The sequence below is a fragment of the Aplidium turbinatum genome, chromosome 11 (assembly GCF_918807975.1).
Source record: "Aplidium turbinatum chromosome 11, kaAplTurb1.1, whole genome shotgun sequence".
Lineage (NCBI taxonomy): Eukaryota > Metazoa > Chordata > Ascidiacea > Aplousobranchia > Polyclinidae > Aplidium > Aplidium turbinatum.
Window position 1 is genome coordinate 6,941,745 of NC_137482.1, and position 72,089 is coordinate 7,013,833.

Consider the following 72,089-nt stretch of genomic DNA (forward strand, 5'->3'; position numbering starts at 1 on the left):
GGCTTATGTCCAAGCAAACCTAGTTCCACAGCCAGGGTGGCGCAGTGGCTCATCGAAAAGCGGCCGAGTACGAGGAACAAATTCAGTGAAAACCTCCACTTATTAACGAAGCTTTGGAAAAGATATTCTCAGTCCAAGAATAAACATTCCAGTCATCTATTCGCGGTTATGGCAAAAAAAATCAACTTGAGGGACGCTGTCTACCAACGACCTACCTATTTCAAGATCAATCGTTGAGTTGCTGACATTTTCATTGACGAAGTATCACAACAAAAGAGAAAGCATCGGCAGTCAAAGCTCTGCATCACCAGAAAGTTTCGCTCAATGACGATTGAACTTGCTCACACAAGTATAATTCAAAGAGGTGTATTAAATGGCAGATTTCAAGTACAACAAAAAATCTCTTCCCAAATGTTATTAAAAAAGATTAAACCAAGAAATTCTGACATTTTTGCATTGGTTTCTGTACGGAGTAACTGAGATAAAACAGCACAATCGTCAAAACTATGTTCATGTACGTAGAAATGTAGCAAATAGCATGACTTGATATCTGTCAAATAAACTTTAGATTGTTTTTAAAGAAAAGAACATGTCGAATTAGCCAAAATGTTTTCTGCTATAAATTTCTCGGCGTTGAAGGAACAGCATTGCGCAAAAAAGAACAAATGTGGCTTGTCGCGCTGGCATTCATAATTAGATTTTTTTGCTATTTATCCACAATGCACAAACATTGAAGTAAAACTAACGTTGCTCGAAACCAAACGAAAATTTACTCTGCGAAAGAGCGGAATTCGAAATGAAATCAAAACCAAATACATTGGCAAAACCGAATTCATAATCGAAACAAAGAAATTCGAGACATCTTTGTTTTTTTTTAAGCCGAACATGATGAGTTTGTGGCTAACAGCGTTGGTTTCTCGGCTGGTAAATCAATCCTTACATTGAATCAACGTCTGCAGACATTTAATTAATACAAAAAATCTTTGATTTTTCCACCTGGAGTGTGTCTGAAAGCAGCAAACAAAAATTTCATAACTTTTATGAACAATTTAAATGAACATTCCAAACAGTAAAATCCGTCCTTCCGTAAAAATGACAAGTTTTGCTGTCTGGAATGGTTATTATTGGGATCATCTTGTTAATGCCCAGAGACCAAGGAGACCAAGTTGAAAAGAACAGAAACGTCTAAAATCAAACACATGCAAGCTACTACGACACATGCAGCATAATTGAACTAATAAATTCAAGTTAGCTCATTACCAGACAGAAAAAGCCGTCATTGTTACATTAATTCAACATATACAGTTCGTCGTCGTCGTGTGAGCGTCTGGGGCCGAGGGTCTATCCTTTTACCACCCCAGATTCACGATGTTCCCGGACTACACTGGAAGGCTACTAGAGAGCAGCCAGTCTTTGGTTTCATCATCCATGACACGCAGACCTTCCACTCCGTTAGGTGGCTTGAAGATGGAACAGTCATTGATGATGTGGTCTGCGGTCCGTTCCTCGGCACCACATTCCCAATTTACAGTTGTTGAGTAACGTTGAAATCGTAAAATCTGTAAGTTGGAAACGTTGAATTAATGTAAAAATGACAGATTTTTCTGTCTGAGTTACACATTTAAGATTTTCTTTCATCGAAATCAGGTAAATATAGCAATAACACAATTCAACAGCAAATTTTAATCAAACGTGGCTTGGTGTCCTCAAACTCAGCTTTGACGCTTTTAAAAATGTCTTTAATTTTTTCTCTAACACACCGGGCTTTTAAAATATTTACTTATATTTAAAAGTTGACCAATAAAAGCTTGCGTGCGCAATGCAAGTTTCACCGTTAGTTTTTTGTTTGAAAAACGTTGATATAGCACAAGACTGTATCAAGGAGTGTATCACGTACTGTATTGTGAAGCTATGAAATGACCATTTACACGATATTTAAAAAAAAAAAACAACAATATGAAATAACGTTTTGCTTAATTCATAAACGTTACCAAATGCGTAAAATATTAAAGTACGGATATTGTGAAAACCTGATGTGCTGGAGAAAAAACGAGCGCAGATTCGAAATCAGAGCAAAAAAATATCTAGGAAAGTGTGCTTAGTCTCTTTAAGATTAAAAAAAAATAGTAAAAAATTGTTGATCAGTGTAATGTGCGTTGCACCACAGTAAGCGCGCTACCATGCAGACAGGTTCAGTACGAGCAGGAACAGCTCAAAATGAAAGTCTCTGGTAAAAGAATAAAGACAAGTGCAAGCCTAGAACCAGCTTAAGTCCCAGAAATGAACAACCCAGACAGTAAATCCGTCGTTTTGACAAAATCCGTCATTTTGACAAGATAAAAATCACTGATTTTGATGCCTGGGAACCCATAAACAAAAATTTGAAAATATTTGTTTTCTTCTTTTGAAAGATTCTTAATATTGGTGGAGTTTCGTTTCTAATGCTAAGATTCTTGCAAGATGTTTATTTTTTCAAAAATGTACGAGTAAAACATTGCGTCGTAACGGCTGAGATTATTGAAGGTCGTTAGATTGAACCAAAAAACAGCTGGAAAGAAAGAAACGTGCACTTATTCAACTCAAAGCTTGAAAAAAAAAACATTTGTATAGAATTTTTGATCCGTGAAAGCGAATCCTTACAAAATTGAATCACTAAATTTGCCTGGCTCGTAAATAAGAAAGCGATAACACAGAAAAAAGTTTAAAAATAATTACAATTTGTTGACAATGTTGTTCATGTAGACTGTAGAGAAATCTCGATAGGAAACATTTTAGAATACTAGTCCTAGTGATGAAACTTTCTTAGGACCTCTTCATTAGAAAATATTCGCTAATAAAGCCTTCTCGATCAAAAGCAAAAGATGACTCTTTTCAACGACTCTTATCTTTAGAATAAGAATCCTAGCCCTCTTGTAGATAGAACATCACATGACGTTATGTCGACGTAAAATACTGAAATTGAAACTTGTTTCATCTTGCTCTACGAGACTGCAGTTTTGACTTTTTCAAATATTTCGCTTCCCAGTCGTCGTCCTCCTCTTCACTGGTGTCTTCGTTGTACACTACATCATCATCGTCTTCAGCTTCATCATCATCATAGCTGGAATTTCTTGATTTTTTCCTCCTTGATGGCGCAGATCTCTTCTTTGCTGTCAAGTGGGAAAGTTCAGGCTTTGAATTGCTGAAAACCGGTAACGTCTGGCTAGAACCGGTTTCATGAGGCGGGAGACTTTGAATAGGAACATTTTCTAAGCTTGTTTCGGGCGCTATTGCTGGTAAGACTTTTGAAGTAGACGGCTTGTTGGTATTTTGATAAGTTGATTTTGAATCGTGCTTCTGAGGGTTGACAACGGGTGGCTGTGTCTTGCTGCTGGCACTTTTGGGCAACGCGTCTGCTTCCAACCGATTTATAGGGGATGGCTCGCGATCAGAATCTATCACAATGGGAGCGTCCTCGGAATTAGACTCGGAAGATGCAGGCTTCTCTTTTTTCTCCGCATGTGAAGACGCTCCTGAATGGAACAGGAACAACAATGGTTATTTCGAAGCAAAGACAGTTTGAAATGAAAAACATCATAAGAATTTCAAAAAAAAGTCATACAATTATATAATAAAAACTTGGTAATTCAGGATCTGCAAACCAACGTATCACCTGCTAAAGTTAAACCATCGGTCTTCAGCATATCAGCAAACGCAGCTCGAGCCAAGATAGCGGGATTTTCGGTTGTCGTCATACCTGCAGCGGCAGAAGCTCGTTGCTAGAAACGGAATAGAATTTGTCAATGTCGTCTATCTTGCATCGACACTTATGCCCAGCGGCCGAAGAATCACATGAAGTAAAGTGGAAGACAAAGAAGCAAAACCTTCACGTCTATCTGCAAGCATGCCATTCAGTATCGTATTGTCAGTCACAGCCGCGTGCTCTTGAACGGTGTCGAAATATCGTTAAGTTAAAACAAACAAAACAATTTTGCCTTAATTTCCAAAGGCTAATGACAGATATAGTTAAGTCATATGTTGACCAAGTATTCTAACAACTTCGCTCCTAAACAACATGATGATGATTATGTGCCTGATCTGATACATACGTTGGTGATCATGGTCTTCCAAACTTCTCTGTCATTTGCCTTGCAAAGTTAAACAACATACAGTAGTTGTTGTTGTTAAACTTTGCAACTCAGAATTTTAAACATACCTGTAACATTGATAGATTGGAGGGATGAAGGAAAGATGTGGAAGGATCCGATGCGCTAGAGGCGGCACCAGAGGAGGGTTGAACAAGCCGTGCATACTGCAACAAAGTTGGTACATTACCATACAGCAAAATCCGTCATTTTTACATAGATTCAACGAAGTAAGAATGACGGATTTTGCTGTCTGGGAAGCCACTATTCTGTTTTTCATCCATTAGAAAACGAAATTCATTCGCGGGTATCAACCGAATAAAACTGATAGTAACACAACAAGGGATACAATAAACATTGACCTGGAAACATTCTTTATAACTACGAAAGATCAACAGTTGCATGGGTGCAACTGTTAAACAAAAGGAAGCGCCAGCATAAAAAATTATTTAAATAGCGCTCAGAACAGCGTTAGAGATCACTGTGGAAACTTGATAAAAAGTCCACTTGATCTTAAACCGCTATTGGAAGGTTCCAATGAACAATAAATGACGTAACATGCGAATTTAGTTCGGTGTGTCATCACGTAAAACGTAAGTGACGCAAAACTGAAAGAAAACACGCTTTCGTCCAGCGTTTGCGTCTGTGGAAGCGTTCATAGTTCATTTTTAGATTACCCTGGCAGAAAGAAACTCCAACTGCATCTTCGCTTGTCGGTAATCCTTCTCTGCTGTAAGCCTCAACTGCTGGCGACGTATCTTGAGCTCGACAGCAAGCATCTTCAGGCTGTCTTCCTTCATCATCTGGTACATGGGCAGTTTTCTCTAGAAGAAAACGTTATTTTTGATGCTGTTAGAGAGAAATTCGAAGCTAAACGGCCTTTTTTGGAGCAGTCTATCGGGGTAAGACACGGTAATACCATTTTTGAAATGTCTAAAAACTTATTACAATGTATCGATAAATAAGATCGTTTGTTAACCTTGATTTTTGGTGTTCTTTCCGATTTTGGAAAGACTACGCCTGTAACAGGGTACATTCCATAGAGCAAATCAGTCGTTTTTTACATTGATTCAACGTCTGCAGACGTTGAATCAACGTAAAAAACGACTAATTTGCTATCTGGAATCTTGCTCGCTGAAAAATCTCATATATTCTATTGATGAACTTTTCTGCAAAACCGTAACTTTGTAAACAATTGCCAAGCTCGAATCATTACAGAAACTGCTACAGATTTAGTTGGTGATAATGAGAAACTACTCAAGAAATTGTGGCACAAGTGATGCTTTCTGACGAGGGTTGCTGCGTACAGCTCTTGCAAAACCATCGCTTGCCGATGCGACTACGTTGCTTTCTGTAGAAATATTTTGTCTTACCAAGTTGCTGATGGCCTCTGGAAAGTCCAGCGGCTGTAAATCTTGCAGTCTCTTTTCTGTTCTGTGCACAAGTTCCATAGCCTGGAAACAAGGATGTGAAAGAAGTCGTAGGGAAATTTGCAAAAAAAAAAAATAGGACCTAATAATGTAAGCTATAAAAATGGAACTTATCATACAATTCCTGTTCGGTTGAAATAAGATTTGAAGGTTACAAAACCGATAAAGCCAGCATAAAAAACTTTTTATAAAAAATCAGGACATAAAAGTTGATTTAAAAGAATTAAAATCTATTGCGAATCAAGTGCTCTGTTCCAGTCAGTAAAAGTTGAGTTTTTCTTATAGTTTAATTACGTTGAAACGTTGTAAAAAAGCAACGTCTTTTGGTTGGAATTATCAAGAAAAAACAAAACCTACTTGCTGCAAAAAAAGTCTGACAATCCTTTTAAAATCACAATCACGTCTGCAGACGTTGAAATCAATGTAACAATGACGGATTTTGCGGACTGAGCAATGCACAACAAGCGCAAGGCGAAGATGCACATCTGGCACTCACTTTGACTACGATCAGAAATTGAGACTGAGCTTCAATGGACGAAGCTTGCGGCAACTTGCCGCTGGCTTGCAACTGTGCTGCTATTTTCTGGAGCTTTTCTTGCTCGTGCAAGCGCTGTTGCAGTCGGAACTGCTCGTTCAAGGCAAGTTGGTGAAGGCTCTTGCTGTTGATCATAGAATTTGGTCGGATGCCCTGGAGTAAAACCAACAAAATAAATGCAGAAAGTGAAACGAAAAATAACTCAAATTGTTGAAATAAAAAAAATGACACAGAGTAAGACTGTTATCAGGCATCTAATTCTAGAATAATTTCTCACGCTGCTCTGATGACTGCAAGCTAGGCTACACAAGATGTTGATAATGATAACCGGCTTTATTTCTAACGTTTCGTCAGTCAACACGACTGAATTTATCTAGGGACACAAACAAGTAAAACCACCTGTTCAGCAGCAAAATGGCACACCTCAGAAACATATTGATGAAATGAAGACATCTTAAGGATACAAACTTCAGAAGTTTTAAGTTTTCTTAAAACACGCAAGTTTTAGAATTTGTAGTTTAGTTGGGTAAAAGAGTCTCTTTCGCACAACAAACTATACAGCTGGTTGTGCAAGATAAGAACTGACTTGGCAAAATAGAAAGAATTTATCGGTTTGACTTGTATTGAAATGAAATCCATCTCTACACAAAACTCGTTGGCATCAAACTTGTCCAGATTTACTGAAGTGAAACAGCGACATAGAAATAACTTTGTTTGGTTTATGAGATCTTCGTTACTTTTTGATCAAACTCAATAGAAAAGTGAGTGGTTTAATCGGATTTTTGGACAGACACTGCAAAATGTAAGAAATTACCTTCTTTTCGTTTTCGTACTCTTCCCACGCTGCTTTTCTTTCTTCTTCTGTTAGTTCCTCTTCTTCTTGGTGATCCAGGAGGGAGTCATGGGCATGGTAGGATGATATCAAATGCTTTGTGTTGGAACCCACTAACATCTCTGCAAGGAGTTTGTCCTGCAATAAATCAATTAAATTTGAAAAGATTGTGATGCTTCGACATGGAAGCTTGCCGAAGTCTATGATTCACATCAAGTTACAAAATGGCCGCTGCAAGATTTAAATAAAATGAAATTTACCGATCGCTCTAAACAGCACGTGAATGTGCTGGACCACTGCATTCTAAGGCAACTATCCCAGACCACAAAATCTGTCATTTTTAAATTGATTCAACGTCTGCAGCCTCAGACTGCTGAATCAACGTAAAGATGACGGATTTTGCTGTCTGGGGAGGAAAGGACCAAGAACGACACAAATGGCAAAAGTTTTCTAGTTGTTGAAGCGATGTAAATATTGAATAAAAATTAAGCAAAAAAGCAGAACATGCATGTGTGCTTGCTAAATCTCGCTTACAACGAATGACAATGGAACAATGCACGTGACTATAAAAAAGCACTACACGGATAGCAAAAATTTGTCTTTTTCATCGTTTGCAAACGTCACATCAACATAAAACGGACAAACTTTGCCGAATGGGAAGGACAGTTCATAGTGGAATGGGATTTAGGTTGCTGCAGTTGAAGAATACATGAGCTGGCGGATTGCAATCATGGGCTATACACAAATCCCAATAAAGTGATCATTTTTTATTTACAAAACACTGACCTTGGGCAAGGCGAGTCTCTTATCGTCTGGATTGGGAACTGAAGGGGTAAAGGTATAAAGTTCCTGGAGATCGTTAGCGGTGAAGTGACGGTTGATCTGTTGTTCGTCAACAACACGGAAAGACAAGGATTGCTTGGCCACTTGCCGATCATAGATCTTTTCTTCCATTGTACCCTGTGCATCGACACAAGAAAAATGAGGTGAATACCAAAAGGGATTATTGTTCTTTCTTTTTTACAAAATTTGAAGATATACAATTATACATGTAGTTTATGCGAAAGCGACAAGGCTTATAAGCCTTACTAGTCATGCAAGTTAAGTCAACGAAGCAGAAAGCAGTTTACAGTTGTAAAAGAGTAATATCGGATAAACAAAAAATCGCAGCTATTCTAAAAAAAAAACGATACATAAATAAACGCAAAACTCATCCCAAGTCATTCTTACCGGATTCAGCATGTTCATTTAGACATACAAATAGATCAAAAGTAAATAGAACGTTTTAGACACACCATTGTGCCCTCGTCACAAAATGCTGAGCCCAAAAGCTACTCAGCTTGTGGCATTACAAAACTAACACTACCTCATTGTATGCCAACGGTTGCATGCTGCAAATGCTTTCAGAACTGCAATTCCCCACCTGAGCAATGAGCCGGTAAATGTAACAGGACTTGCTTTGTCCAAATCTATAGACTCGGAATATGGACTGGATGTCGTGGGTGGGATTCCATGACGCGTCGAAGATGACAACACGATTTGCAGCGACGAGATTGACGCCCAGAGAGCCTGCCTTGGTGGAGATGAGAAAAAGTCGGGCTCTGAAATCGAGAAACCAGAAAAATCTTAACCAGACTCTTCCGACCTATGATGCCGCAGCAACAGTGCAAAGTAAAGGCATTTAAAATAAGGATGCAAATCCTTTCTCAAACTTCATTTTTCGTCAATTAATTTTTACTACTTGCCATCATTGCAATCCTAGCAAAAATTGCAATTTTACCAACATCAAGTGACCTTGAAACGACCTGAAAACGACAACTTTCGTTTGCTGGATGTTGCACAGTGCGTGTGCAAAGTTCAGCCAATCCACAAGCGACTAAATTGCTGTAGTTCGCGCATTCACCTTCTATCCGACTCGTCGTTGAATTCATTTATCCACTTCTGTCGCCACTTGCTCAAAGAAGAACCATCCATCCTGAAGTAGTCGACGTTCTTGTACCACTTCTGGCACAAAGTGTCGTTATCTGGCACAACTGGTGCAGTGCCGGAAGGAGGGTCTTCATTGGGGGATGAAGGAGAATTCGTGGAGGTGGCTTCCTCCTGCGAAACGGCTCTCATGGTGGATAGAGAAAGCATCTCCTCAATCATATCCAAGGATAAGAGACTCTGACTAAAAACCAACCTGCAAAATGGGTCAACATATGCTTCACAAACGATGGGATGTCCGATCTCCAAAGAGTGTGGAAAATATTTTTAAAACATTACATAAATTTATCTGCCACAATAACCAGATGATATGGTATACAGTAGTAGTATGCTCGAATATTGTATGAACTGTAAAGTACGTATTGAAACGCACTGCCCTTATCGTGTAACAATACGATGTAATGTAAATACTGCGTCTGCTGTTTAAAGGCACAAGAAATCACTTTAAAAATACACGTAACCTAGTATACGCATTACACATACACTGTTACAATTAAAGATTCTTTCCAAGTTCCAATCTATTGCTTTGAGCGCAAAAACAGACAATTTCCTAGAAGAAAATGAGATAAAATGTCAAACTTACACTTTGTCATCAAACTCCCGGGCAAGTCTTAGGATCTCAAAGAGCGTGGCTATTTTCCCACCAGCAGCCGGATCATCGATCTGAGGAGAGTGTTCCTTAAGGATGGAGGAGTACCAAGAGTTATTTTCCAGCTTATTAGCTTCACGCCTTGCCTCTGCTTCAGCCTCTTGTCTCTCAATTTCTGCAAATTGTTGGACTTGTAGCTGAGCAATTACATAACACAAGTATTCCACATTACAGTAAAGACGGACCAAAGACTTTTAACCGATGGCAAGGCTAAAATGCGAAACAGGAAGAACGAATCAGACGCGTGGTTCAAACAAGAGCAATATCAGTATGACAATATCAAATTCAATATTTTAATAAAATTGGACATAAGGGGAAGTGAGGATTTGTAAAGTCATTAAGACTCCAATCGAACGAAAATGGAAGACGCCACACTCGAGTTTCACCTTGTTTGGGATAATCAGGTTAAGGACTGCTCTCCATTCAGCGGAATCTAATGGATGGAATAATTTCCCGGCAACAACACTTCAACAATCGGAAACTTCACTCTGTCAACCTCGGTGACTTGGCCTGTGTCAGTGATTCAAAGCCTCTACAAGTATGCGAAACTGCCAGGATTAAGCTCTACAAGAAGCTTTCTCAGTCCGAGGATAAAGATTCAATCAATCAGTGGTGCAAAATTAGAAATATTAAGATATTTAATTAAACGATAACGGTCAACGGACTAAAGTCCAATGAAAACAGAATCTCACCTGCCTCACTCCTGTCCCCCCCACGAAGTCCGTATCTCCCTCGCCTTCTGCGGCATGCACGGATCTTTGTTCGCATTTCTTCCACTGACGAGAGGCTGTCATCGCTATCATCAGCTTCTTCTTCATCTTCTTCTTCCTGGGATGTTGATGAAACCGAAGACTCTTCATCACTTTCTTCAATGGAAATGGGCTCTCTGAAATAAAACAAAAATGTGATAGTTTTATGAACATCGTTTCATTTCCTGACGATTTGTGTTGATGTCTTAGCACAGTTGATTTCAACCAGTACGATCTAAATAAAGCACCATAATATGCTTTTTGGGATACGTTATAAAGTTACTTTTTCTCATTTTAAAGCATTTTTTCTACTGGTGTGAAAGTAGCTTTGTAACCTACAAATCACTTTCGAATTCAAATCACCGTTGACACAAAAATACCAAAGTTGAACGAGCGGTAGATCTAACTAACTACTCAATACACAGGTACAATTCAACATAGAAATCCTTACTTAGCATCTTCAGTTCGTCTTGCTTCATCTTCAGTTCGTCTTGTTTCATCTTCAGTTCGTCTTGATTCATCTTCGGATTTCCACTCTTCCTCATCGTCTGATTCAAAAACAGCCTCATCGGAAGAGTCGTCGATCACAAATTGATTTAAGTGCTCCTGAAAGAAAGGAAGATAACTGTGACTAAACTAGCAAAGCTATATGCCACGGATACTGTTTGATTATACTGAGTACAATTTAGGTAAAAGGGAAGACTTGATAGATGGTCCAGAGAGTTGTCAATTGTGTCCATGATCTGATACTAACCATTACTTTCGCAACTTGTGCATCAAATCATAGTGTGGCAACATAAAAGAAACGCTTGGACCAACTACAAAACAACGGTCCTTCGGACAGAAAGTATTACCTGTCGTATTGAGTGGAGCTGCAGCACTCTAGGATGTGTCCATACTCGCATAAGATTTTGATAATCAGCAAATAACCCCGTGTCTCTTGAACCTTGGACAATCTGTGGACATAAAGCGTAGTGACGGAAGTGTAAGTAGAAAAGGATTCCTTTCAAACACTAAAACCTTTTTGTAGAGAAAAGATTTTTCGATATCGGATGACAGAAGAGAAATAATGACACTGAATTGTTTAAGCTGCAATGACTACAATTGCACCTGTCATACAGACAGCAAATCAGTATGCGAAACTACCAGGATTAAGCTCTGCAAGAAGCTTTCCCAGTCCTAGGATAAAGCTTCAATTAATCAATCAGTCGTTTTATATAAAAAAAAAACGTCTGATTTGCAGTATGAGTCAGTGAGCACGACACCATTCAACCAATAACGAATACAGGGATTTATAGTATAGGGATCGCCAACTAGGCTGGATTTCTGACAAGCAGAGTGTAAAAGTGCTGCCAGATATTTTTTTAATTTTTAGAAAAACTAATTTTTTGGCATTTTTAAAGAGTAGTGGTCGCCCAAAGCTTGTCTATTTAAAAATTAAAACTAACCTGAAGTTTAAAGTTGCACAAGATCGAGTTAAAGTAGTTTGTAGTTGTGTTACTTTGCAATAAGAATGTGAAATTATGCACAAAATTTAAATAAAACTTAGAAAAAGAGGTTAAATTTGCAAAAATATGATTGTTTAGTAAGTGAATAATAAATTTTTTTTAAATTAGTTTTAAAATAGTTATTCACGGGCAAGTTTTAGGCGACTATTACTTTAAAAATACCAAAATAATATTTTTTCTAAACATTAAAAAAATATTTGGCAACACTTTTACACTCCGCTTGTCAGAAATCCAGCCGAGTTGGCGATCCCTATACTGTACTATGAATCCCTGAACGAATACATCAAAAGTTGATTGATTGATTTTGTTTATCCTCGGACTGAGAAAGCTTCTACGGGAGTTTAATCCTGGCAGTTTCTCATACTTGTGGAGACTCTAAACCACTGACGAAGGCCCGGTCACGGAAATTGATGGAGTGAAGTTTCGGATTGTTGAAGTGCTGTTGTCTGTCAATTATTCTATCTACTATTGTAGGTGCCGCTGAGTGGTGAAAAGTCCTAGAAAAGCGCACAGCCGCACACCCAAAGAGTCAAACCAGCGCCGCTTGGTCTTGCAGTTTCTTTATTCGTGAAGTCTGACGCTTAACCAACTGAGCTTTCAGTGAGGACAAGGTTCTTCCTCACAAGAGAGAGACCAACCAATGGAATTTTCAAGACACTTGCATTCGCCTGCATTATTAGCCCGGCCATAAAATGTTGTTGCAACGATGGAAAGACAGTGACATTTGTTGGCTGGGACCACACCAGGGTTGATGAGATATGACCAAAACATAGAAAAATCATCCCAGGTCTAAACTCACAGCCTGTTGGTTTGCACCTCTGTTGGTTTGCGTGTCCAAGTAGTGACGATACAACTTATTTTGTAACGGTGTCAATCGAACTTTGATGACAAACTCCAATTTTCCGCACAAATACTCAGCCAGAGCCGTGTAGTCTTTTCTCTGCACGGGAGACAAATGAAGTTAGCCTGATTGTCGTTTTTAACAATGATACGTTGTCACCAAATTGTGAAGGGGGCGTTCTTCTTGGCAATCAGCACAAAGCTGAACACTCACTAGTACGGCGAGCAGTTGCCATTCGCTAACCATAACGGCGTAGCTTCCACGCTAGCCATTTAGACAATCCAATCAACTACTGTATATGTTTCTCGGATGCCGATTGTAGCAAGAATTAACAGCGATAGACACCGTGTTTCGCCCACCATGAGGCTAGGCTCGTCAGTATCGCACCACTAATTCTGCCACAGACTATCGACCACCGCCTGACGAGCCGACCTCATAGGCGACACACGGTGTCTATCGCTGTCAATTACTCAATTGTTGCTACAATCGGCTGCCGAGAAACACGTCACCAATTATTGTTGGAATAAGGTTTCAAATATACGTTTTATCAATCGCGCATGCCTATTAATCTGAGCAGGCGCACAGACACGCACGCCCGAAAAATGAAACATTTTTTAGGTTGATACAATACAAAAGTACGTTACAACAATGTAAAGCTGTTCTCTTTCAGTGAGTAGCGTTTGGTCAGGAAATTACAGCAGCTATTTCACTCCCGAAGCTTTGCAAGACAACTGAAGTAAAAACAAGCCAATCCTACATTTATTTTACATCAGTTGACACAAAATCAACCATTTGTGACGTCAAAAACAAAAGAACAATTTTTAACAAAGACAGCCGTTTTTACAACAACAGTTTTTATTTTTTTAACATTGATTCATACAATTGCAGACGTTGAATAAATGCGAAAATTGATTAATTTGCTGATTGGGTTGAATTCTACACAAGAAGAATTCTACATACTCATCCATTGAAATGAAAAATTGCAAAGCACCGTCAACGTCATTGCTACCTGAAAGTAACGTCACCAATTCAAAATTTGATTTTAACTTGTCCGAACCAACTACCCAGACAGCAAGTCTGACGTTTGCATTGATTCATTGTCTTTTTACGTCTGCAGACGTTGAATCAATGCAAAAAGTGACTAATTTCCTGTCTGGGTAGATTGTTTGAAGCAGAAATACCTGGACAAATCCTTGAAGCATGTTGTGCAAGATATGGCATCGTTTTTTCATCAGACGAACGTCATATTCCGTGGAATCTGAGTGTTGTCCATTCTGGATCGGATTTACGAACCTATTGCGGAACTCCTTGCCCGACCCAAGAAGGTTTGGTTTGACAAAATTAACCATGCATTGGTCTGAAACAAAAATCACAATTCATAAATACAATCTTTTCGAACAAGCAACTCAGCGTTACCATCATCATCCAAATTCGGTTTTGTCCCCTTGTCTTTCCTTGCAGCGATTGCCTTCACTCCTATTCTCCATCTCATTCTGTTGATCGCATTTTCTATCTTCAGTCCGAACTTGTCTGCGTCATTCTTTACCTGTTCTTTTCATGTTATTTTTGATGATACCTTCGAATGGTGAGAAAGACGGGAAGAGCCTTTCGCAGAAAACTTCCTCCTTCGCATATGCCCATACCATGTTACTCCATTGACCCTTACAAATTGGTCTATAGTCTCACATCCTTAGCATTTCCATCAGTTCTTCATTCTTCACTTTGTCAACATGGCTGAATCTCTCCTCGTATTGACACAAACTGCATGTACCCACTTACTACCAGGGTTGAGAAAAACCCGGGTTTTTTTAAAAAAGCCCAACCCGCCCGGGTTTTTTAAAAAAAAACGGGTTTTTTTGGGTTTTATTGGGTTTTTTTAAAAAAGAGTAGATTCATGCTTATTTCACCTCAAAACTACTTTTTACGAATGAAGTGCCTTTCACTCACAGTAGGCTACATGCTTGCATAACTCAATAAAATAATCCACTAGGGCTGCTGTTGCTTGAATGTTGCATCATCCATTAATTTCAAGATCAAGTTGGATGTTACATCATCCACTGATTTCTATACCAAGTTGATGCTACCGTGGTAGAAATCACATTATTGCATCATTTGCTTTAGATTTGAAGGCAAGGAGCATTTATGCCATCATGTTTAAATATTTTGTATACATTATATATAGTAATGGATGAGCAATTGCGTGGCCAATGGCCATTTAGGCAAATGCTCTGAAAGAGCCATGCGTTCATCATCATCATAATCATAATCCATCGTCGGTTTGTTCCCCACTAGTGGGGGTGGCCGATTGTTTCCGCGCAGCAATTGTTTTAATCCCTTTTCTCCATTTCACCCTGTCCCTTGCATCTTCCTCCTTCAGTCCGACTTTTTTAAATTCATCCTTCACGTGTTGTTTCCACGTTCTTCTTGGACGACCGTGTTTCCTCTTCCCATCCACCTTTAGATCTAGTGCCTTTCTAAGAAAACTTCCTTCCTCCCTCCTTATCACATGTCCATACCATCTTACTCCATTTGCCCTTGCCAGTTGGTCTATGGTCTCTCTCATCTCTAGCATATCCAACAATTCTTCAGTCCTTTTTTCCCTTCTCGTTTTCACCCCACACATTGCTCTCACCATTGACCTTTCCGTTCTTCTCAGGATTGCCAGTTCACTCTCTCTCAATATCCATGTCTCGCTACCATATAGCATTGCAGGCCGCACACAGCTCCGATATACTTTCCCTTTCATCCTTAGTGAGAATTTTCTGCCATACAACATTTCCCCACATTCCCTGAACTTTGCCCAGCCCAATCTTGCCCTTGTTGTCACCGCTGCTTCACATCCACCACTTCCATTTATCCGATCACCCAGATAACAGAAGTCTGTCACTGTTTCGATGCCATGGCAGAACTCATCATCATGGCCTTCCACTTCATTCCTTCCTTTACTGCATTTCCCACAAACAAAACACTTCGCCAATCTTGTTGCGGCTCTCTTGACATTAGCACATCTTGCATGTACCCACTTTCCACATTCCTTGCATTGCATTGAATTTCTCATCACTCTCTTGCCATATATTCCACAGGGATCTACTTTGCTCTCAACAACTGTTCCTTCTGCTCCACTCACCATCACTTTTGTTTTTTCAAGATTCACCTTCATACCCTTGGTTTCAAATGCTTCTTTCCATTTCTCAAACTTTCTCTCCAGTCCCTCCATACTATTACTTGTCAAGACCAGGTCGTCTGCATACAAAATTTCACTCAATAAGCCCTCCCTCACTCCTTCAGTTACAACGTCAACCACAATAGCAAATATCAGAGGTGACAAAACTGATCCTTGATGTACACCAACCTTCACAAAAAACTCGTTTGAATAATTTGATCCAACTCTCACTTTTGTTCTTGCATCCTCATACATAGACATCACAGCTCTCACTAATACCTCCGGTATACCTCTTTTCCTCATTGCCCACTCCATCACTTTCCTTGGTACTCTGTCAAATGCCTTTTCTAAGTCGACGAAACACATATATAGTTTTCTCTGCTTCTCTCGGTATTCCTCCTGCATTCTTCTCAATATAAACAGAGCGTTAGAATCCAGAATCTGTAATTGGTAAATAGCCTCCTAAATTGCATTACACATCATATATACAGACTACAGTAGAGTAGTACTTTCACCAGTTTAACTATAAGGCCTTCTTGCATAAATGAGTTTTAGTGTAGTATACACAAAGTGACATTACTTGATTTTTGTGTACTGTACAATATCCACTGCGTTTTCAGTTTATTCTTGGAAATTTACTTCACAATCACATCCTTAAGTCCTAATTTAAAGTTTGTTTTAAGTGCTTTGTAGTGTTTTTGTTCATTTTTTTAATTTTCTTATAAAAACTGGACAAATATGATGCTCTGGGTTTTTTTTATGGGTTTTTTTGGGTTTTTTAAAGTGGGTTTTATTAAAAAAACCCACCCGGGTTTTTTTTGGGTCGGGTAAAATACCAACAACCCTGCTTACTACACTCCTTGCCTCGCATATTGTCATCACTTTCTTGCCACATATTGCACATGAGTCCACTTTGCTTTCTACAACCATGCTTCTCATGCCTTTCATCAGCAAAACATAGAACAATAACCTTTTCTTCTAACACTGAAATGAGTTTCTGAAACAGAGATTTCCCTTTTTGAATGATTGGATCAAAGTTTTGTGATTTAAAAATGCAGCCACATATGAAAAAGCGTCATAATAACACTTCTCGATTTGCATGTCTTTGTTTCGGTGCCCGATGAACCACTTCAATCTCTCTGTTTTTCGTACATCACTGCCGATTGAACCAGCTTCACGCGGAATACCGCATAGTAACAACTTTAGTTGGGATGGTGAATTTTCCAAGTCAAGTTTTAAAGATGTTGCTAAGAAATTATACAAACTTACATTCCATCAGGTTATTCTGCAGTGGAGTTCCTGTTAAGACGAGCCGTCGCGCGGTCTTTATCTTACTCATAACAAGAGAAATGTTGGACGCAGAATTTTTCAATTTATGGCCTTCATCGCAAACTATGATGTCAGGACCTAAACAGGAAAAAAGTTTGAAGATAGGAAAATGTAATATTACAACTTATTAATACAAATTTTTATGGCACACACATGGTCAATCATATATCCCATTCGTATAAATATCTCATAAGATTGCAAATCAAGGACAACAATCTGCCAAATAATTTTGATGAATATTTTAAGAAAATATCATAAAAGCATTTTAACGTAAATTGCAGCTTCACCACAACACAGTAGGCCTTTTTATCCGCTGAGGGACAGAACGAAATGGAGAATAGGAGCGAAGGCATTCGCTCAAGAAAGGAATCAACCACCACCACTACTAGATAGGACAAAACCAAGTTTGGGTGATAATGAGTGCATTGCGAAAAAAAATACAAATTTTTACTGATAAAGGTCACCTGGGTCAAGAAGGAGCTGAGCGAGGGTTTCCTTTTTTGCTTTGTGACTGATTCTACATCCAGAAGCAAGCAGCCGAAACATATCGTAACCCATCACCAGGACACCTCCATCCTTCGCCCACGTCTTTAAGACTTGAAGTCGGGCGCGCACAGTGGAATACTCGTTCAAATTGTAAAGCTGGAATATACGGCTGCACATTAACAACCATTTATTTCGTATCCAGTCTTACACCCAGTGGTTGAAGATTTGGATTGGGAAGACGGGAAGGCAAGGGAGCCAATTTTATTATCCATCTGCAGGTATGCCTTAGTGTCCTGCCAAAGACACAATCATATGCTCTCAAGCGGTGTCAAACCGATCTTTCGCGTTCCGTACCAGGGCTCTCACCACTCAGATATACAGCCGACATTGACAACAATTACCGTTGCCGGTACCTAAATGGGATGCTGCTAAAAGTAGACTTTTTCGTACAAAAGCTTTCATTTACAAGCACAGATGAAGAAATTGATGGCACATTATTGCAGCAAAATAATTATTCCGAACCGCACGCTGGAACAGATCAGTGGTAGGTCCAGCAACCTTGCTGATCAAAATTTTGCTTTTATCATCGTTTGAACGTTCCCAGACGTTAGAAAGCGATCGCCTGCTTGGTTAGTCCTAAAATTATTTCTTTGTGTTGAAGAGTATGACATGGCTTGACACCATACGGCGTGTCTTCCTTTGTTGCCACAGCGTAATAAAACGTTGCGAAATACGGAAACTGATGTCGCATTTACAGAAGCAAGTTAAACTGATTTTAAAAACAAAAAATGTATCGAAAAATTACGCTCGCTTTCTAACACGCAGACGTTGAATCGATGGAAAAAAGGACTGATTTGCAGGCTGGTGTGCAGGTACTTTTGAACAACAGCGACGATCAATACAGCGAGCATGCTCGCTACAAAGTACCTAACCGACAGAAACTATCCGTTTTCTATCGTTAGACGTAAAAATGACAGCTTGCTAGCAAGATAGTCTGTCAGTTGTCAATAAGCCTGCGGGCTGGCGATTTTCCATCAAACAAGATAAGTTAGCGTTTGATTGTTTCAACATCCGCAAACGTCGTATGAACAACGTGTGTCATTGAAAACTAATCACTGGGTGTGCCAGTGCAGTTCCAGCAACGTCCAAGAGACGATGGCGGAAAATTTTCGTTACATGTTGTGAATGAATCAGTCGTTGAAAATATCGTTGATCAACTGTTTTGTTGCATTGAAACACCGTTTAAATTATCGTGGATCAATAAACAAACAAGGCTTAATTAAAAAATATTCAGCATAAAAATTCACTGCACAATCTTCTGTTAAATCTTTGTTCAACGATAATACTTTCCATAGATGGTGAGCGACTTTGCAGACAAATCAACCAGGTTGTTTTCGACATTGTTTGGTGACCTTAATGGTAGAAAACAAAAACCAAACAATGATAATAATTTTAACATAACCAAATTTGCATATTGATTCAGTAACGCAGAGCGCATGGTTACGTGGAGATTTATTGCAATGCTGCTACTGCTCTCGTATTGTCGCTAAATATCAGGGCAACAGTCGGTTAGCCACTGCCTGGCCCTGGTGTCATCGCCAATGGAAACCAGGCCCTCCACATCATGAGGAGGTCTGTACAGCGGGCAATTCTTTAATTGCAATGTTAATTTCCCGCCTTTATTTCAATCAAAAAATGCTGTTATGCTGCTTTTAGTCTATTAGGGGTTCATTTTAAACCAGACAACAAATATACAAAAAATTATTTAAAGTTTTTGACAGAGGGCGTATTGTCGAACAAGTGTTCTGAACACTTCCCAGTAACAGCAGCAAGCCTAGCAGCGGAAAGCCGACTGAGAAGCCCAGAGCAAAATCAACAGGTAGTTGGCCGGCGTTTAATTTTATAAATATAGCAGTAAAGGAAAATAATAATACACAAGTTCAGTAAAAACAATTTACACTAAAACATTCAAAACTGCATGAAAAAATTGTTTTATGGGATTAAATAATTCGTTAAAAAAATAGTTTTGTTTTTTCAGACTTCATCATAACTGCTGAAAAGAATCAGCCTTTGCCAAACAACAGAAAAGTTAGTATTTGGTTAATGTTGATAGAAAGCCGGTTACCGTGAGTGGTTGTTCTTCTGGAGCCCATCGAGTCAATTCATCAATCCAGTTCAGCAAAGTATTCAGAGGTGCAACCACCAACACAGTCTTGAGATCAAGATGCTTGCTGTGTAGAATGGTGTGCACGACTGTGATTGTCTGAACATTGAAAAGAGAAGGATTGAATTAAAGGCTTTTTAAAAAACGATGGCAATACATTCTTGTTTTTTTTTATCCCATTCCCTTGTATGATGCTCAAAATTAACGCATGTCACCACCTCATACAGTTATCACTTCTCCAAAAGGGATTCGAGAATTGTAGGCACCCACAATTACGCACTGCCACTTTTTGTATTTTTCATTGTTTTATACAAACTTTCGTGTGAAAAACATCATTATCCTACAAAATTAAAAAACAAAAAAATCCAAGGCATTGTTGTTAGGGCTGAAATATAGTAATATAGTTACCACAGAATAAGACGTGACTGACCAAGGAGCTAAATCAGGCAACGACTGTTATTTCCTGAAAAAGGTTTTCAAAAACTACAGTTTATGAAGCATTGTAGAAAAAAGGTGGAAACCAACAGTTAGTTATTAGAACCATGAACCACCTTCAAATTTGAAAGCAACTTTGAAAGAGGAATTCTAAATTAGTATCAAAAACAGCAGTTTTCACAGCTCTAGTTGATTCACAAGTGTCCATAGATAAAAGACACCAGTTTACATCACTTTCATTTAAGAAAATCTCTCGACAGACGTTGAATCAACGCAAAAGAAGGAATTTCGCTAGCTAGGCATGTCAACCTGCAATGTTTTTCCAAGCCCCATGCAATGAGCAAGGATGCAACCTCCACCATTCTTCTTAGATGCATCGGCCGTTGTTTCAACCATGTTGTCCCAGATAAATTGAACTCCCTCCACTTGGTGGGGTTTCAAATGCACGGTGATCTCGGGATGCACCTAATCAGAGAAAGCATTGAATGACGTAACGGTAACCAACGTGTTAGACGTTCTTTTTGACACTAAATTATTCAAGAGTCGACTTCATAATGATGAAAATGTGTTTAATTGAACACTTTTCATCGTAAGCTGATAATACGGACCAGAAGTTATGCACCGACTCAAGTTGTTTATCAATCCTTCACCAGCAATTTTTTGATGCAGATTGCAGATATCAACTATACCGTACTGAGAATATACATAATAAATGTAACAAAAATAACATGCAAAGTGACACAACATTAACTACAGTGCAACACAGTGCCTAATCTGAAAAATGTTATTATTATCTCCAAGGCAAGCACATGACTTTAAAATGGGATACCACAGTCTTAAAGTTACAAGGAATCATAAATTTCACCTCAACCAATGGCTTCTTTTGCAAAACTAAACGCTTTGTTATGCGAACAGGTAGAGCAGTATCAATGGATTTATCCATGTCCACTTCAATAATCTTGTCATCTTTGAGATTTTTCAACCTTTTTCTACGTTCTTTTTCTTGTTTTTCAGCATCCTGTTTCAAATATAAGTAAAAATACTAGGACTTGGCCAGAAACACAAATTATACACATTTTTTGATGCTGCTAACACAAATAGTCAGCTAAAGAAATCAAGTCATGATAAATGATAATACCTTGGTTTCTTCTTTCAATTGATCCCTTTTTAAGACATGTCGAATCGCTTTTCGACTTGAAGATTTTGGCTTGCTCGGACTCGTTTCTTCTTCTTTATATTTCTTACGCACTTTCCTTACCTACATTAAAATATAGGCTAACATGTTATTTTTCTCTAGCAACTGTAATAAGGGCCAGACAAGAAAATAAATTTTAACAATTGAAGAATTCTTTTTCAGTTGGCACAATGATATTGAAAACATATTAGGTCCTAGAAACTAATTAGATCCTGAAGACACAATCAAAATTAGGAGAAAAACCAGTCGCATTTAGGTAAAAAAACTATCATTTTTTTAAAAACTACCTTAATTTTAGGATACAAAGACCGTATATTCTAAGACCTCTGGTATTTTTTTAGAATTTCCATCCAAACCCCTTCTCCTACCCTGAAAATTACTTTTTGTATAACATTGCTTTGTATTGCATGAACGTCATTTTTTGCTTATTGCATTTAAAGTTAAACTTAAAATATTGTTTGCTGCTGTACTAAAACATGTTAAAAATGTTACACGACAGCTGAAAACAGTTTTTTTGGTCTTGATTTCATCGTAAAACAAGGTAAACAGGTCATTCGATTTGTGCGCTTGACTGCGTGCATTTTGATTTTTGGTCATATCATCAGTCAACAACCACGACACAAGGTGTGGTATTATGCTTGTTCAGGATTTGTACAATACTAGTGCAACAGTCTACCATCCTTTTGCCTCCTATCAAACGTCTTTACATTTCCCAGTTTAAAAATGCCTGCTTTATTGAAATAAGTCTCTTTTTATCAAAACCTGCAAATGAAAGCTTAGCAACTGCACTATAGGCCAGGGTGATGTGTACGTACCATTCGGTTCCTTTTTTTCTTTGGGTTTGCATCTTCATCACTGCTTAAAACTTTATGCTTTCGACCATTTGTTTTTGCAGCCTAAACAATATAAAATCATATGATAATTACAATTGAAATACAACATAGAACTTTCTTAGACTTGACAACGCTAGATGTTAAATTAATGTTTTTAACACTGTTTAAAAATATAGAAAACCACAACCAAAACACAAATCTTTATAGCTGCTTGTGACAGATTGTGATAAAACTCAACTCATATTAAAAAGATTTAGGTAAAACGACAGTTAGTTGGAATCCATATATATAAAAATACACCTCATTCAGATAAGCAGTTGTAAGCTGGCGCACACAGCGATCAATTAAACCTGCCAGTAAAAAAGCTGCAGCTTGGCTTCACAGATTGAATAAAAAAGCACTTACATAATATCACGGAATGGCCCGTTTCGGTGAGTCCGATTCGGTGAGTCCAATTCGGTAATTTTTTGAATTTTTTTTTTAAAATATTGGGTACCGTAGCCTAATTATCATTGCCGTTTAAGAGTTAGGGGTTAGAGGTTAGGGGTCAGGAGTTAGGAACTCACCGAATCGGCCTCACCGAATAGTAGCAGACCCATAATATCAGTATCTATTTCTAACTTTGAAACGTCATACAGCTACAAAAAATAACAAGATGAGTCAGAATAAAAGTGTCGATGCAGTTGTTCAAACAAAAGGAATTAATGAAGATTTTTTCTTTCGATTTCAAAATTACGCATTTTGGTTGCTGAATTTCCACCTTTTTAAGGCGGTAGACAAAACACAAAACAAGATTTGCAATGTAAAAAGTACCAGTACCTAAAAGGAATGTTTATTTGACTAAAACAATAGCCTAGCTTAAATAGTTACAGCAATATCAACCTTCACTGGTTTGGAAAAGAAATCAATGTCTTCTTCAGATGCACTTGACAAATCTTGGTTATTTGACAACGGTTCATCATCGTTTGAAGACTCAATTATTTTCTTTCGGTTGCGTTTTGACTTATTATTTTTTCCTATATATTCATCTTCACTAGAGTATTCTTTATAAGAAGGTCCGCTATTTGCAGAAGTTTTCGACTGAAGACGACCAGCTTTATTTGTTCTAGTTTTCTGAAATAAGAAATCTTTTAACAATGCAAAATCATGGTTTTATGGAATGTTGATTGCAGCAAATGAAATAATTTATATATAAAAAAAAAAACAGATAGGAAACGTGATAGCAACTTTTGAATTGCAGTTTTCTTTGCTGGAAGCCTATTTGTTTTTATATTCTTTGCCTTGATAACTGACTAAATAAAAACATAAAAATGTCTTACAACTCATGCAAGTTGTGTAAATATAGTATGACACAAATTCACAAACCATTGCTTCATTTCCGTTAATGGCAAGGCTATGGTCTGCAGTCGTTTTTATAATGGAGTGAATAGAGCTGCTAGAATTTTCTGATTCTTCACTCTGATGACTTTCAGCAATATGACGAGAACGAACCATTATAAATGTGATTGAGCACTAAAAAATTAAATTATTATAAAATCAATCAATCAATAAGCTCAAATTTGATTATTAGATAGTATATATCCCTACTACTCCAACTCTAAAATAAAATATTCTTGTCAGTTTCCACTAGTCATCAATCAAAATAACATAATTGGATGTACCGTACATAATGCAGATGAATTTGGTTAGCTCTTGATAAAACTTTGATTTGGCACATATCTATTTAGTATTTATTGCACAATTAAATAAAAACAACTAACAAGACAGAGTATTGGAGTATCTGAAGTATAAACAAACCTTACAAACTTATCTACCTTAATTGAATAATCATGTTCAAAGTACGATAAGTGTTAATTATTATTACTTACACTTGTAACTGGTTTTCCCACAGAATTAGATTAGGTTTTGTTTTCTAGTGATGGAAAAATTTTAGCAGTTGCAGTTTGATTTTGCAATATTTCAAAGTAGGCTAACTTTCAAAGTACTAATACGCTAGTCTACCATGTGTACTTAAAAATTTTCATTTTTTGATGATTTTCATTCGCGTGAAATTTCCAATATTGGGCTTGCTTCAATTTGTAAAAAATTAGCTAGTTTTCATAGCAATTGAGCTGAAAATTTAAAAAATATGATATTCTAATTCTATTTAGTAAAGCTTTCACGTCACAAGTGTGGCATTGTAATTGTAACCAAACTTGAGTTTTCTAATCTAGTGTGATACTGTACTGTCTACCGGTACTTTTTTAAGGATGCAACCTAATTCGTACCATGAACAATTCGTACCGTCAGTTCGTACCTTGAAAAGATCAAGAGAAAAAGTTAAAAAAATCGAAGTCGCTGATTGCAGTTTCCGCAAACATTTTAAAATTGACATTTTAACATTTTAAAAAAGTGTTTGCGAAAACTGCGATTAGCGACTTCGGCTTTTTTAATTTTTTTTCTCGATCTTTTCAAGGTACGAACTGACGGTACGAATTGTTCATGGTACGAATTAGGTTGCACCCCTTTTTTAAAGTATTTTATCACACTATTATATTTCTGGAACATTGGTAAAGTCATAAAATTTTGGGGGGAATTTAGGAACAAGGTTTTGTTTTGGAATGATACTTTGGCCTTGAATCTTTATCCTCGGACTGACAAAGCCCTAGTAGATTATTCCTGGTACGGTAGTTTCACATAGGCCTACTGTACTTGTAGAGGCTTTTGAAACAGGGCCGGTTATCGAGATTGATTGATTGCATCTTTATCCTCGGACTAAGAAAGCTTTTTGCGGAGCTTAATCCTGGCAGTTTCGCATACTTGTAGAGGCTTTGAATGACTGACGCAAGCCCGGTCACCGAGAGTGACAGAGTGATGTTTACGATTGTTAAAGTATTGTTGCCGGGGAATTATTCCATTCATTAGATGCCGCTGAATGGAGAGCAGTCCTTAACGTGCGTTGCTCAAGCGCACACCCCAAGAGCCGATCCAGCGCTGCTTGATCTTGAAGCTACTTTGTTCACAAAGTCATGCGCTAACCAACTGAGCAATCGGTTGATGTTTTACGTACGGTACTTCTAGCAACATATGTTGCCACCCTTCTTAATTGTTTTACTCTTTGTATATTATCATGGAATCGTCCGGGTGTTTTGATGGATGTATTCTCATTATTTGCCTTCTGTATGATCGCTTTGGTTAACACATGAGCAACAATAGTAATCATGTAAATTTCTGATATCAATTAAGCCTTCCCATACTTGTCATTCCCGCATGAAAGTTGTTTCTACTTTCAATGTCTAAATGATAAATTTATGATGTGATGTGCCTTTATTACTGCGAATTACCTAATGTACGGTACATTTTCAATCAAGTTTGCTACATATTAAAGTAGGCTATTTCATGAATTTCGCTTAATACATGACAAAGATCAGTGTCAAAACGTGATAATTAAATCTCGTCGCACCAATCTGGTTGCAAGGGTGCTAAGTTTAGACTATTTGAGGAACAATGGTTCATTACAGACTCAAAGCTGGATGTTTTTCGCAGCTCTTTCTTATTCAAAGACGGGCAATTTTCCGGGTGGCAATTTTCTCGACGGCAATCTTCCCACACGGGCAATTTTCCGGCAGGCAATATTCCCATACGGGCAATTTTCCGGCGGGAAATTTTCCGGGTGGCAATTTTTCGACGGGCAATCTTCCTGTCACGCAGACGAACAGATCCGAGAATCTTATGTTACAATTTTCCCACGAAGAGATTATGGTTTACCGCTGTGACCATAAATAATAAAGACGAAGTTGTCGGTTGGTAGGCTGCAGAAGCACAAAGAAATAATAAAGACGTTGTTGTCAGTTGAAACTTAGAAGCACAAAAAATATAAAATAAAAGACGATCTTGTTGGTTGGTAGTCTACAGAAGCAAAAGATTAAAGCCGTTTTCTTCTCAGTTAGTGCAGAAGAACTTCAAGTTAAAAATTAAAGGCGTTTCTTTGTTGGTTCTGAGGAAAAAACAACATTACATTCATTGGCAAGAAAAAAGATTAAAGACAATCGATCTGTGCTTGAAGATTCAAGTGGACAAATCCAAGCAAGTTTTGTGGAACTTTAGGACTTCATATATATAACCCTACAACTACGGTATTGTGCATTTAAATTCTTTTTGTGTTTTTTAAGGTCTTTGCAGTTAAGTTTTTTATAACTTAATATTTTGTGTGTTTGTGTAACTTAATTTTTTAATTGTTAAATTTAGCCCCAACATTTAATATGTCTACACTCGGTGGCGACAGGGACTCGGCCGCCGTCGACTCGACTGAGTTTAAGCCTGATGATGTTCTTTGCGGTCGGGAAGACCATTCTGGGGAGGGACCCAGTAACGATGAGGCTAAGTCAGTTCGAGAGGCCCGGCATCTTAGACGGGATATTTTGACTCAAATTGGGAACTTTCTGTAGCCCTAGGTTCTTTGAGTGATAAGCAGGAACTGTTAATTTTTAGATCTAAGTTCTCTACTTTAGAAGAGGAATTACGGCATTTCCATGCTCTTTTGAGTAAAATTTTCAACTCTGCAATTTTGGCAGAACTTCGTGATAGGGTAGATCCCGAATTCAACTCGTTAAAAAATAACTTTGAACAAAAAGAAAGTGAATTCTCAGATATGTTGGATGCTGACATACATCCTGAGGATAGCGCCTCAAATGTAAGCACTAGGATGTCTGAGAGCTCGTCACGGATAGTGGCACAAATTAACCTGCAGCTAAGACGAGAGGAGCTCCAGATAGAAGCCGAGGCCAAAGCGAAAGTTGCTGAGACCGCCGTGAGAGCTGAGGCCAAAGCGAGAGCTGCTGAGGCCGCCGCGAGAGCTGAGGCCATACGAACTGAGGCTGCCGCGAGAGCTGAGGCCGAAGCGAAAGCTGCTGAGTTCGCACTCAAAGACGCCCAGTTGAGAGCTGAACAACGTAAGGAGGTAGCTTTAGCTGAATAGCGATCAGAGGCGGCTCCCGACGTAGCTCTAAGAAGGGCTCATCTAGGCATTCCAGAAGTGAACATCAATCGCGGTTAAATTTACATAACCTTTTCCATACACCTGTTCAATCTGTAAGTGGACCAGTACAATCCACACGTTTTCAAGCTGTTTCTGGAGGTCTCGGGGCCGCGGCTAAGGGTCTTACTAAGGATCTAAAGCCAAGGCCTGCGAATAATAACCGAACTCCTCCCCCAGAGCGTACAGGTCACGGGGCCGCCATCAGCAGTAATGTTTTGCCCCTTCACAGTTTTCTGCGCCGCTAGGTTTTGATCGCCCAGCTACACGTAATTTGGGTGGTTGTGAGAGGCGTGTCGCGTCTACTGATTTTAACGTTTGTAGGGATCTTGATCGTGCTGTGCACGTGACTGAGCCCCCTCAGCCCCTTAAGGGATATAGCTTGTCTTCTCCCGCTAAATCGAGTTCTCAACAGCAGGATTGCTTTTTTGAATACCAAAATAGTAGGACGTTTTTAGATAAGGCGGCCTTGATTGGTTACGATGGTAATAATATGCCATTTGTCTTCTTTAAAAATCGTATTAGGCTACGGCCTTGATGGCAGCTTCGCCCTTTAAAGGGAACTCGTTTGACTTTGTTACAAGCAGCTTGTGTTAGGACAGCTGCTCAAACGATTGCTAATTTGGTTTCTGACACCCCTGGCTTGTCAGAAGAAGACAGGATAGAAATGTCGTTAGCTCGCTTGTCCCAACGTTTTGGGGTTCGTGGAGGTCTTTTCGCAGAACCAGAAATTAGAAAGTATCGCTATGGTAGCAAATTAACTTCGATCTCTTCCAGTGATTTGAAAGAGTTTAAAGATGAATTGTCGCAGTGTCTGCTTTACGCGCAAGCTTATGGTCAGCGTGATAAATTGGAAGGACGCTTTGTTTTGGATTTGGCTAAGCGACTCCCGTTTGATGCTAAGCAGCGTTATCTTGACTTTTTAGGTGATCAGTATGGTAGCACTAATGAGCCTACTTTTCAGAGTTTGTTCGAATTTGTAGTACGGGAGGAAACGCGTAAGTCGACTGATTTTAGCATTATGCTAATGAGCGATTCTGGTGAGTCGCAGCATTTTAAAAAGTTTGGCAAAGGAAAATTGCCTTCATGCCCGGTTAGTCAGACGTCGGTAAAACCCCATGATAATGTGCTGTCAGGTAGTTTGCAGTAGCCTACTCGACTACTGTTGGCTCACCGCGCGGTGGTGAGGCCAGACGTAAGGACCTACCGGCATGTATTTATTGTTCGTCACGTGGTCAAGTCGAACATCATTTTTTGTCTAATTGTAAAGAAATTTTGCGCTTGACACCTAAAGATCGGAGAGATGTTATTGTGAAAGCTGGAAAATGCTTGAATTGTTTGCGCCAGCATATGGTTAGCGACTGTAATCATGCAAACAACTGTCGTCAATGTGGGCCTAACAACGATAGGAAACACTATTTTCTTCTGCATGATTTTTATGTGACGTCACGTGATTCTCTGGATTCGATCGGCAAAGATGATGCTGGTGCCAGAGTTCCTGTGCGTAATGTTAAGATTGGAAATGTTAAAGCAGCTTTTAACCGCGTTACTGCTGCTCGTGTTTTGAATCCAATGACTGGCAAATCGAAGTTGGTGTATTGTCAGCATGATCCTGGTTCGCAGTTGACGTTTGTTTCGAGTGATTTGGTCTGCAAACTTGGCCTTAAACCGTATGATAAAGCGTCGTTTAAAATGGATCCTCTGGCTGGTCAGAAACCTACTTGTGCTAACCTTGTTAAACTCAACATCCAGTCGTTAGAGACGGATGAACTGTTTTGTGATATAACTTCGGTTGTTAACCCAGCTTGGGCTGACGATGTTAAAACTTTATCGCATAAGCAGGATTTAAGTGGTTTTCGTCATTTTCATGACGTGAATATGTTTCATTTGAATGATTGTAGTACTTGGTCACAGCGGTAAACCATAATCTCTTCGTGGGAAAATTGTAACATAAGATTCCCAAATCCGTTCGTCTGTATATAATGACCGAAGAAACACACACTTGAACTTCTTTTCAAACAGTGTATTTCTGTAAAATTAGCCCGCGGCTATCGAAATGACTGGTGCAACGCCTTACACCTCAAAACTGTCACTACGATACAGATTACTTGGATAAAAGACGGAGAATTTGTCCAGCTAGCAAGCACCAAATAAACCAGTTAAATGTGCGACCGACTTCCAACAAACAACTTCGAGAATGAATCAGAAAAATTTGTGATAACTCAAAGGCGACGCAACATTTCATGTTTAAACCGGTTTCAACAGGATTGACGCGAGTCTTACGGACGATGGTGCAATTTTGGCTCATGTTTTAGGAATTTCCATGACGTAATATTCAGTAGACTTGAACGGTTTCTACATGACGTTTGACCAGGCGAACAACCGTCTGGAACAGTACTGTAGATGTACTGATTGGCAACGACAACGCTTATTTGATGTGGGCTAAAGAAGAGCGTGTTGGTGAAAATCGTAGTGAACCGCATGCTTTATACTCACTCCTCTCGGTTGGTTGGCTTGTGGTGGTAAGTCACCCTTAGATGAAAGCGTTGCTAATGTGTGCAGAGTGCAGACGTCTTCAGAGTCGGATGTCATCTCTGGGTTTCAGCGTAAAATTGAGTCTCGTGATATGGAAATCATCATCATCATTTTGTTCCTTCCTCGTATGGAGGGTTGGATACAATGCGCCATTGTTCTCGACCATGAGCTGTGCGTACTGCACATTCATAAGTTAATTTTGTCCATTTTGTGATGTTTGTTGTCCAAATCGTTCTTGGTCTGCCTTTACTTCTTTTACCGTTTATCTTCCCTTCTATTAATGATCTTTGTAATGAATTTTGCCTTATTGTGTGTCCGAAATACTTCAATTTTCTTCTTTTGACTGTTTGTAAGAGCATTTTGCTTGAATTGAATTTGGAGAGTACTTCATCGTTAGTGATCTTTTGTTTCCATGAAATTTTTAACATTTGCCTGTATGTCCAGAGCTCGAAGGCATCGATCCGTTTCTCCATTTTTTGTGACATTGTCCAAGTTTCGGAGTTGTATAATAGGGTCGACCAGATATAGCATTTTAGATATGGAAATAGCAGACCTGAATAAAGTCATTCAGGATTTGACCTTGCAAAATGAAACCTGTGAATTGTCTCGCAATGACATTTTGGCTAGAGAACTTGTTGAACTGAATATTGAGTTGAAAGATGGTCGATTTGAGATACCTGTACCGTTGAAGGAAGATATTGATTTACCTAACAATTTTGTGTTGGCGTCAGATAGAGCTGCTTCTTTAAGGAAGAAGGCTTTAAAACAACCGGAACTTCGTGATTTCCTTACTGACACCATGAAGGATCTTAAATCTAATGGTTATATCGAGCGTGCTGGTGAAGCAGAAAATGTAAAGGGATTTGAGTGGTATTTACCATACTTTGTGACGTCACAATTAAAAAAGCGCATTATTTACGATGGCAAGTCTGAATTTCGAGGAACTTGTGTTAATGATGTAATGTTTTCGCGTCCTGACTTGTTGAACCCTCTGGTAGATGTCTTGGCTAGATTTCGGCTTGGTAGATTTGGTCTCATGGCTGATGTGACTAAATGCTTCTTTCAAATAAAGTTACCTGAATCGCAAAGGGATTTGTTTCGTATATTGTGGTTTGAAGATGATGACCTTGAAAATGGTAGTGTTAGATCACGAAGCGTAAGCTGTCAACGCGGATCAAACACGATGGGTTGGCAATCAAAAACGCACACCTTTTAAAGAGTAGTATAAAGCTCGCAGGCTATGGTTTTCTGAAACGAAAATCAAAGCGTAAGAAAAACGTAACACAAAACTAATACAGTATAGTACTACGAACGACATGTATAGTAGTAAATCGACGACTAGTAGTAGTAAAACGACAGTATAGTACTAAATCTCCGACATGCATAGCCAATTAGCTTGCACACAATATCCACTAGAAAAAATTAGCACAAACTTACCGAATAATTTTACCACAGCTTGGCAGACAGGCGGTTCTTGTACACAACATTATACGATCCTAACTTACGGTAGCAGTATACATTACAACTTATCACTTTCAAAGAATAGAATCCAGTCAGTTTCTGTAATATACAGACATCCAAGCCTAAAAAACAGTAGCACAAAACGACTGCTGCAGCTGCGAAATGCCGCAAGAAAGACAGAAAGCCCGCGAAAAATAACTGCAGCGAGCAAGAACATATCTATGACGTCACAAAACCTTACGTATTACGTAATACCCTGATACGATGTAACATACTCCCCTCTAAAAAATGTAACCAAAATACATTTTTTACAAACCAAGAAAGCAAACATCGAAAAACACAAAAACAATCACGACGCTGCACTACGTAGCGTCTTGTGTGCGACGCGTGTATGGTGTTATGACGTGCAAGAGCATCAATCCTATCTACAGATGTAATGACTTCTTCGTGGCATCAGAGATGGACGATCTTGCTATAATGTTATGTAAATCAAGCTTAAAAGTTCAAGACACAGCTCATGTGGGGAATGTTCACAGTTCAACTGCTAGCAACTGCTGCAGTTTCGACTTTATCCTGTTGTTATGTACATTGTAGTGCCATCTCTGCCGCGCTAGGGGTCGACGTCCTATTACGACAACAGAGATGTACACCAGTTTATTTTGGATCAGATTCATTGATCAGGCACAATTTTTGAATTGGCGTTTTGATGATACCCATCTGGGTTCGCACTTTGACGACTCGCACATCATCACGATGATCAGGAAACGTTGTAACAACACGGCCAATTCGCCATTTTCCTCTGGGAGCATTGTCATCTACGACTAGCACAATATCATCTTGCTGCAAATTGCGTACACGGTCTGGCCATTTTGAGCGTAAAGCAATAGTTGGCAAGTATTCTTGATGCCACCTCTTCCAGAAAAGGTTAGTCAAATGCTGGACTTGCTTCCAGCGGCGGCGAGCATAAGCATCTTTTGCATCGAACAAACCAGGAGGCAAATTGTCATCAGAGCGGGCCAACAACAAGTGATTAGGCGTTAAAAACTCTTTTGCTGAAGAGTCCATCACGATTGGCACTAGTGGACGGGAATTTAAGATCTTTTCCACTTCAGTAAAAAGGGTTTGAAGGGTATCGTCAGTCAATGTTTGATTCTTATTGGTCAATGCAGATAGAATCCGGCGAATCGATCGGATAGTCCTCTCCCACGCTCTCCCCATATGACTGGCAGAAGGCGGGTTGAACTTCCAGACTATTTGATTTTGCCGAAAATAACCATCAATCTGGGATTGATTGAACTCCTGCAGAGCGGAACGAAGCACTCGCTCTGCGCCAACAAAGTTGGTACCTTTGTCCGAAAAGACTTCTTTCGGTTTTCCTCTTCGGCCAATAAAACGGCGAAACAAGTTAAGGAAAGAATCCGTACTTAAATCAAATGACATTTCAATGTGCACAGCTTTCGTCGTGAGGCATGAAAAAACGCAAACAAAGCGTTTTTCGAGCTGCCAGCATATGAAAATGGTGGTTCATCTGGCTTGAGTCGCGCAGCAGGCAGAACAGACATGATTTGTCGACTTCTAGGAGCATGTCTCATGCGACACAGAGTACATCGGCTGAGCTCATTCCCAACAACGGCACCACCTTTCAAGATCCAAAATTTCTCACGGATAGCAGTCCAGGTATGGGACAACCCAGAGTGCCCAACTAATTGATGATAGTGACGAATAATTAGCGTAGTTAAATGATGAGAGTAAGGCAAAATAACCGGATGTTTAGAATCATATGAAACCGGGGCTAGTTCCAGTCTACCACCAACTCTAAGTACGCCATGTTCATCGATGCAAGGATCAATTTTTGACAGCATTCGGAGTTCAGGTGAGTCTTTAGCTCGTTGCTTCAGCTCCTTGTGTGAGAAATTGGGTTGAGCAAGTATCTCATGAACGAAAGGAAAGGTAGTGCGCTGAACATACGAGACAATCCTTTGTTCAGCTGACTGCATCTCTTAAACAGTAATACGAGTCTTTGAAACCTTTGATTTATCCCTTTTGGAACCAAAAACACGAATTAGCCACGATACTGCGATCTTTAGCTTATTCCAGGAGGAATAGCGAGAAATTACATCATCCAAGCTGATTAGTGGCTGGCTAGAAGCAACATGTGAAACTTTGAGAGGTTGAAAATCAATCGGCAACGTCTCTGGATCAAGTGTTTTAAACTCAGAAAGTCTTGGCCATTTGTCTTCAGGTTGCCACAGAAATTGGGGTCCTTTTAACCAATTAGACTTCAGTAGCTGAGAAACCGACAATCCTCTTGATGCATGATCTGCTGGGTTGTCACGAGTGTTACATGTCTCCACTGTGTGGGATCTGTTTGGCGGTGAATTTTAGCTAAACGATTAGCAACGAACGTACGAAAACGTTTGGTTTTGTTGGAAATGCTGTGCCTGACAGCACTGGAATCCGTCCAAAATATGGAACGGCAGTTAGGAAATTCCAACTGCTTGCAAATCCAATGATCTGCTTTTACTGCAAGTACGGCTGCAGCCAATTCCAGCCTGGGAATGCTTTCGGGGCGTGGAGGGGAAACCTTTGCCTTCCCATACAGGAACGAACAGTGAATAACACTGTCTTCATCGATCAGCCGCAAATAAGATACGAAGCCATATCCTCGAGTTGAGGCATCACAGAAATGATGGATCTGATAGCTTATTACTTTCTTGAAACCTTTTGGCTTAAGGCATCGACGCAATCTTACATCGCGAAGCTTAGGTAGTTCTCGCAGCCAGCCGTTCCACTTACTTACATCGCATTCTGGTAATTCGTCATCCCAATCAAGTTGTTGCTCAATCACCCTTTGCTGAAGAATTCTAGCGATCAATATGACTGGAGCCACGAAGCCCAAGGGATCGTAGAGAGAATTAACCGTAGACAAAACTGAACGGCGAGTAAACACTTTTCTCTCCAAATTGTCAGATATGTTGATGCCAAACTCGTCAGAAGACACGTTCCAGTGAACTCCTAACACTCGTTCCTCCATGTTACCTTCCAGATCAACGTTAGTAATCGATTTTGCTCCCTCCTCCTGTGGAATGGACTGGATGACCTTTTGACTTGAAGATATCCATTTTGTGAGCCGAAATCCGCCCAAAGACAGTAACTCTCGCAACCCTTGCATTAACGCCACGGCACCTTCTTCAGAGTCAGCTGACGTCAAACAATCGTCAACATAGAAGTCGCGATTTATAATCTTGGAAATCAGGAGATCAAAGGACGATCCATGCCAAACTGCACTTTGTCTCATGCAGAAAGTAGCGCAGCACGGAGAGGAAGTTGCACCAAAAATGTGCACCAGCATACGGTGAATGGTAGGAGGAGAGGATAGATTGCCATGAGGCCACCACAAGAATCGGAAGCAATCGAGGTCATCTGGTTTGAGTCGTACTTGATGGAACATGCTTTCCACGTCAGCTGCCAAGGCCACACGCTCCCTACGAAAGCGGGTAAGGACGGAAATGATGCTGTTGACCAGATCAGGTCCTTGCATAAGAACGTCATTCAGACTTGTGCCATGGTGCTTGGCCGTGCCATCGAACACTATGCGAACCTTGTCCGGTTTGTGTGGGTTACATACAGGGTGATGTGGGAGATACCAACATAATTTATTATCCTGTTCACCAGGTGGTAGCCTACCTCCTCAGCGTAGCCCCGACGTATGTATTCATTCATCTGAGATACATACTTCTCCGTAAGAGCACCATCGTTTTCAAGTCTTCTTTTGGTGGAAGATAGCCGTCGTTCCGCCATGATTTGACTGTTTTTAGGCAGAACAACTCCATCGCGCCAGGGTAAAGGAGCATAGAAGTGTCCATCGGCCTTTGTGACGTTTTTCTCCAAGAGAGTTAGCACCTTTCGATCTTCGACAGAAGTAGGAAAGTTTAATTCATCCGGCTTGAAATCCTTGTACCAGGATCGTTGAATGTCTTGGTCGAACGCTTCATCAGTCCTTATGAAATGAACTGAAGCGTTATGTCACGGTTTCTTTCTATCTCTTACCAGGAAAAAGACTTGGAAAGGTTCAATGACGTAGTTTAATGGGTCAAACCGAAAAGCAGTCAATTAAATGTCGAATGGTTCTACTATGAAATGATAATCTAACTTCTTGAAGGACTTTAACGAACGGCTTCTCAATTAACTCTAATTTCGAACACAATTTATATCAGCACCAATTCTCATCTACTTGTATTAGATTTCTTCAACTCTCAATCAACAATAATTTCTGCATCAGCTACCAATCCACAACTCATAACACAACTCCCATAATCACATAATCAACTCAATAATCATTACGCAAACTACACCACTATTTATAGAAAATTGTTTCGGTCTAGTAACATCGAGAAGGTTACGTAATGTCACATTGTTCTGTCAAGTTGCAATAAATGTCAACAAGCAGAAGCCCAAAGAAGTTTAAAGAATGTCACGTAGGAGTAGAAGATCCTTACATAATAAATATTTCGCAATCGGACATTTACTGATAAACAACCTTATGACGTCATGACAAACGACGCTCAGAAATTACGAAAAACAAGAGAACATTCCAGAATTGCATGCTTACAGACGATTCTAGAAATACGTTACATAATACAGATTTCGTAATCAGAGGTTACTTCAGGATAATGACCGATGATAACCTATAGCATAAGAGTTTTACAATCAAAACAGCACGCTCGATCGAGATACAAGCAGCCCGTCGCAAGACCTCGCACATTGATTGTGACACGTTACATGCTCGACTAAGGGCAGCAGCGGGTCCAATGAGTGACCAACCGAGTGGAGTTCTGATGGCATGAGGTTGGCTGCCATTGCCTTCTCTTTCATCCAAGATTTTATGAGCCTTCATAACATCATTTCCGATCAGGACATCTACGGTAGCACCATCTAGGGAAGGGAATTCCAAGCCTTTCAAATGAGGAAATGACTTCCTGTCTTCTTCGGACAAACTTGAATTGGGATGAACCGGAAGGTTGTCAATAGTCATTGCATTTGATATATCGAATGTGACCCTGTCATCTAAAGATGTAATGGCGAAATTCACACTCATGCCTTTGTTGTAGATATCTTGGCGTTGTCCTAATGTGCTCAAAGCAAGGCGTTTGGGTTCACCCGTTAAACTCAACCTTTTGATTAACCTCTTGTGGCAGAAGGTAGTGTCTGAACCCAAGTCCAGAAATGAATAGCAGCAGATCTCTCTTTCGTTTGCTCGAACCTTCACTGGAATTACATTGAAGTAACATCTTCCACCGTGAGCATTCGCAGTGCAACTTGTTGAATGTGCTTCAGCACTGTTAGATGACTCCACCTGGGATTCCTTCGGTTTGTCATTGCTAGGCTTCCGAGGGTTGAAATTGTGCAACAGAGTATGATGCCGCCCTTTGCAATCAGTTACTGTGCACGAAAGTGCCCTGCGGCACTCTCGGGTCGCATGCTTACTGAAGCAGTTAAAGCACCGGCTTTTCCTATTTAGGATGTCCCTTCGCTCCTTCAGTGTGAGTGCCTGAAAAGCTTAGCATTTTGTAATAACATGTCGCTGCTCGCAGTAGTAGCATTTTAGTTGCGAAACTTCGTTAACTGCGACGTTGGAACAAGTAGCCTTTCTTGGGATAGTTTTCGTACCTTGCCGCTGTTTGTCGGCATGACGAATGATAGGAAGTGGTTCAGGGTAGGCATTCAGCAAATTAGCTTCCCCTTCTACAAACTCAACCAAATCCGAAAATTCGGGAGCTCTTTGATCTCTGTAAGATATCTTTGTAAAGTGCCGATTCCATGACTCCTGGATTCGGAAAGGCAACTTTTCGGCAAAAGCGGCGAGACTATTGTTAAGCTCCTTAACGTTGCCGACACTCTGTAACGCTTCCAAACACTTCCTCAGTGTAGAAGCATAATCAAGCAAGGCCTCTCTATCGTTGTTACGGATCTAGGGGTGACTAAAAAGTTTGTGCTTGAAGGCAGAGATTATCACCTGAGGTCGGCCATACCGCTCGTACAGTGTTTTGAGTGCGAGTTCATATCCCTCGTCTGGGGGTGTTACATTGGAACGATGATCAATGGCCCTCCTTGCCTTTCCTTCAGTAAATTGCAGAAGAAAACTCAACTTTTGCAGAGGCGAGAATTGTCGCTTGTCCACACTCTCCGAAAAACTTTGCTTAAATGGAATATACCGAAGGGGGTCTCCCGAAAATTTCAAACATTCCAACTTAGGAGCACTCATTACCTCGCTCACTATGCTAGCTATGGTAGTTAACATTCTAGTGTCCTGATTACCTACGGGAGCATGGCTCAAGTCATGGTCATACAAAGAATCAGTATGTGACACACTGATCCCCTTAGGGAAAGGAGTTTGTTGAGCGGGCTTGGGGGTTTGAGGAATAAAGTAAGGGTTAATTGCATTTACGTCGCAGCGGACAGTAGCAGAGCTGGTCTTAGATTGGGGTTTGCTAGTGATAGCTTCTAAATCAGCAACGGGTTCTACGGGTTGACTGGGACTGTGATTAACTTTAGATTTCACAATAGCCTTGGGAAGACAGGCTGGTTCGTTCTTAACAGGAGAGGTTTCGTTCTCAGTAGAGCCAAAAAACCTCTGTTGCTTGTCAAAATTAGATTCGGTGGGTAAATTTAAAAGTGCGTCATCCAAACTAGGATTGTTATTTAGAGTCTGTTCCGCTTTTCGTGAAGCTTCTATCCCGGCATCTAGCCCAGCTATTTCCCGTCTGACGCTAAGAAGTTTAGCTTGGGAGTCCAACTTATTTTGCTCATCTATGAATGGCAACTGTGCCTTTAGAGAGGCTGACTTTTGCATATTCAGAACGCGCTCTTGTTGCACAGAAAAATCTGATGCGTTGGTCGCAGTAGATTTCGGACCGAAAGCGGATTTAGATTTTGAGTGGTGGGAAGCAGACGATTCGCTTCTTGCTGATTCAAACGAAAGGCACTGAATCGCCGTTTGTGCCAATTCAGCGACCTTTTCTACCTCTGCCTCAGTGCGGTTGAGAACTTGTTCAAACTCCCCTAAGGATTCTCGACCAACTAATTGTTCGAGATCGCCAAAACAATTTGACATTGCATCGAAAGCTTCGTACAGATTGGTGGAGGCCTGTCGTATATTGTCAGGCTCTTTGGTCGTGACAGTTAGTCTTGTTAGAACTTGTTTAGCTGATTTCACGCCGGCACAACTACGCCAAAATTGGCGTTTTGTTTCCTCTGTTTAATAATTGAGGCCCTTTTCTGTAAATTTACTTATCCGTTTGGAGGTGGGATCCAGGGATAACCCATGGTTGGTTTGTAAAGTTACAGAAACATCTTTAGGCGTAAGTAGAGTATTTGTTTTTTTCCCATCAACTACTTCAGTCGAGTTATCTTCATTAACATAGGACATATTGACGTCAGTTATGAGGATAAAAACTTGCTATCTTGTCAAGAATAACGTAACTTACGATCGTTTGTTGCAATGTTGGAGTACTTGAAGATTCAGTAATCCAATTCTGAATATTTCAGAAAAATAATCCAAGTCAGAGTATTTCGGAGAATAATCCAAGGGTATTCAGGAGCGGGAAAATAATCCAGATCAACTCCAGCAATCCAAACAAGATTATTCGAAAACTTTATGTTAGATCACGAAGCGTAAGCTGTCAACGCGGATCAAACACGATGGGTTGGCAATCAAAAACGCACACCTTTTATTGAGTAGTATAAAGCTCGCAGGCTATGGTTTTCTGAAACGAAAATCAAAGCGTAAGAAAAACGTAACACAAAACTAATACAGTAGCCTATAGTACTACGAACGAATCTCCGACATGCATAGCCAATTAGCTTGCACACAATATCAACTAGAAAAAATTAGCACAAACTTACCGAATAATTTTACCACAGCTTGGCAGACAGGCGGTTCTTGTACACAACATTATACGATCCTAACTTACGGTAGCAGTATACATTACAACTTATCACTTTCAAAGAATAGAATCCAGTCAGTTTCTGTAATATACAGACATCCAAGCCTAAAAAACAGTAGCACAAAACGACTGCTGCAGCTGCGAAATGCCGCAAGAAAGACAGAAAGCCCGCGAAAAATAACTGCAGCGAGCTAGAACATATCTATGACGTCACAAAACCTTACGTATTACGTAATACCCTGATACGATGTAACAGGTAGAATGGTACCCTTTCGTTTTTGCGTACACTCTTGGGGAATAAAGAATAGCCCATACATCGCTTGCTTGGCTATAAAGAAAATGATCGAGCAAAATCCCAGCGGTGCTGGTGAACTGACTCTCTGCAGTATTGCAAATAATATGTACATGGATAATTTTATATTTTCAGCTGATAGCTTAGAGGAAGCTCAGCAAATCACTCATGAATCAATCGCTTTGTTTGATAGCCGTGGATTTAAACTTGTTAAGTGGAGCGCTAACAAAGAGGCTATGATTGTCTTGTCAAATTTGGATAATGAGATGCTCTCACCTTTGATTCGTGATGTTGACTTTTAGACTGAAAATATGACTTTGCCATCAGCGAAGACATTGGGTTGTGTGTGGCAAACCGAGTCTGACGAGATGCCTATCGCATGTTCCTTAAAGCCTTTAGCTAAACACACGCGCCGAAGTATGCTCAGTCAGCTTGGACAAAATTTTGATCCGCTAGGCTTTGGAGCGCCATTTTTTCTAAAAGCACGCCTGATACTTCAGCAATTGGCGATAGACAAGTTTGATTGGGACACCGAGGTCCCTGATAGCTTTGCTAAAGAGTGGGAGTCGTGGCTTCGTTCTTTGGACCTGCTTAAGGATTTTTCGTTACCGAGATGGTATTTTGCAAACTCTGGTGTGTGTAGTCCGGATAATGTTGTTTCATATCAATTGCATGGGTTTAGTGATGCTTCGAATCAAGCTTTCTCTTCTGTTGTTTACCTACGTAGAATGGTTATTGGAGTTCCTAGTGTGTCTTTCGTTCTGGGTAAATCTACCATTGTTGTAAAAAATCAGTTTTCTTGGCCGATAGCTAGGAAAGAGCTTGTTGCCGCTTTGAATACAGCAAGACTCGTGAAGCAGGCATACGAGGCATTGAAGATGCCCGACTGCAGTAAGTATTTTTGGTGTGATTCTCGGACTGTGTTGCAGTGGGTTAAAAACCCTGATTTACGTTTGAATAAATTTATCACGCATCGAGTTGAGCATATTTTATTGTTGTCTGGAGCCCAGGATTAGCGTTTTTGCCCTACCGATATGAACCCAGCTGATGTTGGCACAAGGCCAGATCTTATTACAAAGAAAGAATTTCGAGAGTTGTGGTTGAATGGTTCTAGTCTTCTCTACCAGTGTGCAGAAATTCCATTTGTAGAAAATGCCACTTCAGTACCTGTCCATGGCCTATATCTTCGTGGCGAAGAGGAGTCGCTTGACGTTGGACAGGGTGGCCTTCACAGATTGATCGAGGCTGCACCTTCTTTGTATGTTATGAAAAAGAGAATCGCTTTTTTGGTTGCCTTTGTTGAATTTTTGTACTGTAAAACAAGAAAGCGTAGCTTTGTGAAGCCAAAACTGGATGCATCTTATCTTAACAGTGCTTTAGAGTTGGCTGTGAAGTTTGTTCAGAAGAGCGTGTATGGCGATGTGGTACATTTAATGACCAAACGATCGCCGGATGCCCTTGAGGAAGTGATAAAGCGAGGTAGTGTTGGCGCTTCGCAGCGTGAGAAGGAACGCTTGAAAGAATTGCGTTTACTTAAAAAGTACAGACCTTGTGTAGATGACGCTGGTGTAATCCGCATTGAAGGGCGCTTAAGTAATTCTCCCGAGATCTCTCTAGAAGCAAAGCATCCGATCGTTTTGCCTTCGAAACACCCCTTCACTAGGCTTGTTGCACTGTCGCATCATAATCGAAATGTGCACTGTGGAGTACAGCACACTTTGTTGTCTACGCGACAGAAATTTTGGATCGCTAATGGTAATGCCTCCGTGAAGAGGTATCTTAATGATTGTGGTGTATGTGCGATTGAGAAAGCGCGGCCTATAAGCTCATGTCTGATTTACCTTTGTCTCGCACAACTGCGCATAGGAAACCCTTTTTTGATTGCGGCTTAGACTATCTTGGACCTTTAACCTTTGTTGAAGGTAGGAGTCACAAAAAAGCTTGGGGACTCTTGTTCACATGTATGGCATCTCGCGCTATTCATGTTGAGCTGGTTGCGTCATTGTCGCTGAGTGAATTTTTACTTGCCTTTACTAGGTTTACAGATTTACGTGGGCAGGTTAATGCTATCTATTCCGATAATGGAAGCACTTTTCAGACAGCATCTAAGAAGTTACCCGAGTTGATAAAATCAACTGAATTTTACAACGCCCTGAGACAGAAGCAAATAAACTAGGAATTTATACCTCCGTATGCTCCAGCGCAAGGTGGCGCTTGGGAAGCAATGGTAAAACAATTTAAAATTGAATTTTTTCACATTTTGGACACTTCAACATGCAAGCCCAATTTTATTGAACTGCTTAGGCCTACGTACACAGAGGCAGTACCGTTCGGATCGTGAACGAACGCCCTTTGGTACCTTTGAGTGATGACCCTAGGAATTTTACTGTCATCACCCCTGCCTCACTTTTGACCTCATACTTAGACCCATAGTGTGCTGTTGGGAAACCACATGATCGTGACCAATTAAGAAGGGATTATCGGTTTAATTTGTCACTTTCTCAGCAGTTTTGGAGTAAATGGATCGATTTTTACTTGCCAGGGCTTCAGGGCCGGAAAAAAATGGCTAAAAATGGCCGAGAATTTGGAGCCTGGTCAACTTGTAGTGGTGGGTTCTCTCCAAGGCATTGGTAAACGTGGGAAGTATCAACTTGGAAGGGTGCATGAGGTAGTTCCACAAACTAGGAAAGGGAAGCCTGTGGTTCGTAGAGCTAAAGTTGCCGTCTGCAACTATGATGAGAGTACGGGGAAAGTGAAAGTGGACTATGTGTTGAGGGATATCTCGTGCCTCGCCCCCGCAAAAAACACTTAAGTGTTAGGGTTTGAGCCTGGTTTTGTCTGCGGTGACCGACCCTTGTCTGAGCCCAGAACAGTCGGTTTTTATCGCAACAATTGTATATAACGTCATTTTAGCGTGTACCTAAGGTACCAATTTCATGTATCGTTGCGTATTATTCTAATTGCTGTTCATTCTTTGCATGCCCTTTGTATTTGCATATTAACTTAATGGTCACAGCGGTAAACCATAATCTCTTCGTGGGAAAATTGTAACATAAGATTCCCGAATCCGTTCGTCTGCATGTAATGACCGAAAAAGAAACACTCCTTTGAAACGTCTATTCAAAATTGTATTTCTGTAAAATTAGCCACCTGGCTGTCGAAAATGAAATGCAACGCCGTACACCACTAAAACTTGTCACTACAGAACAGATTACTTGGATAAAAGACGGAAATTTTGTCCAGCTAGCAGCACTAAGCGAAACAGTTAAATTTGCGACTAACTTCAAGCAACAATTTTACGAATGATCAGAATACATGGCAATATCTCAAACTCACGTACGCAGTTATGTGACGCAATAATCCATATGCATTGTGAAGTAATTCTCAACAGGTGTGATACAAAGTCTTACGAACCATGGTGCAATCTCTGCTCATGTTTTAGGAATTTCCATGACGTAAGATTCAGTAGACCTGAACGGTTTTATATGACGTTTGATTTGTACAGAGATTGGCCGTAACACTTAAACGTGAGTGATTCAAACAATTTGTGTATCGTGTGTTTTTATTCATTGGCTCACAATTGTCGTCAATTCTTTTTTAGTTATGCCATGTCAGACTGTCATAACTAGGGGCCGCTATGTTCCCGATAATGGTTCACCAAATCAAACGTCATATAAAACCGTTCAGGTCTACTGAATCTTAGCGTATTACGTCATGGAATTTTTCCTAAAAAATGGGCCAAGATTGCACCATCGTTCGTAAGACTTGTATCACACCTGTTGAGAATTGCTTCACAATGTTTCACTATGACGTCACAGTAACTGCGTACGTGAGTTTGAGATATAGCAATGTATTCTAGTCATTCGTAAAATGGTTGCTTGAAAGTTAGTCGCATATTTAACTGTTTGCTTAGTGCTTGCCAGCTGAACGAAAGTTCCGTCTTTATCTAAGTAGTTTGCTGTAGTGACAAGTTTTAGTGGTGTACGGTGTTGCATCCCAATTTCGACAGCCAGGTGGCTAATTTTACAGAAATACAATTTTGAATAGACGGTTTCAAAGGAGTGTTTCTTTCGGTCATTACATACAGACGAACAGATCCGGAAATCTTATGTTACAATTTTCCCACGAAGAGATTATGGTTTACCGCTGTGACCAGAAGTGTTTATACAATGCTGGGAAACTATTCCACAAAGCATTGATAGCACGATGTGAGAACGCAACCCAACGCACACTGAAAATTTTACCCACTTTCCCCAACTCGACATCGAACTCTGGTGCAAGGCTGCTCAGTTCCCAATGCAACTTCGCGGATCTAGAATAGCTACTGCAAATTTTGTCAAAAATACCTGTACGTGATAAAATCCATCTATAGTGTTTATTGCATCAGATAACTTAGCCTATAGCTAATTCTAGCCGGTGGTTCAAACAGTGCCACAAAATTATGTTCGGAAATATTTCCTTCACTCTGGACCCTACTTCGCTTTTCGTACCCAGCATTACAGACGCACCGTCAGATGTAACAGAAATTAATCCAAATAAGCTTCAGTGAAACCATTCTCTCTCAGTACAGTAGAATTCGCCTATAACGGCACCTCTAGGGGATTGCAAAAAACTGACGTTATAGCCGAATTGACGTTATAGACGAACTACCGCAAACTATTCCAAAACTGTCTTTTGATTAAAGAAAGAGGTGTATAATCCAGTCAGGTTTAATCAAGCAGAAAATAACGAAACAAAGAAATTGTTTTTTTAAAAAATAACCTACAGCGAAAGGTGCAGGAAATTTGGGCAATACAGCTCGTTACATACAGTAGTAGAGAAGTTCATTGTTTATTAGCAAAAAAGGCATTGATCTTCAGCTGTTTCGGTTTTGATACGGATTTCCCTACCACACAGCGTTCAGCTTTTGCTAAATAATGTAGGATTTGCTCGCTATCGTCGTGACTTTGGAAGTATCAGTCAAGTTGTCTGATTGACTTCAGGGCTTCTACTGGGGTTGAAAAGGCTTCTACAGGATCGTCAGCTGTAGAGCTGCTTTTTACACGTGATAGTTTTTCACGGGGGAAAAAAATTAATTCAGTTAATTAAAGTCCCTGCTGCGCACGACGTAGCAAAATAAAGGGAAGACAAGACATTTTGCAAGCAGCAGCGTTAACTGGATTAAAAGACTGACCGCTCGTGGTGAAGGTGATGGCTTAAAGTGACGTTATAAACCAGGGGTGGGGAACCTGCGGCCCGCGGGCCGAATGCGGCCCGCGTGACTGTTCCATGTGGCCCGCGTCAAAATTTCTTTACCCAAAATATATTGAAACAACAGCTCAAAAAAGAGTAGGCTCTGCATTCTCGGTATATTGCGAATGGCCTCCTATGACTAATTAATCCATCATAGAAGGCCATTTGTGACAACAATGTGTACGTCACAATGTGACCAGTGATTGTTAATCGGTCAGTTATGCCATTCGTGAAAAGTGTTTTGCAGAGTAGCCTACTTCTCAAATTAGCAAAATTTTACGTTGTATAATAGCTTCTGGAAAGAAAAGAAAGATTGGTGATCAAAGGCAGAATGTTCCAGAAAGATTGGTCAAAAACAAAAGCGTGGAGATGCAGTTAAGAGTTGCAACATCTTCCGCGTCAGCAGACATCAAACAACTCACCAAATATAAAAACTTTCAGCCATCCCACTAGCTGTGAAAGTGAAATAAATCATTGTCTACTTCGCTGCATTTTTTATCTGTAAATAAAATTCCGAAATTTTTAGTGGCCCGCCTGTGTTATTTCTCATTTTATGTGGCCCGCAATACTAAAAAGGTTCCCCACCCCTGTATAAACGAACAAAAGACGTCTGGGGACCAATAAAGGGTGCTGTTACATGCGAATTGACGTTATACGCGATGCTGTTGTAGCCGAACTACAATGTATGTAAAAGATAGGAATTCTGCCGGGACCGAGCGAAATGTGACGTAATAGGCGAATTGACGTTATAAACGAAGCCGTTATAGGCGAATTCTACTGTAGGCTACTTTCATAATTGCTTCATAAACAGAAACCGAATCTTGGCCATCAAGTTCACAAAGACCCAAAAATATGAGAAAACACGATACCAAGGGCTATGGGGTGCAGCCATGATGGCAGACCACTGTTGGTGCCTGAAACGCAACTGTACAAATAGGCTAGTGATATTTCAAAAAGTCAAAAGAATAATTAGGCCTTAATTCAACAGGAAAAGCTATAGCCTACAAAGTCATTTGAATAACATTTTGTTCAAAAATAGTTAATGTTGGCTAGCCTACTGTACATCATAGGCTTGGGTAGTGCATTTGAGTAAAATTAAAAAAATAATTTTACAACAAATTGTGACGTGATGGACAAGTTCTGATCGCGAATTCGGAATCAGCGTAGTCAAATTAGGTAAACCCATCTAATTGTTTGAAAAAAAATAATAAAAAAGTTGCAAAATGTCGACTATACCGTAGTGTGATTTTCGCTGGTTGAAATGTCGTTGTCTTCAAATTATGTCATCCATCCATAAATGACGAAGAATGTCATTTTAGTGAACAAAATTAATTTTTTTAATATCAAAGTGTTTGCGGTTCTGAACAATTTGATAAAATAGGGTTGCAGTGCCGGTCATAGGGTATTTCGGGCCCAGTGCGGAAAATGCTTTGCGGGCCCCAATAACAATGATCCAATTCAGTAGCGTAGCTAGAAGGGGAGAGGGGGTTGACAGCCAGTGGGCGAAGCCTGACGACGTGTTCGCCGAAGGCGACACCCAGCTGTGGGGTCTCCCCAAGAAAATTTTGAAAAATTACTTTGAATTTGGTGCATTCTGAGAGCATGTTAAAAAATTACTGCATTTTCTGAGTAAATTGCGGGCCCCCTAATTTGCGGGCCCTGTGCAATCGCACGGTTTGCACACCCGAAAGATCGGCACTGAGGATTGGTTGGATTATTATCGTACCACGAACGAGCTTCTTGAAGACGCCGAGGAAGTGCGACTTGATGACAACATCAAATCGAGTTGTCTAATATTAACAAGCCTCCATCTTTTCATTGTCAGTTTGCCAAGTATTTCCCCAACACAAGAGCTCAGCTGCCATGTGTACAATTCTGTATCTGGTGACAGACTTTGTGAACATGTTTAACGGGGATGATAAAACCAGAGTTCATAGCTTTCGAAACTGACGCCACGAGACGATGTCTTTATGAAGACATTTCATTTCTGATGCTTTTCCCTCAAACAAGTTAGGCCTATGTGACACCGACTTTTCACATTGCTGAGAATAAAGAACAAGCCCAGACATAAACTAATAGACTGGTTAAACCAGATCTAAGATGTGCTCTGGTAACAATTCGGCATAAACAAAAAATATCCAAAGGACAGACTTGTCGCCAAGATGCAACACCAGAAATCCCAGTTATATTGGATAGTTGAAATAAGTCGCGACATCAAAAGGGTTGAAAACCACTGGTGTAGAGAATGTCTGCATTTTGCAATTGGTTCACGCTTGTCCTTTGCGAAATTTTGTCGAGTTATGCAACAGCAATATGATTTTATTGGGCATCAAATGACACTTACGTAAAGCCCAAGCATGTATTTGAGTTAATTGGTTTTTATACGAAAAAAAACTCAAAACGTGATTCGATGAAAAATGGATGTTACGTAACAAAATAAAAGCATGAGCAACTTAAGCAAAAACAAAAGGTCACCAAATATAACGATTTACATAAGCACGACAAAAACTATAAATATTTGGCCAGAATTTTATACTGAAAGACAAAAAATGAATAGAAAACTTCATCTCAGCGCAAATTTGCAATGCGATAAGCCCTAAAATAAAAACTAAATTTCCGCACCCTCCTAAAAAAAGTATCTCTTTCCATACACTTTTTATCCATTTTAAAAAGGAAACTTTCATTAGTGAATCCTCTACTGGTCTTCAATCATTCTTGTCTAGTTTCAGATTCAAAAATAATATCAACTGTTTAGTGTTTAGTTTGCACGAAACTACGGTTGAACCCGTGGGTTGAACCATGGCGATGGGTTGAAGGCATTACGCCAATTAAATTCAAGTTTCAATGTTTTCAGATGAGACTCTTTCGATCAGTTCACAACCTTGCCAGCACCCAGCAATCGTTGTCTTTTTTCTATCGTTTCACCTAGCGATGTTGAAACGATGTAAAAAAAAAGCTACAACTGCAGATTTGAAATGCACAAAATCAAACAAAAAGTACCTTATGTTGACATTGTAAGTTTCTTTTTTTAACTGTAAAAAGTACACAGGTGCCAAGCATACTCTTCTTGTGTGTTGGCTGGTGTATTAAAAGGATCGTTCGGAAAACAAACAAACAAAATCGAAATAGATCTGCGCTTTATTCCACGCTTTCTTAAGCCACAAGAACATTTAATTGGAGAAATTCAATCAAAACATCGTACAATTACAAGTTTGTAACACGACACGATGCAGCAAAGCACTTAATGATAGAAAAAGCTACTTCGGATATTTTTGATGATGCAATACAGCGGTGGAATGTTACGGAACAATTACATATGAAAAAAAATTTGTGACAAAACTAGTTGCTGAAAACTAGCAAGCCATTTTATTATTCGGGAGAGTCTATCCACAAAAAACACGCTGCCACGCATTAAAACCCAGCTTAACACATACGCGTAAAACATATCATAGTTAATATCGGCATTACTTTTTGATATCGTCAAAAGATTTCTCTGCAAGCTTGCGATCACCTTCTGGTACAGCAAATAAAAAACAACAGAAATGTAGCTGCTCCAACACCCAAGCAAACTAAAGCGCGGCGAAGTTTATGCGCTCACCACGGAAACCGCATTGGAGACAACCACTGCTGACGCCAAATATCTTAACTGTCTTCAATTTTGTGGCTAATTTCTCATGTTCATGCTCGTCACTGCCTACTATGCTATAAAATCAGCCGGTCTAAAGAACAAGAAAAGTGCTTTGAGGGTCTCATTCCTGAGTTTGTTAACCAGCTTCTTTTTTCAGATTATTTGCATTCACGAAATAAAAAAACTCTTTTGTAGGGAAATAGAATTTTTGTCAGCAAGCATGCAGGTTCGGTTATTGCGTATAATCCGCCAGTCTTCTGTATAATCGTGCCAAAATAGATTTTTCACTTTCGACATATTTTTAAAGACATAATCACAACTTCTACATGGAGTTTAAGCATAACTTACTGTATCAGGAAAGTAATTTTACACGTCGAAAGTTTGAACATTATTTTCCTTGCAAAGCAAACCTGAGCTGAGACGATGAAAGGAAGGGTGACAGAGAATGATCAAGCGCCATAACAGCATGTGAGATGTGACATACAATAACAAACCATTAAATACTGAAAACTTTCGTCCTTTACACGAAGAATTTGTGTCATCGTCAGAACATCACTGCTAGCTAAACAGCATAAAAAGGCGACAGCGGATCATGCGTGATAAATCGTAATCCGAAAGCAACTCTCGACCTAGAATGTTGAACTTATTTGCTGTGCTTAGTTTTTGTTAACAACACATCAAAAGTGTATATTGAACTGCAACTCAAAAGTGAGAAACAGTAGTCAAAAAAACAGCTAAACATCACAAAAAGAATAATTGATTAGTTTGAGAGTGAAGTTTTTCATCACGTATTAATATTTCATCGTCATAAATTTCAATACAAAAACACCACTAAAAAGATATATGATGCATCTTCTGCTAGAAATCATAAACAATATAACAATTGGGAAATTTTATTTCAAACATCAATAACTGTTAATTTTACATCACGTCATTCAAAAGCATCTCTTGGAAAACGCATTGTTAGCAGCCTTTTTTTTTCTAAAACCAAAAGACAAAAGTATACTTAATGAACATAAAGTAACATGATTCACAACTGCAAAAGGTCACATTCAAGGAATAGTACCTCAACTTGCGCATAAAAAAGGCAGAAAACCTCTACCTCGAATTACATTGAAATATCCTAAAAGTACTTACAGAACCGAGACCAGCAAAGCTAAGCCAAGCCAGCTCAGTGAGCAATGGAATATCGAAAATAGAAATATGCAAAGTTGATCGTAATAACTTGCAAAGTTTGGTTAAAAGCTAAATAAACAAAACTCAGCAGAAAATAACTTGAACAAGCATGTCGGTAAATTTCAGTAAGCTAGACTTTTCAATAGCACAAATAAGGCAGATAAGTAACCCATTGTTAAACATTCAGCAATCGGAATGGCCCGTTTAAGTGTGGCCGATTCGGAGAAGACCACTTCGAAGATAAACGTTTCGGTGTGGACGTTCTGAAAATCCCGTTTCGGTGCTGCTTTTGTTTATTTAGAAAAGTTGAAAGGATCATTTCGGTAGGCGGAATGTTCAAACTGTATCACAGTGAGGTGAATGCACATTGGCTGTCTTTTGTTTCACAGAGTAAATGATATTTCTCATTACAAATTGGTTACTACAACTTATCGTATAAGGCCAACACATGGTGAATGACACATTGACACAAACGTTAATCTATAACCAAACCACTAGAGCTACTCGCAATATAACAGCTTTATACATTCACCTCACTGTAACAAAGTTCGAACATAAACATAGGAACCACTTGCATATTGAACTCTGGAACTTCTCTTAAACAATTAGAAGCAGAACCGATTTAACAACGTTAGCACTGAAACCGGATACAACGTCTCCGAATTGGGCACAGCGAGTTTTCATAGACCAATTAACACCGCCCAATCGTAGAAAAATCGAGTCAAATAGCAATGCTATCATAGGTTTATGTGGAAAACGTTGTGAAATACACATGCATCATTGCCATATGTATTAAATTGTTAAACGTGTAACACTGTCGCAAGTGTGGTGGTAGTTTGACAAGGTAAAGTTTACATTTAGATTTATGAACTGGTAGAAACTGGTGGTGTTGGGGCAGATGACTGATCAGTCACCTCATTTTTCAAAGTGCCTGCAGCATTATTTTGCATGGCTGTTGATGTAGGTTGATGCTGCCACTGAGCTGTTGTTGAAGGTGATGATATGATGGGAAAACTAGACACCGCTTCTCTCTCTTCTGACTTAACCTGCAATGGATTGTCAAACTGATTATTTTCCAAGCGTTGAATCATTCTTTCATCTTCATCACCAAATTCACAACCCATCAGTTGAGGTTCTCCTACCATCATGACATCAGACGATGAGAACGATTTTTTCTTTTGTGTGCTGTTACCCGCATTTGTACTGGAGTTTTTGCGTTTACGAGAAGGCCTTTTGGTTGGACGAGTAGGATCAGCAGGTGGATTAAGCATGCGAGACCACTTTGTGAATAGACAACTTTTCAAACATTCACGTGGATCCATGTTGTAAGCTTTGTATTTCGACATCAGTTCTTTCATTGGCTCGATAACTTCACACATTTTTAAGTAATTGAATAACCCTGTTGTAAGACCAACTCTAGTAGTATTTTTGCATAACTCCTCCACCATGCCTGGGTTTTGCAATGGAGCTTGTTTTGGAATATATTCCAGATGACTTTTTATAGCAAAATGCCATGACCGAATTCGCATAAATTCATCAGCAGAAAACTCAGCTACCAGGTGTCCTTCAACACACACTTTGGTAGGGAGCGGTTTAACATGAAGCATTGCCATTGTAGCATGCTCACAATCTAGGGTAAAAGTGTTTGTTGCACTGTTATGAAAATCCTTAGCTAAACGTAACTGAAAATTCATCTCCACAACTCCACTTTCAAACATTGTCTTGAAAAATCTAGGAATAAGGGTTCGTCCGATTGTAAAACGTTTAGGTCCTTCTTCAAGATAAAAAGATAAGGTGTAGGTTGCTTTATCTTCAAAAAATTCAGTGACAAACATATCCCACCACTGATTGTCACATTTATCAACCCTTTCTTGAAGGCGTTTATTCATCAAATATATGCGATAGTCTGGGGGTAACATACAAGGAGAATGGCGTACATCCATGTTTGGATTACTGTTTGGTCTCATAGGCATTTTTAAAGTAACATAGATAATCAAATCCTGTAACAAAACATATAAATTAACATATATACCAGTAGTGTAGTAGAAAATCTACACTAGCATTCTCTTATTCACCAGAAGTAAATAATGCAGTTTTAATAGCTATTTGCTACATTTACTAGACAGGCAGAGGAATGGTGCAACAGATAAGGCATTGGCTTTCGAATTATGCATACCAGGTTCAACCCCCGGCCAGCTAGTTTTTAAAAACACAGCTCAGGATGTAAGTATATGGGCGAGCATAATTGCTGCAAGAAAGGCTGCTGAGAAAAAGAAACTGGCCACCCTACTCATCTTAGTGCCGAATCCTTAGTACAATGAGAACCTTTTTCAACCTTATCTTCTCATACATGGCACTTGAATCAGGTATGGGACCACCTTTACCAAAACAAAATCACAATTTAGTCTGCATAATGCTTGAAATTTAACTTATTCAGATTATCGGTATATCATAACAAGTATCATCATCATCATCAGCCGGTCATGCCACTGCTGGCAGATGGCCTCCACATATGTTTCCACACCATTCTGTCTTTTGCTGTTCTCATCCAGGTGATGCCAATCTTTTCTTCTATGTCATCTTGCCATCTTCTTTTTGGTCTCCCTCTACTCCTCTAGTTCTTCTTGCATATCTTGGTGTCCATTCTGTGGTTATCTTGGCCCATCTGTTGTCTTTCATTCTTGCTACATGTCCCGCCCATTGCCACTTTAGGTTTGTTGCTATTTCTATGACATCTTTGATACAAGTTTTGTTTCTGATGACTTCATTTCTAATCTTGTCTTTTCTATTTATGTTCAATATTATTCTTTCCATGTTCCTTTGTGCTGCTGCCAGTTTTCTTGTTTGTTGTTTTGTGAGTGACCATGTTTCTGCTTCGTATGTTAATGTTGGCGATATTACTGTGTCCATGATTTTTTGTTTTAAGCTAATTGGAATATTCTTGCTCTTTAAAAAAGTTTTATATTGACCAAATCTTCTCCAGCCTGATGTTATCCTTTGAGCATAGGCGCCGACTTTTCAAAAAACCTTGGGGGGGCGAGAAATGTGATGACGTCACAACCGTAACGCTATTTTACTCAATTAAAATAGTCTTTGATTAAGCTTGGTGTTTTGTTTATATTGACAAATAGGTCACAAACCGAATTTATTAGAACCGCTGCTTGAAAGGATTAGTTTTACGCATGCAGTACGCCCAGTCGTAAAAATTTTGATATTGTTAGCTCATAATTGGAACAGTTGGAAAACAAGACGATTCGTTTCCTTTTCGTGCGAGTAAATAACAACGATCAAGACAGTGAAGTTATCGATATAAATCGCAAAAAATCATGATCTCAAGCAGAGTGAAAACCCGCTATCAGTTTTATTAACCTAGTTTCGCTAATTACTTACAGGCCTTAAAACTCGTGTTTTTTTCCAGCAGCCATCGTGGCCTACCGAGAGCTCCTTCTCGGCGGCCAAATCTGAGTGCTTGGAGGCCAAAATACAATAACGATAGCACAAGTAAATGGCATTACACTTGCAACAATGTTAAAATAATCACTTAGCGTTGTTGAAGTCTGGGCGACGTCCTGCAATAGAATCGTTGTACCACGCATTAAATGCTTTATCGGGATTGTAATCCGGTATTGCGGGACGATCTAACGACCCTAAATTGTTTTGACTGCGCAGCTCAGTAAATTGTTTCAACTGCATACCGCCTTTCATAAAACCTGACCATTTATTCCATTATGATGTCACCATTGAGGGTGTGAAGTCACTAACCCACAGCGTTCTCAGCTATGAAGACACGTGCTTTACCCACGGATGTCAACTAACCTAGTTCTCCTTTTTAACAACGATTCAATGTCCGACAACTTTGAAGCCGATGTAAATTAGCACTTCGGATTAACACTTCGTTAAAATAAACATCGGAAATTGCAAACAAGACTTACAGCTTTGGTGATCGAAGCTGGATATATTCAATAGGCTACAACAGTAGTCACTATGATGCGCTGACCTAATGCTGCATCACTCTTTGATACAACATATTTTCGACATTTAATCCACGATCATTCCATTGCGAAATTAAATAATTGGCTAGAAGAAACCGGCGGCCAAACTTGGCCGACTGAGGAGGTAGCACAGGCGGTCATTCAAGCACTACTTAGCGGCCATGGCCGCCAGCTGCTTTAAGGCTTGACTTACTTTCAAAGCGTTGACAACAGCGAAGTGTTTTCTTTTCTGTTTTTTTTATTGAAAGTCTTTGTAGTCTTTTATTGAATACAGTAGGCTATATACTCGAGTAAAGGTCGAGATGTTCGCAAGTGATTTTCACCTCAAAAAGGCAAGTTCAACTAACATGGGACATGCTGTTGTCTCCAGCTCGGCAGTTTTCAAAATGAACGTACTAAAAATCATTGTCGACGTAGATTACGGAGTGTGAAATCGCGTCGGCCTAAGTAAAAGTTTTGAATACGTTTATTTGCAGTGATTCAAACTTAATTTTCAAATGCAATGATTTCTTGTCAATTCTAAACTTTATGCACTTGTTGAGCAATATGCAAAGCTCACGAGACAAAACAGAAAGAGCTGTTTTAAGAGATCATTTTTTTTATTTTTGCGTGTAGGATATAATCGTTCTTATTATTACATAACATTCCATGACATTACTATACTCCATAACATTATTACGTTACATTAACGTCGATGTCAAACCTTAGCGGCCGCATAAAACAATGATGTCAGGTTGGCTAGGTGATAATAGCGGTAAGAGACGTCGTTAATGCAGGCAATATCTGCGACCAAGACCATTAAACACCTTTTCTTTTATCAGTTTTCGATTTAATTCTCACACATTGCGAAGAAAACATTGCGTTCTGTTGAATCATAATTGATCTCACAGCGGGAAGACCTCGTTGAAAATAGCGCGTCTAATTTAGCTGGTTTACTGAATATTGCCGTGAATAGTTACGTGACTACGTATTCCAGCAGCGTAAGTTACTCTACCATCTACTTTGAAATTTCGATACCGTAATACCGTATGAGAAAGCCATTCGATCAGCTGCTGTTTTGCGGGCAAGAGCAACGTAGGCTTTTCTTGCTTTCGGCATTCTTTAAGTCCGTTTAAATTATCTAAATCTCTTTCGCGAAGTGTTTTATCTTTAAAACACCACCTGTAATCACCATTTTTGTTGCTCTTCAACCATAAATTTACGGGGGGCGCCGCCCCCCGGAAGTCGGCGCGTATGCCTTTGAGTGATCTCAGTTTCCATGTCGTTTCCTGGTGTTATCATTTTCCCTAGATATTTGTATTGATCAACCTCCTCTATCTTTTCTCCATCTATCAAAATACCCGTCCTTGGTTGTTTCCTTGCTATCTCGTTACACATTATTTTTGTCTTTTTCTTGTTCATCTTCATTCCATCTCGTTTCCCTTCTCGATTCAGTTCCTCAAGCAATTGTTGCAGAGTACATTCTGACTGTGCAAAAAGGATGATGTCATCTGCAAATCTGAGATTGGTCAGCAGTTGTCCATTAATGACAAGTCCAGCCTCAGATTTCAGCCTCTTGAATATCTCTTCAACTGCAGCTGTAAACATAACAGGTGAAAGAGTGTCACCTTGGCGCACCCCTTTCTGAATCTTTATTTTATCACTTAATTTCTCGGTTCTGATTTGTGCAGTGCCATTTGTGTATGTATTTTTGATAATATTTACTGTTTTATCTGATATACCATGAATTTGAATTGCATTAAAAACAGAGGAGTGCTTGATGGAATCAAATGCTTTCTTATAATCAACAAATGCCATAAATAAGGGTAGTTGGTATTCATTCATCTTCTCTAAGATCTGCCCAACTGCATGCAGGTGATCAATGCAAGAGAATCCTTGTCTGTAAGCTGCTTGTTCAGGGGGTTGGTTTTCATTTAGACTGCTGCTTATTGTGTTCTTGATGATTTTCATAAATAGTTTGTAAATATGAGAAAGTAGGCTAATAGTTTGCAGATAGGGCGATAGTTTGCAAGGTCTTTCTTGTTTCCTTTTTTAAAGAGAAGAGTAATTATAGCATTCTTCCATTGTTCTGGCACTTTTTCGGTTTTGATCACGGTGTTAAATAAGTCACAAAACTTTTCCAGTAGAATATCCCTGCCTGCTTTTACCATCTCTATTACTATGTGGTCTTCTCCGGGTGCTTTTCCATTTTTCATCTGTTTGACTGCCTTTTCAACTTCGCTTTTCAGAATTGAAGGAATTTGTTCGACTGGATTTTTAGTGACAATGTTTTGTGTTTGATCATTACATAATGTTTGATAGAAATCAGCACATCTTTCAATTATCTTTTCTCTGTTTGATGTTTCTGAGCCATCTTCATTCTTCAGTGCCGGAATGAATGCTCTGTTTCCATCTTTTTTGGTGTTGCATTTTTTCAATCCCTTGCCTGTCTCAATTGCATTTTTCACCTGTAGGGTGTTGAATTTTCTTAGATCTTGTCTAATACTTTTTCGTATGTTCTTGCATAACTCTCGATATTCACTATTGCCTTTAGATGTTTCTCTCATCATTTCTCTGCGTTCCTTCAGCATATTTTTAGTCTCTGGTTTGAGTTTATCTTCTCTTTGGCTCTTGACTATTCCGCCAACTTTCTTTGCGCTTTTTTGAATAATATTGTTCAATTGTTTTGTCTTTTCATCTAAATCTTCAAGTATTTCAAAACGGTTTTGCAACTCTATTTGGAATTCATCTGCCTTTTGAATCAGTCTCTCGGTGTCAATCTTTGGGTTTGATATTCTCATCATTCTAGTTCTTTCCTGTTTTACATTTAATCGTATAGTGCTGCGAACCATCCTGTGATCACTTCCGATGCTAACCCTTTGAATGACTTCAGTGTTGAGGACAATTTCTCGTTTATTTGTTAAAATATAATCAATTTCATTTTTCACCTTTCCATTTGGACTTTTCTAAGTCCATTTTCTTCCATTTGACTTTTGAAAAAGAGTATTTGTGATGATCAGTTTCTCTAATGTTGCAAACTGGATCATCCTATCCCCCTGTGCATTTCTCTTTACAATGCCATATGCTCCAGTGGTATTTCCGTCACTCTGTTGGTGTTTTTCTATTTTAGCATTAAAGTCTCCCATGATAACTTTGTTGTGACTTTTATTCTTTTCCATTTCTTCATTTATTTCTTCATACGAATCCTCTATTTCTTCATCATCATGGCTTGTGGTTGGTGCATATATCTGTATTATTTGCATAGAGTATTTATTGTTAATCTTTATTGCGAGGGAAGCCACTCTATCACTAATTCCTTTTATTTCTGTAATTTTGTGTTTTATGCTTTGATGGATTAAAAAAACCGACCCCTTTTGTTGAAGTATCTCCCCCTCTGGTGTAGAGCATGTGTCCTCCTCCAATCTGTACCAGATGCTCTCCTTGTCTTCTTGTTTCTGCTAGACCAATTATTTGCCAATTCATCCTTGTTTCATTTAGCTCGTGTGTTAATTCTATAAGCCTGTCTTCATCTTTTAAGCTTCTTACATTATACGTAGAAATGTAGATTTTGGGAACCCGGAGATTCTTTGCACCCTCTGCCTTTCGGCTGCCGGGGACTAAGGGCCTTTTTGAATGTGTGTTCATTTTTTCATTATGGGTTTGAACCTTTACTCACCACGCTGGTTCAGTGCGGGTTGGTGAGTGCCTGCAACTTGATTAAGCAGCAGGGCTATGCAACAGGTGGTACAGGATTACATTTTACCTGTAGCAGATCTACTAATGATCATGACCTGACCTGATAACAACTCCATAACAAGTATAGCATTTTATAAATTGAACTAATTTTTTGGATACCGGTAACGTATCTAAACTTTCAACCATATATTGCCTGTATAAAGCAGCATTTTAAGGCAGAAGCTATAGTGAATGACCATAGCCTCTGAAGATATGGTTATCTTATGTCACTCAATTTTTGCAGAGTAAGGTCTTGCATACATCATAAACACACAAACTTAGTGACGATAAGCACAAAAAAGCAAAACCTCAAAACTAAAGAAACACTGATAAAACGCTTTTTATAAAAACCAGTATGTATCATTAATTTTTACAGACACACAGACTAAACTTACAAATGCTGCTTTAACAGCACTGGTGAAAGCTTTATAAATAAATTAGGCTATACAAGTTTCCACACCTTTCCAAAGTAAAAAATTAAACCATTTTCTAAAATCGATACATACAATAAAGCAAAGTATGATTATGAACTAGAGCAAACAGTGGGTCCTACGAATTACCCATAAGCAATTAAGCATAAGCAACGTCGAAAAAGCCCATAAGTCACATCGAATTACCTACAAGCCTGCATAGCTGTCTAGAAGCCTTGTAGTCAACTGCACTAGCCGAATGGTGAGAGCACTGGCTCGGCGTTAGAAAGGTCGCAGGTTCGACACCGCTCAAGAGCCTTTGTCTTTGGCAAGACACTTGAAGGCCTGACCGAAGGTGGACTCGAAGATTGGCTTCCTTGTCTTCCAGTCTGCATATTTGTAATTTGCAGGTCAATGCAGCAGATGGAGTGTTTTGGCCGGTAAAACACTTCTAACATAGGACAATTTTTGCTATGAACCAGGTGACTGCAGCATGGTAACCCTTCTCGCACTTAGCCAGAGAGTTAATTCTTGCCTTGAACTTGATAATTAAAAAAGAAAAAAGAATAATGGCAACATTGAGAATCGAACCCACGTCATCAAAGTGATACCTCATTGCCTAAACCACTGCGCCACAACAGCGCTCGTAAAACCTTCGTTTAATTTAGTCTATATATATAGGAAAAGTCCGGTATATGGGTAATTCGACGCGACTTATGGGGTATCACAACAATTCAAAGCCCATGATTTAAAGATGAAATTTCAAGGCAGGGATCTCAGAATAAAAGATCTCTGTTCTTCAGAGATCCCTGGGTTAAAGTTAGTGTTAGGGTTATTGTCTTTATCGTAAATAAATTATCGGCTTTGAATTGACGCATAACCGACTTAGGTGCTAATGGGTAATTTTTCACGACTTATGGTGCTTATGGGAAATTTGACATGAGTTATGGTGCTTACTGGTTATGGGTAATTTGACGTGACTTATGGGTAATTCGACACGACTTATGGTGCTTATGGGTAATCCGTGGGACCGCAAACAGTTGTGCATCGACTGCGTGCTATTTTGTTAAATAAACATGGCCAATGGCCATATCCCCTTTTGGCAAAATAAAATTCCCACAGATATTTTAACATTTCCACAAATGGAAAAACTTGAACTTAATTACTCACAATTGAAAAAGCATTGAAAACAATCTTCATACAAAAAACAAAGAATGAAAGAAAATGGTTTTAGTTGCTGCATTATTAATGTCACAATTAGCATCACAGAAGACAACTGGAAGCAGTGGAAAAATATGTCATGAAATGAACTATTTCCAAATTTTAATATCTGCTTCTGAGCAGTGTCAAACCGAGGTCCTACAAAACTTTAAACCCAGACACAACGCAATTACAAAATGACTATAAGGCTATGGAAGCAGCTTTTCTTCATTGTAGAAAAACAGGCAAAGATAAAAAAATAAGTCTCATGCTCAAGTGACCAGGTGACGAACAGACCATAGCCTCAAGAGCAATGGCTACTATACATGATAACCATTGCTGATGCATTTTAATACAAAGTTTCATGCATATGATTGCAACAAAATTGCTTGACATTGACATTTTTTTGTAGAGATGACAGGCATTTATCTGACATATATGAAATTTTGAGTCATCAGCAAAAAGTGTAGTTGAATAATAAGATGCATTTAGAAGATCATTCATGCAGTCTTCGAAATTAGCATATTTTTACTTTGGCAAAAATGTTGCCGAGGCCAAACGGCAAAAGTTGAAATTGCCTCGGCAATTGCTGTGAATGTTTATTACGAAAAAATTGTAGGCTACCACAACATGTAAAACAAGAAGCGAAAAATATAATAGACAGTGATGTACGCGCATACAAAAAGTATTGACAACGTCAGTGCAAACCTGGGTTTTTTTTTTCGCTGAGACTTTTCGGTCATTTGTCCAAAATGGCTTGAAAAAATTCGGTCATTTTTTATTTATTTCGGTCATTTTTAGTCATATTTTTTCTTTTTTTCACATTTTTTGGCTATTTTCACATTTTCTGGTCACATTTTTTTGGACATTTTGACCGAATTGACTATATTTTTTTCGAACATTTTGCTAAAAAATTGATCAATGACCGATAAATGACCGAAAAAAAACCCAGGCGCAAACGTTCGAAAAACCATACGCCGTATGCGTCAACGTAACTTGTAAAAGAAGTTGGCGGCGTCAGCGCATACACTAGCGTAAACTCATTTTGTTTGCTAGGTGCCAAACATTCACAAGGTATAACCACTCGAAACAAACAAGTTTTATTTTGAATTTTCACGAAGAAACACAAGCATCTGAAAGTATTCATCTGACACTTTGTTGGGTTTTGGTTTCAATATGTCTTTGCCCATTGAAAACATTCTTTCAACTTATTGAAAATTTGAAAAGTTTGATAAAAAAAAATACAAACAACAACTAAAACAGTAAAAAGTATGCGTTGACGCTATGCGCTAAAAAAACGCAAAAACTTTACGGCATAGCTTCAAGCGACAACTATCCAAAAAAAATGTGGCCGCAAGCGTTAGCGCAAACAAAAAGTCTACGCCGCAAGTCTGCGGCGTGGAATTTGCGGCGTAAACGTACATCTCCGATAATAGAGTAGTCTATGAAGACCGCATTGTTGGATTTGTTGTGATGTAATACTGAAATACCAAAAGTAACGATAAAGCGAGCAACGCGATACGCACGCTGTTACAATAATTCATGTTAAATAACTCACGAGGGGGGGAGGATGTTAATTTTGGGTTGATTCAATGTTCGAGTCAGCACAAATCGATTTAATTTTCCGGACCGGTTGTATTGTGTAGCAACTATGCCCAATAAGAAATGACGACGACGTCATTTCTTAAGACGCTTGAAGACGCAAAACTGAACGTTCATGAACGTGTGATGTCATATGATCGGAAGCATTACTTTTCTTTACTGCCGAAGTACCATTTATCCAATTTTGTACTACTTTTTACGCTGGGCCCCGTAGCTTTTCTAATTCCGATTTGTTTCCGTCACAAAATTCTTTACAAATTTTGCAAAATACTACACTAACTTTTCCTTCTGTCTCCTCTGTTTCATAACCTATTGCAGGTAAATTCCACTTTTTAACTGTATCTTCCTTTACCATGATTTATATTGGCAATGACACTGGTAAAGAAAAAGCATTCGATGAAAGAATAACTTTTGCGTAACAATTAAGCCAGTATTTATAAGGTTGCAAACTTTTTTTATAGTTCACATGAGCATTGTCAGCGCATAAAATTGCACCTGTTGTTGTTACGCAACCAGACATCTATCACAAACTGCAATTAACAAAGCTCACTCTAAAGGTTAATGCGTTAACCTATTACTTACATGTATTCGACGTCTGTTGATGTTGTGTGGTTCATTGTGAAAGCGACGCAATCGTTTCTGATACAGCTGAACGAGATAACGGAAGGCGAAGCGCGATAAGGAGTAAATGCTTACAATAATTTGACGTCTACTGGCGTTGAATCAATGCAAATAGGGTAATATTTCTATAAAAGATTCAATTCTCCCAGCTGGGCACGTGTCTGAGTGGCGGCGAAGTAGAAGAAACCCAAATAAAAACATCAAGCAATAGTAAGATTGAATCAGCCTCCTAGTCTGGTGTGGTCTAAGAAAATTAGGATTATTTTTGTAATCTTGTGGTCCTTATAAGCGCTCGTGTGGCCTCGGCATTTTTATAGCCGAGGCTAATGTGCCATTCATGCATCTGCCTTGGCAATCACCTCGGCAATTGCCGAGGCTAATTTCGAAGACTGCATAAAGAAGAAAAAGCAAGGGACCAAGGATTGACCCCTGTGGGACACCACGTTTAACAACATTGAAATTAGAATTCTTACCGTTAATTTTTGTACTTTGCATTCTATTTGTTAGATAAGCCCATGCTTCTCTTCCTTGTTAATTCTATGTTCAATGGTCATGTGTAATGGTTTACCTGCGAGTTTGCAACAACGAGGTTGTTCAAGATCGTTAATTTGAACCTAGATGTGACACGGTAGTTAGCAGAGATGTACGTATACGCCGCGAATTCTACTCGCATACTGGCGGCGTAGACTTTTTGTTTATGCTAACGCTTACGGCCACATTTTTTGGATAGTTTGCGCTTGAGGCTACGCCGTAAAGTTTTTGTGGTTTTTTAGTGCATAGCGTCAACGCATACTTTTTAATGGATTTTTTTCGCTACAACACGCCAATGATACCTTCCAGCGCTGCAGTTGAAAGAATGTTTGCAATGGGCAAAAACATATTGAAACCAAAACACAGCAAAATGTCAGATGAACACTTTCAGATGCTTGTGTTTCTTCGTGGAAATTTAAAATAAAACTTGTTTGTTTCGAGTGGTTTACCGTGTGAATGTTTGGCACCTAACAAACAAAATGAGTTTACGCTAGTGTATGCGCTGACGCCGCCAACTTTTTTTACAAGTTACGTTGATGCATACGGCATACGCTTTTTCGAACGTTTGCGTTTACGCTGACGGCGTCAATATTTTTTGTATGCGCGTACATCACAGGTAGTTAGTAATTTCAGCTAAGTTTGATTAAAGAGTGCGAAATTCAATAGTTCAATCAGTACCAGTAATGAATGAGTTAATAATCTAGTACAATGCAACAGATCATAAAAAATACAGCCGACTTCTCCTTGAAGATGTATTAATACACATCAATACCAACTGCTTCTATATTTTGGGGTGATACAACATACGGTACAGTAGCTGCAGAGTGCAGATACCGTAAAACGGGGTGAGATTGGGGTTGGGCCAGTTTTGACCTTTGTACTGTTGTAAAAAAAATTGTGATGCCTCTGAAAGTGAAATTTTTGCTCAGAATGAGCACTCTTGGTCTCCTTTACATGTCTTATCAATTTCAGGTGTGAAGGATGTCATTAAGCTATATTTTTTTTTGATCAAAGTGTGGCCAATCTCACCCCTGGAAATGGGGTGAGATTGGCCAAAATTGAAAATGTCCTTTGAACGATGTGAAATGAAGTTGATGGCTAATGAAACATCCCTAAAGCAATGAGATTGGCCACATTGTGGATTTAAAACAAATAGCAGACATAATACTAGACATACTGTACTGTATTATACAAACTTTACAAAGCATCAAAAATTTAACACGAACTGTAAGCTATGATATAAGGTAATACAGGTTGCATTTTATCAATTAGCAGAGAAAATGGTCCTCAAGGAATTACTAACATGACCATGATCATATGAGTGTCCTGTCTTGAAAGAACATGTACATTTATATACAAAAACTGTCTTGAAAGAACATGTACATTTATATACAAAAATTTTTTGCACAATTCCTGTGTGTGAAATTGGCCACCACAACTACTTTTAAATATGACTTTCTCCTGTATAAACAATACAAATCCCACAAAAACACTTAATACAATATGAAACTATATAGCATAAGTGCTCACACGAGCTACAAATAAAGTATCTACACTCATAGGCGCCGACTCCAGGGGGCGGCGCCCCCCCGTGAATTTAGCTCGGGGTGGCTGCCCCCCCGCAAATTATTTAAAAAAAATCCTAAATCAAATGTTTCTAAGTTCAGATTTGCGTTAGTTTGACCTTCATTGCGGATCGATCTCAATTAAAAGATCTACTTGTTGCAACAAGAGCGCTGCTCCTAAGATAACAAAAGAAACAGAAGTACGGTAGCTGATAAACGCCAGCATGGTGCCGTTGAAGCATAGTAACAATGATTGAAAAACATTTTTCTTGATTTCTTCTCCTTTGTTTTTTCTTGGGAGTGTCAATAATGAGGTGTGGTTTGCTGTTTGCTCAGTTTAGTATCTACGCGTATTAAGAGCTAAAGTTTAAAGTGACCAGCATATAATTCGAAGTAGCCTACATGCTTCGAAATTCGTTTTTGTTGACGGCGGACAAACGTGTCCGGTCTGAGCAGCTATCTCGGCGGACAAATTAAGTCTCACGGCTGACACACCAGTTTTAGCCGTCGATCGTCATGCTTAATCACTTTATCTTGATAATAATTCTTCGCCATTTCAGAACTATAACTACGGTTTTAGAATGCTTTTTAAAAATTCTGTAAAGTCACTCTGAAACGCTTTCATCAGACCAATGACTTGCGCTTGAAGAGTCAAAGCGCCGTGTTGCTGGTCAATACGTCACAACACTGATTAACTTCCACCGAACGAGGTCGCGTGGCTTATTATATTGCGTCACAATGCTCTAGGCAGGAGTCGGAAAATTTCTACACTAACGCTACTATTTTCTGCTGTGCAAAGTTTCATAGGCTTTTTTCTTTAAGTTTATTTTTGCGTGTCATGTGAGCGAAAGTGGATTTTTCTTGGGTCTTTCCTTTCTTACTGTAGTACCAAAACTTAACAACTTTTGTTGCATCTTGCTGTAATAGCCTACTCGTATAATCTAATTTAGTAACCAACCTTGCCGTATCATTATTACTCGGAGATCAAAGCCAGACATTGTGACGTAAAACTTGAACTAAATTGCGCGTGATTAGTGTACTGTAGAAGGGGTGCAACCTAGTTCGTACCTTGAACCATTCGTACAGTCAGTTCGTACCCTGAAAAGATCGAGAAAAAAAATTAAAAAAAGCCGAAGTCGCTGATTGCAGTTTAATAGCACAAAGCCGAAGTCGCTGATCGGAGTTTCCCCAAACAATTTGAAACAAACTCGAGGGTTAGCGGAAACTGTGGTTAACGGAAATTGCGAAACTGCGGGAAAATGTTTGTGGAAACTGCGATCAGCGAGGCTTAGAGCATAGATTACTCTATGGTTAGAGTTAGGGTAAGCGGAAACTGCGTAAAAATGTTTGCGGAAACTGTGATCAGCGAGGGTTAGAGCATAGATCACTCTATGGTTAGGGTAAAAGTTAGCGGAAACTGCGGAAAAATGTTTGCGGAAACTGCAATCAGCGAGGGTTAGGGTAAGCGGAAACTGCGGTTAACGGAAACTGCGGAAAAATGTTTGCGGAAACTGCGATCAGCGAGGGTTAGAGCATAGATTACTCTATGGTTAGGGTAAAAGCGGAAACTGCAGAAAAATGTTTGTGGAAACTGCGATCAGCGAGGGTTAGGGTTAGAGCATAGATTACTCTATGGTTAGAAATTAGAATTAGGGTTAGGGTTAGCGGAAACTGCGGAAAAATGTTTGCGGAAACTGCGATCAGCAGACTTCGGTTTTGAGCTATTTTTTCTCTAGATCTTTTCAGGGGGAAAATTTTAAAGCAATTGCGAAAACTGCGATCAGCGACTTCGGCTTTTTTTGTTTTTTTTTCTCGATCTTTTCAAGGTACGAACTGACGGTACGAACTGTTCATGGTACCAACTAGGTTGCATCCCTGTAGAAGTACCTGTACTCCTATCGATTCTTAGCGAAAGATTCACCTTTGTTACGCTGATTCAATGTCATCAATCGTTGAAGCAATGTAAAAATCGAAAGTTTTCCTCTTTGAATGGAAGTTAAGGGATACAGTATTCACATTTTCTAGATGCGCGCTAGAATGAGCTAGAAATTATATTATCGCAACAATTGTTCGTGCTATGCAACGACGATTTGCATTGCTATTTCTTGTGTTATTTCTCGGCGGACAAATATGACCGATCTAGATGGTACTTCCAGCGGACATCACATACTGTGACAGCGGACATGTCCGATGTCCGCCATGAATATCGAGGCCTGAGCCTACATTATAAAGCTTGGCGATATACAATGGCATATAGACGCAAACAAACATCAATGCTGACAAACAAACATCAGCATTTTGAATGTAAGCAATCAGTCGGCTAGAAAGTTTGCCCCCCCCGGCAATTTTCAAAACCCGGCCCCTATGTCTACACTGTCACAATTTTGACAAATTTCAAATCAAATTTTAAAATTTTCTCGAATTTTTTTTTTTAATTTTTGTTTTTTTATGATTTTTCTCAGCAACATTGCACAAATTTGTTTTTGAAGGTATCATGTAAACAGGTTAGCAGTAACATATACTCAAGTCTAAATTTTAATTAGAAATCTTCATTAACCTTAAAGTTATTTACTTTTTAAAAAACTTGACCAATCTCACCCCACTTTACGGTACATATTCCACTTGAACAACTTATCTGTTCATGCACGTTTTAAAATCTTTCTTCTATTCATTGTAGTCTAATAGTTACTACTATCCTTTTCGTTCCAGTCACGGACAATTCAATTCAATTTATTTTTCTTTGTCAGAATGCAAAAGAAATGATATTGTGAAAAAGAAATACAGTAACAAAACTAACAAAAGGAAAAGGTGGCAAAACCTTAATGGGTTAATACGTGCATGAAAGGATCTAATATTGCGGTATATGCATCAATAAATATAAACAAAATGATTTGAGTGACCAAAATCGATCAGTCCCAGAACCCAAACCCTACTAGAGGACTTGGGAAATAGAAGTTGAGTAACTTTTGTAAAATAAAGTGTTGCCAGATGAACTCCAAAGTTGAGCATTTTATGCTAAGTAAAGTCAGTAAACACTAAAATTTGAAGTATGAATGGTATTTATTCTGTGAGAGTTGGTTCGAAATAAAACAAAACCAAGCAAATTAACCGACCACAACTGCTAAAATATTCTCGCAACCTGGAATAAAATAAAAGAAAGACTAATCTGGTGTCGAAAAAACAGTTTTCTTTTTCGCTAGTGAGACTGCAATGCCACCAGATGCCACCAAAGGAGTTTAACGCACAAACGCTATGAAAATTACCCAATTGCATTTTTAATCCACCAGGGCTTTTTATAGAAAAAAGCGTATTACTGCAGTGTGTTTCTTTATGATAGATTTCAAAAAGGGGCTTTTACTGGTATTTTTTGCCAATTTCTTTGTGTGTAATCTTCAGGCCAGAACTCTTTTTTTCCGACGATTTTGAAATATGTTGTGGGGTGCACGCTGTAGTGGCACATTGCTTGTTAGCATGCCCGCTCATAGACCTTCGTCGATAGGACGACAACACTTCTGGGCATGATGATGGCGAGACGTGATCAGGACACGATGGTCTTCGCTATTGATTGGTTTATTCATTCATTCCAACATAATAAGCTTGACCTTGAACGACAGAATCCAGGCAACAAGAGTACTAAATGAAAAACACCGGAACGACTGACAGTAGGCTGCCACCACCAGAAATTAACACTACACTCTATCGTCCATTACTTCAAAAGGACCGTAGTCTTGATTGGAAAAACGCCAATGTAAGCATTGCAATCGTTGTATTATCATAGGCTACACAACCACTCAATGCAAATCTACGTGTGATCTTACAATCCCCTAAATTTCTAAGCGAGACGCAGATTGTGTTAAAAGCCTGCGGTAATTTTACAAATTAAGTAGAATCGAAGATTCCGACGCGACGCCAGTGAAGGTATAAGAACATCAAAGGAAGCTCTCAGGCGCTACACACGCCAAGTAGCCTACATGTATTTGCATATCACTGGACCAGATGATCGCTTAGTCTTCTTAGCTTAGCTACGATTCTGATTACGCCATAACTAATCGTACGTACGGTACGCTTGTAGGCCTACAATACACTGTTTTGACAATTTCGTTTACTCTGCTTATTTATTTATATTGAGCGAGGTGTGTTGAGCCCATTGTTATTTTCTGTGTAGGCTAAATGGATGATTTATCGGTGGCACCGAACAAAATTAAAGCGGGCTGTTTAATTGGTAATTCAATTAAGCTTAACAACTATTACTTATTGTTTCCTGACGAATTGCGTTATCTCCGCCCAAGTATTAGTGGCATGATAAGTATCCTAATATAGGCTATTCAATTACATGACAGTCTTTAATTGTTTGTTTGTTTTTCTTTTTTATCCTGCATTGCGGGAAAGCGGACTTGAGTGCTATGCATCGGTGTACGCCTTCCGACGTACACCTGACCCACGCTGCAGCCGACGGCAATGTCTGTTTCCGGTTGTCTACTCTACTTATGACTTAAATTTGGTACTACCCATTACTCGAAATCGATCACTGGGTAGAGGCAAATAGGGAACGTTCAAATATTACGTAACGCTTTTTTTCCGAATTTTTGACCCCCCCCTCCCCCATGTAACGCTTTTTTCAATCCCCCCCTCCCCCATGTAACGATTTTTCACTACGAATTCAGCACAAAAAACTACCATTCCGTACTCGAAAGCGTTACGTAACGTTTTGCTTGAACCCCCTCCCCCCCGATGTAACGCTAACGTAGGCTAACGCTTTGCATAAACCCCCCCCTCCCCCTCGAAGGCGTTACGTAATATTTGAACGTTCCCTTATCGTAAAGTTTCTTGCCCAGAGAAACAACAGCAAGTGCGGGAGGCTGGAGTCGAACATGCAGGCTCTCGACTGCGAGCCCAACGCTCTAACCACTCGGCCACTACTTGATTATGATCAACGCACCGGTCTTAAAATTAGTTTAGTTGCATAATGCATATCCAGGACAATTGGCCCAGCGGTCGGCAACCTGCGGCTCCGGAGCGACATGCGGCTTTTTTATCTCTGCGCTCTGGCTCACGACAAGGGGACGCAACACTTTGTATGTTTATTTTCATCCTGCATCGCGGGAAAGCGGACTTGAGCGCTATGCATCGGTGTACGCCTTCCGACATACACCTGACCCACGCTGCAGCCGACGGCAAAGTCTGTTTCGGTTGTCTACTCTACTTATGACTTAAATTTGGTACTACCCATTACTCGAAATCGATCACTGGGTAGAAGCAATTATCGTAAAGTTTCTTGCCCAGAAAAACAACAGCAAGTGCGAGTGGCTGGAGTAGCTTAATAGCTAAATATTTAATTTCAGCACTACGGTACTTAAATAGATTTGTATTGATTAATCATAAATAATAGCTAAATGCAAGAAAAGTTTCTGACGAAAACAGAACATTTAACCCGTACCATGAACATACCGACCATGAACCGATTGGTTGTGTTTACCAGTCATGTTAAAGGCATACTAAATGAAATTTTCAAACGGTAATTAAGCATTAAAATGCGTAAACTGAACATTCAAGAATACAATTCAAAAAAAATTATCGAAAAAAATTTGTTTTCAATGGCACTGGCTAGGCCCAAAGTCCAATGTTTTATTTATTTTTAATTTTTTTAAAATGACCAAAAAGTGCAAACACTGCTCGAGAATACGTCACTATCGACAGCAATAACAAAAGCCACGTGACCACATCTGATGTTTTAACATCAGATCTGATGATTTGAGCAAACTGTCTGGTGTTTTGATGTACATACATACATAGCATACAGTTAAATCTCCCGCGGTGTTTTGATGTACATACATACATAGCATACAGTTAAATCTCCCGCAATAAAACTATTGCCCGATTAGCTGATTGCTAGTCGATAGTGACGTAGACTGTTCAGTCGCACGCTTCGCTGCTCACGCCCATTCCCGTTTTGAAAGCTCTGACAAAAGCACGCGCGGAATGCTGATCAGACCGCAATGGGGAAAATTTTTATTGAAAATCGTTTTATGGTACCGTAAAGTGGGGCTATTGTGAACACTTTTTTGGGAAAACTTTGCCCAAAATCATCATTTTAAATTTTTTAATACGATTTTGTTCTTATTTTATGGGCTGAGATTCATTGAAAAAACAGTCTAAATTTGAATTTGCTGAATGATTAATTTCATAACCTTTCCGCCATTCTTCTTGGTGTAAATAATAGCCCCAACCACGGGGCTATTATAAACACACATTGTATCAGTGGCGCGGGAACTATTTTTCTCTAGGGGGGGCTGAAGCTGTCGTAGTGTTGTGAGCTTCTGGGGGGCTTCGCCCCCCAGACCCCCCTTACATGGGGGGACATTTACAACTGGGCATTCGGTCTCCTCCTGTGCAAAAAAAAACGACGCTAAAACACACACATTGCAAATTGTAACAAATGAAGAACGGCAAACAGCAAAGCAGCTGTTCAGGAAATTAAAATGAAAACGAACAAATTAGAAAGTTATATGAAAACGACAGTTTGTAGAAATGAGCTCTCACGCGCTTCCGAAGATTGATTTTCGCTCAGGTGTTTTCTCTATAAACTGTGTCATAAGTTCTTTGACATCAACAGTGTCCAAAATGTTTTGGTGGACAAGCATCAACGCAAGATGAGTAGGCCTACCGTAAGTCGTTTTTGTGTCATTGAGCTTCTCAACCACGTTTTCAGGCGTCTTAGAGCAGAAAAAGAACGTTGTGATGATGCAACCGAAACCGAGAGGCAAAAGCAGAGCTCCACGAATTTGCGCGTTTCTTTGAAAAGATTTAGTGTTTGAGGGTTTAGTTGCAATAGTATCTCAGCAACCTTTTGAACGGAGTTTGCGGTTTTTCCACTTACAACATCGCTGAGCAAAGTAGGCAAAGTTCCGTTTTTAGGCTATCTTTTCTGATGGCATTGGGTAAGCTGATCTCAGTATCAGATCTTTCCTCACCGTTTGCATAGATCAAAAAGACCTTCTCTCTGTTGGCTGCTGTAAGCAGATCCGCCTGGTCGAGTCTTCGATCAAGCTCAGCTTGAACCAAATCAAGGGCTTCGATGTATTGCCGTTTTTACGCTCCTTCTCCCGCAGACAACAAAGCATCCGATTCCTCTGTGTTTCGAAATCTTGCTGGAGTTTTTCTCACTCGGGGATCCTTTGGCGTCTTTAGGTTATTGACAGACGCAAAGACGTTCGCTGCTTCCATAAGCTTGGAAACGGATTCATCTTTTTTGAGATTTTTGATCCGTTCGCGGAGAGTGGTGATTGATTCCAAAGCTGAAGAAGCAAAGATCTTTGGAGCTGTCTTGCGACGGCTTCTGCTGGCTGAAAAACTTCCCCGCTGCAGGTAATCGCAAAATAAAGCCGCGTCGTGCGTGCTTGTTTTACCAAGCCGAATATGCTTGCACGAGCGTTTCCTCTCATTGCACTACGCAGCGTTTCTTAACCGGGGATGCTAGCACCCCTTGGGGGTGCTGGAATAGACTGTAGGGGGTGCTAAATGCATGCAGTATAATATCAAAAAATGCCATTTTAATTTTCTGCATTTTTTTGTATTCTGCCAGTATCAGCAGTTGTCATATCAATGATTGCTGTTTCGAAGTAGCCTACATGATTTGCTGTCATTGTAGTCATCTCCCAGTCAAATACTCAAATTGATCCTGAGTAGATTGTGCGAACTTATCTGGTGGGTGTTTTGTTGCAATATTGTTGCTCACCTCTCGCTTCTAGAAACCACCATGGCAAAGTATCCAGAGTGGATACAGCAGCCTTCTTGGCAGACATGAGTGATCATAGGCTAATAGACTAAAAGAGGAGCTATGATTGACATGCAGGTGAATCAGAGTTGTGGGACAAACTTTCGTCCTTCCGCTTGCTGATTTCTGGTGTGACCAGTTGACAGCACATCCTGCATTGGCACGAGCAGCAATGGAATTGATCGTTCCATTTCCGACTAACTACCTGTGTGAAAAGGCGTTCTCCACCATGCTCCAAATGAAAACAATTGGCCGGAGCCGCCTTCAACATGGGTTGCTCCACGATATGAGAGTGGCTTTGACAAACACGAAGCCTCGAATAGAGAAATTGGTCACACATATGCAACAACAGAAATCACATTGATACATGTGTAACTAGATACCCAGCTGGGTAACTTAAATATGCTTAAGTTTGTCCATGTTCTTTTACTATTCTCGGGTTTTCCTATTTCTTTTATCATCAATGACGACAGTAGTTTTGAAGAATAAACAAAATGATCAATTTGTACTTCGCTTTCCTTTCAATAGTGCAGGCCAAAGTTTAATGGCGGCGTCAAAATTTTGACATGCTATTTGATCACTGGCGGTATATTTTGTATATTTTTGTCGCCTAACAAACGGTGCTGTTGTTTTAAGAGAGTTGATTCACTTACATATGGTTATAATTGAATTTCTGTTGGTGAATGAAAGCCAAATACCAAATCCTGAATCAACTTCGTCAAAACAACTGCTCAGTTTGTTAAACAACAAGAGACTTCATTACAAAATATATCTCCAGCGATCTGAAGGCATGTTAAAATTTCGGCCTGTACTAAACTTTTGGTCGGTACTGTAGTAGTCTTATGTCAATAATAGTTAGGGGGTGCTAGACTGGTCAGGCCTGTTTACAGGGGTGCTAAAGTCAGAAAAGGTTAAGAAACGCTGCACTACGGTATCTTCTGTCATGTCGGTCAGACTTGACAAAGCAATATCATGTATTATTGTAATGTTCAGAAGTAGCCTACGCATGAAATGTAAATATTGCAGAATGATGTCCAATAAACGATGTACCGCCGTGTTAGTAGGGAAGGTGGCTAGCACCGCCACTGAGAGGTATAGTTCCCTGTGATTGACGACTCTTTATTGCAAATGATGAGC

General features: G+C 39.5%; 5 protein-coding genes across 5 annotated transcripts; all 5 read right to left on the minus strand.

Annotated features, from left to right (window-relative positions):
* Nucleotides 1-289: 289 nt before the first annotated feature.
* LOC145779774 (transcriptional regulator ATRX-like) lies at nt 290-23,956 on the minus strand. Its single transcript, XM_082591416.1, has 25 exons — nt 23,625-23,956; nt 23,142-23,372; nt 22,242-22,322; nt 21,370-21,489; nt 21,097-21,249; nt 20,541-20,696; nt 19,758-19,895; nt 17,611-17,788; nt 17,087-17,224; nt 13,836-14,011; nt 12,613-12,753; nt 11,160-11,261; nt 10,757-10,911; nt 10,249-10,442; nt 9,491-9,671; nt 8,825-9,103; nt 8,345-8,522; nt 7,708-7,881; nt 6,904-7,059; nt 6,051-6,242; nt 5,498-5,578; nt 4,802-4,948; nt 4,196-4,291; nt 3,653-3,758; nt 290-3,512 (listed from the first exon to the last, which is right to left on the minus strand). The coding sequence occupies exons 1-25, from the start codon at nt 23,751-23,753 to the stop codon at nt 2,971-2,973; spliced, it is 4,224 nt and encodes a 1,407-aa protein (XP_082447542.1). The 5' UTR covers nt 23,754-23,956; the 3' UTR covers nt 290-2,970.
* A 7,967-nt stretch (nt 23,957-31,923) lies between these two features.
* On the minus strand, nt 31,924-32,709 carry LOC145779775 (uncharacterized). The gene has a single exon (XM_082591417.1). It carries the CDS (start codon nt 32,707-32,709, stop codon nt 31,924-31,926), a length of 786 nt encoding a protein of 261 aa, XP_082447543.1.
* An 841-nt stretch (nt 32,710-33,550) lies between these two features.
* LOC145779778 (uncharacterized) lies at nt 33,551-38,383 on the minus strand. Its single transcript, XM_082591419.1, has 5 exons — nt 37,286-38,383; nt 36,940-37,240; nt 36,052-36,696; nt 34,957-35,282; nt 33,551-34,870 (listed from the first exon to the last, which is right to left on the minus strand). Exons 1-5 carry the CDS (start codon nt 38,381-38,383, stop codon nt 33,551-33,553), a joined length of 3,690 nt encoding a protein of 1,229 aa, XP_082447545.1.
* A 9,476-nt stretch (nt 38,384-47,859) lies between these two features.
* Nucleotides 47,860-51,516, minus strand: LOC145779843 (LIM domain-binding protein 2-like). Its single transcript, XM_082591501.1, has one exon. The coding sequence runs from the start codon at nt 51,514-51,516 to the stop codon at nt 50,407-50,409; it is 1,110 nt and encodes a 369-aa protein (XP_082447627.1). The 3' UTR covers nt 47,860-50,406.
* A 3,965-nt stretch (nt 51,517-55,481) lies between these two features.
* On the minus strand, nt 55,482-56,318 carry LOC145779780 (uncharacterized). The gene has a single exon (XM_082591422.1). It carries the CDS (start codon nt 56,316-56,318, stop codon nt 55,482-55,484), a length of 837 nt encoding a protein of 278 aa, XP_082447548.1.
* Nucleotides 56,319-72,089: the final 15,771 nt, after the last annotated feature.

What these genes read in the sequence shown, in the direction of transcription:
- LOC145779778 (XM_082591419.1), bottom strand. Translation starts at nt 38,383, where the DNA reads ATGTCAAATTGTTTTGGCGATCTCGAACAATTAGTTGGTCGAGAATCC. An exon ending in TGCTGCCCTTAGTCGAGCAT is followed by an intron (nt 35,283 to 36,051) that starts GTAACGTGTCAC and finishes ATAACGCTTCAG; the next exon opens with TTCATTTCATAAGGACTGAT. An exon ending in GTCGGGGCTACGCTGAGGAG is followed by an intron (nt 34,871 to 34,956) that starts GTAGGCTACCAC and finishes AAACCGGACAAG; the next exon opens with GTTCGCATAGTGTTCGATGG.
- LOC145779774 (XM_082591416.1), bottom strand. Translation starts at nt 23,753, where the DNA reads ATGGTTCGTTCTCGTCATATTGCTGAAAGTCATCAGAGTGAAGAATCA. An exon ending in GAGGTGCAAACCAACAGGCT is followed by an intron (nt 11,262 to 12,612) that starts GTGAGTTTAGAC and finishes TTATGTCCACAG; the next exon opens with ATTGTCCAAGGTTCAAGAGA. An exon ending in CGATGGTTTAACTTTAGCAG is followed by an intron (nt 3,513 to 3,652) that starts GTGATACGTTGG and finishes TGTTCCATTCAG; the next exon opens with GAGCGTCTTCACATGCGGAG.
- LOC145779780 (XM_082591422.1), bottom strand. Translation starts at nt 56,318, where the DNA reads ATGATGAGAATATCAAACCCAAAGATTGACACCGAGAGACTGATTCAA.
- LOC145779775 (XM_082591417.1), bottom strand. Translation starts at nt 32,709, where the DNA reads ATGTCATTTGATTTAAGTACGGATTCTTTCCTTAACTTGTTTCGCCGT.
- LOC145779843 (XM_082591501.1), bottom strand. Translation starts at nt 51,516, where the DNA reads ATGCCTATGAGACCAAACAGTAATCCAAACATGGATGTACGCCATTCT.